Source organism: Narcine bancroftii, chromosome 12, assembly GCF_036971445.1.
Source record: "Narcine bancroftii isolate sNarBan1 chromosome 12, sNarBan1.hap1, whole genome shotgun sequence".
Lineage (NCBI taxonomy): Eukaryota > Metazoa > Chordata > Chondrichthyes > Torpediniformes > Narcinidae > Narcine > Narcine bancroftii.
In genome coordinates, this window is record NC_091480.1 from 35582474 (window position 1) to 35654562 (window position 72089).

At 42.7% G+C, this 72089-nt stretch overlaps 1 protein-coding gene and 1 long non-coding RNA gene across 2 annotated transcripts; one reads left to right on the plus strand and one right to left on the minus strand.

Annotated features, from left to right (window-relative positions):
- Positions 1-14977: 14977 nt before the first annotated feature.
- On the minus strand, positions 14978-43124 carry LOC138747529 (beta-1,3-N-acetylglucosaminyltransferase lunatic fringe-like). Its single transcript, XM_069906819.1, has 8 exons — positions 42616-43124; positions 26296-26344; positions 22726-22828; positions 21245-21398; positions 20255-20340; positions 18970-19135; positions 18478-18563; positions 14978-16963 (listed from the first exon to the last, which is right to left on the minus strand). Exons 1-8 carry the CDS (start codon positions 43051-43053, stop codon positions 16897-16899), a joined length of 1149 nt encoding a protein of 382 aa, XP_069762920.1. The 5' UTR covers positions 43054-43124; the 3' UTR covers positions 14978-16896.
- Positions 43125-49208: 6084 nt separating this feature from the next.
- LOC138746566 (uncharacterized) lies at positions 49209-51960 on the plus strand. Its single transcript, XR_011347034.1, has 2 exons — positions 49209-49285; positions 51724-51960. It is a non-coding gene; the product is annotated as an uncharacterized lncRNA (long non-coding RNA).
- The last annotated feature ends 20129 nt before the right edge of the window (positions 51961-72089 follow it).

The following is a 72089-nucleotide window of genomic DNA, read 5'->3' on the forward strand; positions in this document are numbered from 1 at the left end:
CTATTGATATAAGATTAGAAGTATGAGATGTTCAAAGAGCGAACAGGAGAAATGTCTCAATGTAATGAGTCAAAAATTTCTTTCCATGGTTCATAGCTGAGACAAAAGTTATGTCAACATTCAAGATTAGTTTGGAGAACTGGATGAAAGAAATTGAGCTGAAGAGATATGAGAACAAGATGGGTTAATGTGATTGGAAATATTTTCTCACAGACTGACTGGATTGTCTGCAGCCTACTCTATACTTTGATGCATTGTAATTTCATATTAAAGTTTCACTTGATTATACTTCTGAAGCATGTTTATCAATGACAACCGTATAATTTAAATACAGACTGTTGCAAGTTTGAAAGACACAAAGAATCTTGACATTATATTGTAGGGGCAATTAATATTTATTTGTTTGGGATCACCCTTCCCTGATTTCTGCTGGGCCAATTCAGAATCAAACACTTCTAGAGCATAAAGTCACATTCAGGCCAGATGAAATAAAGATGGGACATTTCCTCTCATGAAGGGTTTTTGGGAAACGGATGGGTTTTTACAACATTTTAGTAGTTTTTTTAAATTGTTATTACTAAGAATCCAGATTGTCCAGATTATAAAATGAATTTAAAGACCACCGTTTCCAGGCTGGGTTTTAACTTCATTCTCCAACATTTCTTGATTACCAGTCCAGTGACGTAAGCATTGCACCGCCACCGTACCCTGTCGAAGATCTCGTTAAGGCACATACTGCATAACGTGAGCATACTCTCTATAATTTAAGTTCCAATTAAAACACTTGAGGCTTTGCATAAATTTGAGAGAGGAGTTGGATGGCAACTGACTCAGGTTGAAAGAAGTGAATTTGACTGCAGGGACTCCAAATGCATAAGTTCCAGAGTGATCTTCTTGAAAGTAAGATCCGTCCAAACTTTCTCCACAAAAACAGATTTTTTTTATTCTTAATACATGGGAAGATATTCTGTTCAGAAGACTTCAATCTGCTGTGGGCACTGTTTAACTTGGATTACAGTTATGTTACCTTTTTTATTTCAAAACCAAAACATTTTCTCACAAAAGTAGGTGCAGGGAATGCAATGAAAAATATCATGCCTCTCTGTACATCAAATCAATGCAGTCTTCTTACAAATGCATCAACAACACTCATCCCACTTCTCTTTTGATGTGAATGTGGTAAGATGGAACATCATTCTGTACCGAAAGAAATAGAACAGTACCGCACAGTACAGGCCCTTCAGCCCACAACCTCGTGCGTCTGATTGGATGATCGATCTAACCCTTCCCTCAATGATCAGGCCATGCTTAAGATGTTCATAGCATGTTCCACTGTTTACTATTTTACATTGGGAGTTGATTCTTTTATATTTGTTCCTACTGAGATAATGGACAATGAAAAGTTGTAGACTTTTCGATTCACAAATGTCTCCTGGAGCAATCTCTATGAACCATAGAATACTATGGTACAAAAACAGGCCCATCTGCCCTTCTCGTTTGTGCCTTTCTGACCATTTTGATCCTCAAGAGGACCGATTTTGTCCCCAACTATCCTTTTGCCCTTAATATACTTGTAGAAGCCCTTAGAAATTTCCCTTTCCTTGTCTGCCAAAATAACCTCATGTCTGCTATTATCCCTCTTGATTTCATTCTTTTTTATAGCATTTATTATAATCCTCAAGTACCTCAATTGCACCTTGTTGCCTAATACCTGCTCTTTCTTCTTCTTAAAGCCCTTGAAAACCAAGGTTTCCTCTGCATGTTAACTTTGTTTTTAATTCTGACTGGAACATACAAACTGCATGCTCAAAATATCACCTTCGAAGGTCTCCCACTTCTCAAGCATATTCATGCTAGAAAACAATCTGTCCCAATCCACGCTTTCTAGATCCTTTCTCATTTCCTCAAAATTAGCCTTTGATCATTTAGAATCTCAACCTATTTCAACCAGACCTATCCTTCTCCCTGATTATCATGAAACTCATGGCATTAAGATCACTTCACCCAAGATGTTCCTCTACACACACTTCTGTCACCTGTCCTCTCTCATTACCCAATGGGAAACTCAATATTGCACACCCTCTGGTTGGTACCTCTGTATTTGGATTTAGAAAATGTGCCTGAACACAGTTGGCAAACCCTAACCCATCCAGCCCTTTTACAGTATAGAAGTCCCAATTAATAGGTGAAAAGTTAAATTTATCCTCTATCACAGCTTTAGGTTTCCTGCAGTCTGCTCTCTCCCTGCAGATTTTCTCCTCCAATACTCGCTGACTATTGGGTGGTTTATAATACAATCACATTCTGAATTCATGTGGTCATCCCTTTCCCGTTCTTCAGTTCCACCAATATAACCTCATTTGATGAGCCCTCTGGTCTGTCCTGTCTGAGTACTGTTGTGACCTTTTCACTGACTAGTAAAGCCACCTCTTTCCCTTGTAACCCTGCTGCTCTATCCTGTCTAAAACAGCGGAACCCCAGAACAATAAACTGCCAGTCTTGCCCCTCCTGCAATCAGTAATGGCTACAATGTTCTAATTCAAGATAATAAACGTGCTCCAAGCTCGTCTGCCAATGCTCCTTCCATTGAAGTAGATGCACCTCAGAACATTATTCCCACCCTGCACAACCTGTTGATTCCTATCTTCATATGCAGTTGTAACATAATCTTTTTCTACTCCCACTCCACTATTTGCTCTGGCACTCTGGTTCCTATTGCCTTGGAAATCTAGTTTAACCCTCCCCCCCGCCCACCCCACAAAGCAGCATTAACAAACTTTCCCACAAAGATATTAGTCCCTCTTCAGATCAGATGCAAACCATCCTGGCAGTACAGGTCCCGCCTTCCCTGGAAGAGACACCAATGATCCAGAAATCTGAAGCCCTCCTCCCTCCTGCACCATCTCTTTCACCATGTGTTAAGCTGCATTACCCTCCTATCTCTAAACTCACTAGCACGTGGCCATGGATAGCAATCCTGATATTGCAAGCCTGGAGATACTGTCCTTGAACTTAGCACCAAACTTCCTGTACTGTCATCGCAGGACCTCATCACCCTTCCAATCACAACATGGACCACAACATTTAACCGCTCACCCTCTCTCTTGAGAATGCCGTGACCTTGATCTGAGACATCCCGGACTCTTGACTCCTGCTTTTCTGCTTAGAAAATAACATAATTTGAGAAGAAATTATGATGTTCTTCCAAGCACCTTCTGTCCTCTGGCAGACTATTGTGCTATGAAGATATTCCAAGCTTCACTGTGTGCTTGCTTGCCACGTAATTATTTTGTGTCATTGTACTGAACTTCTACATGCTGGCTATTCTTGCTATTACTTTCCATTGAAGTTATTTCATTAACTATTTTATTAGTGAAGTTCCTTCTTCCCATATGATAAAAAACAAAGATTTTGTCCACTGTGCTTTGTAATTATCTAGCCAACACACAGGCAAACTGAGATCTCCGTCGCTGGCAAGTAAGGTGCCCAAGGCACAAAAGCCTGCTTTATGTTTTTTGTTGCCCCTGTGGAAATATTTTGGCTTCACTAAGCATATCCTCCTAACAACTCAGCCAAAAGCTATAATCTTCTTTTTGAGGGATTGTCCACAGCACCCAGACTTGATGCACTCTACTGTTCATGGGGAAGATATCGGAATGCCAATGCTCTCTTTCACATTGCTGCCACATTAAACAGTATGTGAATCCAAGCTGACACAAAAAAGATGCCTTTTCTATCTGGTCTTGATCTTTCTCATGCTAATCACAGCCGAAAGATTCCTCCTGCAAAAATATCGGTGACCCTTCTGGGGTCAGGGTGGAACGCTTCCTTTGAACACCGAATGGCCATTGAATTTAAAGTGAGTTGGAGCTTCTGAACACGATCTTCCCAACGGGTTCCAAGTTGTCGCGGAAGTCACTGCCTAATTCTTCCACCGTGTCCTGCTTACTTACACTCAGATAGTTCTATTTCAGTGAAATGTAACTGTAGAGAATACAAGACAAGGGGGAGGGAAAAGAAAGAACCATTTGCCCTTTAATAAAACACTTTTCACTCTTCATCGCCTTGGAAACTGCTTTTAACCTTTCGTGCCGTTAAGAGACTGATTTTAAGTTATCACATTCAGCATTGAAGCATAAATCTGCACGTTAAGGAGAAGCGCTGTGTTCACTATGCGCACACACACTGGATTGCATTATATGTAAAGTAAACTCTGGCAACATAGCCTGAATTTATTACTTCACAGATAAACAGATGCCAGAATTTCCTTTTGACCAATTTACAACAGGCTTCAATAAGAAACTGAATGGAAATTATTTACGCTCGGAAGTCGCCAGCATCAATTCTGTTCTAACTCTACTGCTCAACAAGGATCTGATTGTTAACTGTGCTGGGTCTGTTTAACGCTTTGAAAGCTGCATTAGAGAGAGATTTCCTTTTAAAGCCATCTTTGAGCTACGTGCCAGGAAATAAATACAAATCCACAGAGCGCCCTTGAAGTCCTCTGTGAAGATGCTTAAGGATCATTGAATGGAATCCTCAATGCAAGCGCACACTATGTAAGTGCAAAATGAGTGGGAGAATGCACGGGCACTTTAGTCTGTGTGGAAGATAGTTTGGAACCCCCAGTTTTGCTCATGGTGGAAAAAGGTCAGGTAAAACCCACAATAGTTCCACCTGAACTTTGTTCTCTCCTATGCTGAGCTACAATGCTCTTAGAGCTATTGGCCCTGCAGCCGAGGGGTAGTCAAACTATGGCCCCAGGGCCAACCGCAGCCCATCGCCCGTTTTTAAGTGGCCCAGGGTGAAATTTAAAAATAAAATGGAATGTGGCCCAATAGAACATAGTTTCTAACAATGAATTGCACTTCAACACTAGATGGTGCTGCCATTTTAAATAACTACTAGACCGACTGTTGAAATGTTACTCATCAATGAAAACGATGACCTCAGTTTAAAAAAAATGTTTACCCCAGTTGATTAAACATGGCAAAACTGTGGAAAAAATGGAAAATACCAAGGGAGTCCTGAAATTTTCAGGCACGGTAAAAAAATGAATACTTTTTTCACAGAGGTCAAAGGAAGTGTGTTTGTTTGATTTGCAAGGAATCTGTTAACTTTAATAGCCAATCCACAGATTTACACATGGCATTATAGTCATTAAGGTGGACACTTGGTCCATGAACTGTACTCACTGAGAGTTGAGGAGGAATGTTGGAGACGGACTTGTCCCTTTCTTGATGTTTTACTCCTGTTTTTATTTTGCACTGCTTTTTGAAAAAAGAGTTTTAATGTATTCATTGAAATTAATTGTAAGAGCAGCAGATAGAGAAGCGCCTACTGTAATATGTGGGCACATCAATAAACGACTGTAATGTCAACATTTAAACTGTTGAGTAGTGTCATCTAGTTATTTTGATAGAAAATTAATTTTCAATGGCACAGGGGCTTTCTGGTCGAAAACACAATTGTTTGCCTGTGACTCCTTATATCTGTATGTGGTCCATAAGCAAAAAATGTTTGGCCGCCCCTTCTGTAGCCTTTCTGGTTGTGTGAGAGTCAAGATCAATGCAAGACCTCATGGGTGAACTGGATTGTAATTTCACACAACCACTTTTAAATAATGGCCTGTGAACATAAAGGGATGTGGATAGTGAGTTTTGTATCTGTTTGGATCAGAGCTGTCTATTATTGATTGCCTTTCCTCTATTTTGTTTCTCTTCATTGAATATTGTGGTCTGCTGGGTATACCTTGGGACACCAGATATTAGTACGAACCCCAGAATATTTTTACAGCCCATTTAATGGACCTTATTACAAACATTCCTTTTGTTGCACTCATATTCCTCTCCCCTTCTCTTTTTCTCAGTTCAGGTGTGTTTTTCACCTGAAACATTAATTCTGTTTCTCCTTTTGCAGCTGCTACCTGATTTGTGGAATTTTCCAGCATTTTTTTTCTTTCTACGTTCTCTAGCCTGGGCTTGAAGTCAACTCGTGCTGTAACTAAACAATCAACCTGATTGCTAGCAGAAGCTAATAGAATGGGTACAATTATGACATTCAAAAGATATTTGGACATATATGTGGATAGGAAGGGGTTAGAAGGTTAAGGACCAAATGCAAGCAAATGGGTTTAGCGCAGAATGCCATCTTGGTTAGCATGGAAAAGTTGGGCCAAAGTACTCCATAATTCTGTGACTCTAGTCTAGATAAGTTTCATGAAAACAATCTACAATGAACAGAACCGCATATTTTCACTGATATACAAAAGGAGTCAGAGTGCCATGTAAGTCCCTTCAGACACATTGAAAATTATTCAGGATTGGCGTAGCGTTTAGCACAATGCCTTTACAGCACCAACAATCAGGACTGGGGTTCGAATCCTGCGCTGTCTGTAAGGAGTTTGTTTGATCTCCCCATGTCTGCGTGGGTTTTCCCCAGGGGATCCACTTTCCTCCCACCGTTTGAAGCGCACCGGAGGTGTAGGTTAATTGGGTGGTATGGACTCATGGGCAAGATGGTCTGTTATTGTGTTGCATGTCTAAATTGAATTTAAATTTCCTTTCCCACATCCAAAATAAAAGTCAGCTTATCAACCTTGCATGCTCTTTTTTTAATCATGGGTTTTGGATAATACTTTTAGGAGAAACACCATCCTAAGTATCTGCAAATTGGGGGACATTTTAGTTTCAATTGCAATCTTCGCTCAAAAGTGAAAGCATGCCCTCTCTGGCAGCACGTTACTCCATGAGCCACCTTATCGTGTATGTCCTATAGAGCCAAATTCTTGCCATTTTAATGCTCACAAATGATCCAAAAGCAGATATTGTAATGCATTCCCATTTTTACCTGAAGTGGAAACTCTGCCTATTTGTCTCAAAAGTTATCCAGGAATAATGGTTCAGATGTATTTTGAAATGGCCTGAAGCAATGTAACTTTAGCTTTTTTTCTTTCAAACTCCAGAAAGCAGCATCTTCTGCCATATATTCAAAAATGACAGGCTACTGCCAGCCAAGGGCTAAAGATTATTTTTTGATGGTACAATTCTAAATTGGGACAGAATTGCAAAATTGAGAACATTCCTTGATGTGGCAGGTTAACTCGACAAGAACATGAAACAACATTACAAATAAAACTAGGAGAGTAAAAGGCACTGTCGCACTTTAACTGGCTGCAGTCATTTCTAGACCTGCGGATGAAGATCTGGAGAGTCCAGCCAAAAATATATGGCAGTTCTGCAAAAGTGTTCCATTGACTGTAAAGTCCTGAAGTTATGGAAGATTCTACATCCATGCAAATCTCTCTGAAAGTGCAAACACATTTCTTGGATTTGTAAATTGAGGTAAAGTGTTTGAAAGCAATTGGGCTAAAATCTTATAAATTGTTAGTTAGCCCTTATGCTGGCATATCGTGTTCAGGGAGCTCCACGTCAGAAAGAGGGTTATGACTTGGGAATGGTGCAGAAGAGATTTATTTATTTGACAGACTGTTACAAAGAGAGAATGGACAAAACATTAATAGATGAAAGGTGCAAAAATAAGAGTGAGTGGGACTTGAGTTTCCAAGGGACTAGAATTAGTCCTGTTGTTCTTTGTAGGGATTGCAGGTGACTTGCCTCCACTCCAAAATTGAGGATTCTGAATAATGGGAAAAGTGGGTGAATGGTTGATTGTCTAGTACTAATATGATGGGCCAAACATCCTCCTCCTGTGATCTAAAGAATTGCTGCCCTCAACCCTCTTCACGATTAAGTATAGCTGATGGATGGAGAACAAGCTCAGCTTTTTAGACCAGTTATTCTCAACAAGGGTCCTCTTCCCACCATCACACCCCCCCCCCCCTTTACCCTCCACAGGGGCCACAACACATTTAAGTAAAAGTCTTGTTTTCTTTTCACATTACAAATATTTTGTACGATTTTTATGTAGTCAGTAGGAGAGAAGTACAGAAGAAATCAAAACCTGACTGCTTCACAGTCAATAAATGTATTCCATTGGAAAAAATAACATAATTTTAAAAATAACATCACAGTATTCGAACAAATTTGGGAACCGTACATGGAACACAACAGAGAGGGCCTACCGTGGACCTCCAGCCCCTAAAATGACAGAATGAGAAGAAGACGAAATGAACTGACCCAGTGTGTAAAAGTAGATGACGCAAATTTCTTGTTTATTTTCATTGTGTGATGACATTGTTTAATGGTTTTATTGTATTGTATATGTTGAACTTTTAGTGGGTAGGGAGGGGGGTGAGAAGGAGGGAGAGAAGGGAGGGGGGAAAAGGGGAGAAAATGACACTGTGTATATTCAAGAGGGAAATGTTTGTATGTATTTTGGTTAATATGGATCATAGTGTGAAAAATAAAAGATTTTTAAAATACCAAAAAAATTTTGAGCAGAGTCTTAGGAGGGCCAAAGCTTCATACATATTTCAGAATTTAGTTACAAATCTTTTCATTATATTATGTTCTCTAACAGTGACTAGCACCACCTGACTGCAAGAGGGATAGATGGGGCAGAATTTGCCTGATGAGTCCAAGAAGGATTTCTGACACAGAATGTGGACTAGTCGACTATGGTCCTCATACTGGATCTAGTACTGGGTAATGAACATGGTCAGGTGGCAGACCTCTCAGTGGGGAGCATTTCAGTAATAGTGACCACAACTCCCTGAGCTTTAGCTGAACTATGGACAAGGGTAAAAGCAAACAAAATGGGAAAGTGTTTAATTGGGTAAAGGCTAATTTGATGGGATGAGGCAGGAACTAGGGAGAGTAAATTGGGAACAGATGTTCATGGGAGAAAGCGTAGTAATCTGGAGGATATTTAGTGACCACTAGCATGGGGTTCAGGATAGGTTTGTCTCATTAAGATGGAAAAGATGGTAGAAAAGTGGAAATGAAGTTGACAAAATAGGTGAGATGCAAATATTTAAGAGGAAGTAGGAAGCATACATTAGATTTAGGAACCAAGAAGGAATCATGAATATTATATGGTAGCCAGGAAGAAACTTAAGAAAGGGCTTAGGAGAGCTCAAAGGGAGCATGAGAAGGCCCTGGCAAGTAGGATTAAGGAGAACCCCAACGTGTTCTGTGCATATGTGAAGAACTGAAGGATGCTGAGAATGAAGGTGAGGCCTCTAAAGGATAAAGGAGCCAACATGTGCCTGGAGGTGGAGGAGGTTGGGGAGGTCTTAAATGAATACTTTGCTCCAGTATTCAACAGAGAAAAAGGACCTTGGTCAGGGTGAGGTCTGAATAGTACAGGCTTGGGTGCTGAAAGATGTTGAGATTAGGGAAGAGAAAACTGGATCTTAAAAACATTAAGATTGATAAGTCCCCAGGGCTAGACGTGATATATCACAGGTTGCTGTGGGAAAGGAGGAAGAGATTGCTGGGACATTACCTTTGATCTTTGTGTCCTCCTTTGTCACAAGGGAGGTGCCAGAGTATTGGAGAATGGCAAATGTGGCCTCATTGTTTAAAAAGGGCAATAGGGAGAATCCTGTGAATTATAGACCAGCGAGTCTTACGTCAGTGATGTGCATACTATTAGAGGGAATTCTTAAAGACAGGATCTATGAGCATTTGAAGTATAGTCTACTCAAGGATGGTCAGCATGGCTTTGAGGGAAAGGTCATGCTCCATGAGCCTAATCGAGTTTTTTTTGAGGAGTTAACAAAATAAATTGATAAAGATTGGGTGGTAGATGTAGTCTACATGGATTTTAGTAAGGCATTTGACAAGGACCCCCCTGAGAGACTCATTCATAAAATCATGAGACATGGGATCCATGGAAACTTGGCTTCCCTGTGGAAAGCAGAGAGTAGTAGGAAAATATTCTGCTTCGAGGTTAGTGACTAGAGGACTAGTTAATGACCTAGAGGAAGAAGTTGAAGGATGAGTCAGAAAGTTTGTGGATGAATTGAAGTTTGGAGGAGTTGTGGATGGAGCTGAAGGCTGTTGTTGGTTACAAAAGAATGCAGACAGGATGCAGAGTTGGGCAGAAAAGTGGCAGATGGAGTTCAATCTGGATAAGTGTGAGGTGATGCATTTTGAAAGGTCAAACCTGAAGACTGATGACATGGTTAATGGTCAGATACTTAACAGTGTGGAGGAATAGAGGACCTTCGGGTCCAAATCCATGGATCTCTCAAGGTCGCCTCACAGGTTGATCGGATAGTTAAGAAGGTCTATATTAGCTTTATTAGTCAGGGGGATTGTGTTCAAGGGTCAAGACGTCATGCAGCAACTTTACAAATCTCTGAGGACATCACTATTGTGTTCAGTTCTGGTCACCTCATTATAGGAAAGATGTGGAAACTATGGAGAGGAGATTTACCAGGATGTTGCCTGGATTGGAAGTCTAATGAGGCAAGATTAGCAGAGCTGGGACTTTTTGCAGTGAAGGAGGATGAAAGGTGACTTTCTTAAGTCTGCAAGATTCTGAGAGGCATAGATAAGATGGATAGCCAATGCCCTTTCCCCAGGGCAGGATCAGCAACAACCAGGGGATATCTCTACAAAGTGAAGGGAGGAAAGTTAGGGAGACATCAGGGGCAAGTCTCACGCCCACAGAGTTGTGGTGCCTGGAATTCCTTTACGAGCTCAGAGACATTAGGGCCATTTAAGAGACTCTTAGACTGGAAAGAGTTTGTATGTTTCCCTGTGTTTGTGTGGTTTTCCATGGGGCCTCGGGTTTCTTCCCACCAGACAAAATGTACCAGGGGATGTAAGTTAATTGGGTGTAAATTGGGCAGCACTGACTCGTGGGCCAAAATGGCCTGTTACCATGCTCTACGTCTAAATTTTTAAAAATAGGCACACAGATGAAAGAAAACAGAAGGTTATGAGGTTGGGTTTAGTAATTTTTTGGTTGGAATATGTAGGTCAGCACAACATTGAGGGCCAAAGGGCCTGTAGTTTGCTGTAGTTAACGTGAAAAATTGGTGCGGTTAAAAATAAACTCTAATCTGCAGTACGCACCTTAGGTTTAAAGATTTTTTACAGTACTTTTGGGGAATTATGTAACGAGGAATCACATTTTAAGGAATTTAAAGCATTCTGGCTGTGGGTCTTTGACGAGTTAATCGTACATGCAAACACCAAAGCAAAGTTACAGTGATTATTCACATCTTGGTTTATCAGTAAGGTCAAAAAGATGATGTTATTCTTGCACCCGAAAAGGATCGTCAGTTTTATTGACCAAACTTCTACATGTTTTTAGTTAGCAAGACTATTGAGTGAAAATCAGCCTGATACTGAGTTAGAAATATTATATCGAACATCAACACTTACTCCCCATCTACTGTACACACAATCAGATTGAGGAGCATGTACAAGTGGTAGTTTTACAAGCTTAAATAAGTTTAAACTATTTTTGAACAAATAGAGGATTTCCCTCAGGAAAGAGAGAAACACTGAAGTTATCTTCCAATCTGAGTTTTGTGGGATATCCGGCTCTTTGATCCTTGATACACATTTTACATGGGAGAAAGAAAACTAGAATTATCCAATGATCAGTACTTTGTAAGGACACATTAATGACAATGTTACAATCAACTGCCGCTGGATTTCTTGGACGAGAGCTTTTTTAAAAAAAATGTAATTTGTTATCTTTTCGTCCTGATTCTTCGTTTCACAGGAACTGCACAACAACTGGAAGTAGGAATAGGTTTTACACCCCTTCAAGTCTGCCTTGGACATTTTACTTCTAACATTTTCCATCCATTTTAATGTATTTCTGAGTCAGGGAAGTCTTTATGCAGTAGCTTTAATGTATCAAATGCCTTCATGTGCATCACCCCACGTGGTACATCTGCCCAGTCTTCCTTATGCAACTGCTCATTACTTGCAAACTTTCACTAATCATGTAGTCAGAACAACTGCCTATTTTCAGTTGTAGGCAAATAAATCTAGATCAATCCTGCTCTAAAACAATGCACTTCTACTCTTTTTTTTTAAAAAGGATCACTATTTCCTTCTTTGTTGCCCTCTTGGTATGTTCAAGCTTTTAATCAGTCACTCCATCTTTCGTTTTCAGATCAGCTCATCAGACCAAGGAGGTCTATTTGACAATAATTCTAATTTTCCCACAAAGGGATAGGGACCCTGCCAAACAGCCTGTTCTTAATGGTGTTATTAACATTTATACTAATATCATGGGGTCTGATACATCAGAAATGTTTTGTTTTGGAGAAAATGCTGCAATTGAAAATGTTCAACATTGGCCTAAACTGACCAATTGTGCCAGGTTTCAGCTCATTTCCAGTGATCAATTTATTTCCTTTCACAAGTTTAACAGCTGATTTTAAAAAAAATATCAAAAATAAATGTAATGTTTAAAAATACCAAAGGACATTAAATTGAGAGAAAAATAAACTTCTCAGCATCCAACTTGCATTACCAGCAATGTCTTGCAAACAATTAGTTTTTAACACTATTGACTGGCATTCAGCAGAAGGGTCATGTGGGAGCTGCACCAACCCTTCAGCTTAGCGGTGTCCTACTGCTGAACTTTACGAGCTCAGCATCCTATGGATGGGTCAAATGCATCATAATTTATGCGCTGTTTCGATGTCTACATTTCAATGTGCAGGCATGGAAGGCAGGCAAGTTGACTTGAGGAAGACATGGCCATTGGATCTCTCTCGAATTACAGAGAAATACAATCCCCCTTTGTTAAAAAACATCTAACTGTTCTGCAGCTAAGAAATTAATAAGGTTTTAAGCAACATGGTCATGAAATTTGTTTTGCGTTTGATATTGAAAAAAATTAAATGTTTTTAATTGAAGGAAAGTGATTCATGCAGCTCAAAGGACTGAGGTTATCAGTCAAAGGAATTTTCCTTCTACGAAGGCCACCTGCCCCAATGTCAGTTCCTCGGTTTTAGATTTGGTTTGTCACTGGATAGGAGCAGACAGAAACAGCAGGAGGTCTTTGTGATTTTTGATTCATTTTAAAAATTCCAGGCAAAATTTGCACTCAAGAAGAGTTGAAGTCCGCATCAGATCACCAGAATTGAGGCTTAACCTCAAAGGGCCTAGTGCCCACCCCTTATCCTATTTTCTTGTGCTCCAGTAGCTTCCTTATTTTTGTCCATTGATTTCAGGTGAGTCTTCATCGAGCAGTGAACCAGTCAATACGAATAAAATGCGGTGCCTCTTCACATGCAGTGTTCCCTCTTTGTGATAGGATTGCCACTGTGCTTGGTTGTCAAGTTCACTCAGGTTGGTCTGTTTTATCTTGCCCCATCTTTCACTCCCAGAACTGAATGGAATGGGTTGAGCTGGAACAGAGATGGTTAACAAAAGATGTCTATGCTCCTTGGGCCAAATTTGACCCTTTGGGCCTGGTTCTGGTAACACTAGACAACTATTTCCACCCCTCCCTCTCTCCCACCTCCCCCCCCCCCACCCTCCCCAAATAAAGGTTTACTCCTGAAAAACAATTGGGGATAATGATAGACAACCTCAAGCTGAACACAAAGATAATTCCAGATTTGCTGTGGCACATAGGAACTTGGAGAAACATTAAGTCAACTCTTATTGAATTTAGCATGTTTAATCGCATAATGATCTGACACTTTGCGCCAGTTCAACTGCCCTAAAAATGTTTAGCAGCTGATTCTCAACTCTACTCAGCATCTGATGCCTCTCTTGTCAGTGTCCAACATTGATGGATTCCATTTGCCCTGGTACCACTTCTCCATGATCACAATGGCCTGGCAAAACCTTCCACCATGTTTGTCACTGACTACACCAAGATCAGCAGGGAAATCTTCCAAGTACGAATGCAGGAAATGATTTTTCAATGTTATGTTGCACTTCATGGTTTTGTACACTTGAAGTAGACTTAAAATAGGTCCGAAAAAAAAGTATATGATAGGAATATTAAGGTGATTTTTTGTGATCAGCAGCCCAAAATCCATAAAATGCACCCAAAATTGTTCAGGAAACAAAATTTTCATTCTGCAGTGTAATTTACCAAGCACAAGGTCCAGGGCACTGTCATTTGGGATCTCTGATCATGGCAGAATGTGGAGATTGTGGAGGAAACATTGGATCAAGTTATTGAGATCAAAGATGGGATTGTTTGGAAGACTTAAAAAAATTAGCAAGATCTTAAAGAGGGAAAGGAGGTTACAAAAGATTGAGACAAGATAAAGATTTAGAAGATATGGGTCAGAAATCAGAGGATTGAAACCCACGGGGGGTGGGCTCGGAGAGGATTAAGACTTGTCAAGGATTAAGACTTTGCTGGCACACTGCAAGAGGCTTCTGACATTCACATGCTCAGTAGGATTTTTGCAAGCAATGTTCACTGCCGTTTGAAGTCTCTGCACTAGCCAGCAGCTTATCACATCAAAGAGTCCAGAAAGACACTAGTCCAGGGCCTTCTGTTCCAGCTGGAAAAAAAATGGCCCTTAAAACTTGGACCTCCCCCTAGGTGAAATACTGTAGTATGAAACCCAGTAGGTGGAGCCCCAGTGTAATTCTCTTCAGCAACAATTTGCCAGTCTTTGGTTTCAAGTCCAGTCTTGAGAATATTGCTGAAATCTAAAAGCAAAAACTTAAAGGTAAAACATTCTAAAAAATTCAGCAGAATGGGTCCCTTCCTGTTCCTGTTAGCATCAATAAAACATTTATAATTTATTTGCTGCTCTGTTTAAAATGACTTTCCAGACTAGTTATATGGAATCTTCATTGATATTAACACAAGTCCAATTTTATATATATTCCACAGCACAGATGCTGAACCTCAAATAACACGGTCACTGTTAAACATGCACAAAGGATTCCCTTTTTATATGGATTTTCATAACCTGATTTTGCCACTTATTCAGAGAAGGCATCAAATCCCAAATATTTGGCAACATAATTGTAGAGGAGTATGGAAACACTGGAGGGGAAGGAGACATCTGTTTCCTTCAGGGACATTCACCAGGAGAGTTAAGAAAAATCAGACCACCAAGTTTTTAGGTCAAGCAATAAAACCCTTTATTCAAAAGGATGGGTCCCCATCAATTTTCACTCTAACCATTTCAAGTTCCATCCCTGACACTCAGTGATTTTATTTACAGTGCTTTACAATATTTTGTTTCCAGATGCTGGAATATAAATAAGAGAAGCAGAAAAATCCAAAAATTCAAACATCACGTTTTTACAGATCAGAACTATTTCTGAATATTTTGGAACCATTTCAAATATACAGTAATACAATAGAACAGTAAATACTGTCCATATAAATATACACATTAGAAAAACCCAGTATGGGTCATTGCACAGAGCATAACATGACTCACACCTCTTACTTTAAGTGCTATAAACTTGATGGGATAGTTTTAGGCCTTCTATCAAGAGCGCAAAAGAGCGTATCTTGTAAATATGTGCCATTACAAGGAAAGTGAAAATGTTGAAAAGATTTTGAGATTGGAAGTTCAGAAAATATTAAACAACAATTCCCCAGAGAATAGACTGCCCACTCAGGATTGATCTGTGCGAATTGATTCTTCAATTGTGAATTTGTCTCATCCTGGAAGTGTTATCACCGCAAGTAATCCCAAAGCCCTCAGATTTGGAAGAGAAAATGTGTTGGCATGCCAGCTTCTGATCTCCAGCCAGTGACCAAGTGAAACTATGAAAATGGGAGCGAGATCATCTGTGATGCTTCACTTGAACCAAATAGTCTGATAATTGAGATAGTGGTATACATAATTTAGCCAAGTAGTCATTTGCAATCTCTCTCAGCCTCTCAATGGCCGTGAGCAGAATTTTTGACCAGGAGGAAAGGCAGGGGGGCAATTAAGAGTAAAGAGAGTTTTATTTACTTCATGTTAAAATTTATAATGTTGGAGTCATAGTTCCTTAAACTAAAACTTTTGAACTGTCATGTCAGGAAAAGGAACCACAAGTCAATATATGGTAAGCAAAAGGTTGTCTTTTTAAAAAATCTTTGAAATGTCTGGAAGTATGAGAGTGTGTTCCAGTTTGCAACTGTGTATTTTAGTTAGTAACACTGTTTTAAAGCTACTTTCAAAATGTCAGTTTGAAACATTAACCATTACCATCAATAGAATTAAACAATACTTTTTATCAGCCACTCATCCATTAAGTATTAGTGCAGCACGTCTTCCAAATTAATCCCAGAAGTGTCTCGAGAGTAGCCAGCTCCTTTGTGCCATTAATAATCATAAGATTTTAACAGTCGGAAGGAAAAGTGCTTTCATATACAGACAGGCCCCAGGAAGAATCAGAAGCCATGCTTTAGAGCTTCCAGCAGCCAGTCTTGAACACAAGCTTTATCCATGATATTCTCCAACCCATGATGAAAACAGGTGTTAAAGGATAGAAATCCTTACAGGAAGTCTCAATTATTATTTTTTTAATCCTATCTGACAGTTGGACTTTCCAAACTTCAGAAGTTTTAAGAACTTTAAATCAGTTTCCTACATGTTCAGTCTGTTGAAATTGGACCTTTGAAACATTATTTGCATGCTTCTGTATTTATGGCTTAACATTGATCAGATCTTTTCTTCTGAAAGTCACAAAGGAAAACAGCTCATGTTTAAAACTGGCTCGAAGAAGAAACTTACATTCTTAAAAGATTCGCCGATACATCAGCAACACTTTCAATTTCACACACGGGGTAAAATAATTACATCACACATACGACCACTCATTCTTTGTGATGTCGGTTTGCCTTCTGCCACTTTCTGTTCAGCGCTGTTCCATAAACGACACAGAACAGGAGATAATAAAGGCTATCAATAAATCCAGGCCGCACAGCAGCCTTACCACCCAGCAACGAGCATTGACGTAGCTACACAAGAGCCAGATGTCGTGGTCTCCACAACCCCTTCAGATATGGGATTATATGGGACGAGGTCAGTGATTAGTACACAGCACTGTGAGGACACCATGGTGTATCAGGATACAGGAGACAATGAATTGATCGAAACCTGGCGAAGATGAAAGTGAATGATTAAGTTAGTTGCAAAAGAATCAAACTTTTCCCCAGAGTAAAATAGCTTGCAGCCATTTATCAGTATCATTTCCTTTTTAGGTAATGAAGTGTCATTCAACAAATATTGCAGTATAAACACTTCCATCTCTTAAAACTGAATTGAGAGCATTGCCCAAATTTCTAATCACAGCACAGGTATTTAGCTTCTTGTTCATTAGGCCGTCCCTCTGGAATTTTCTTAACCAAACTTTCAATTTAAAAAAAAATTAGACATACAGCACAGCGGCAGGCCATTTCAGCCAACGAGCCCTTGTCGCCGATTTTACGCCCAATTAACCTATACCCTGTTATGTTTCAAACAGTGGGAGAAAACCAGAGCCCCATCTCTCTTTCTTGCCCCCCCCCCCACCAGAGGAAAACCCATGCAGTCATGGGAAGAACATACAAACTCCTTACAGACAGCATGGGATTCGAACCTGGGTCCTCATCACCGTTGTTGTAAAGGCGTTGCGCTAACCTCTATACCACTGTGCCACCCCAAGGCTTCCAACCTCCACCTCTATTAAATTCCCTCCTCTTGACTCCAAAGTGTGAATCTCAACCTATATTAAAGAAACTCACTGGATCTTGTTGTCTAGTGTGTTTGGCTACTCTGTTTTCAAGCTCTTGAAGCTTTGGAATTCCCTCCCCAAAGCTCATCAGCTCATTTTTCAGTATTCTGAGGTCAAGTTTTGCACCTCTGCTAATATCTTCATATAGTGGTGTCAGATTGGGTTTTGTAACCGAGGTACTTTCAGATATTTAGCCAGGTTTAAGATTTCCCATACAAATTTAGGTTTTTAATTCAAATGCCCCTTCCCTGTGCACATCTTTGTTATGTCTTGCAATCTGTATTGCAGCATCAGGTTGCCTTGTCTTCTTCAAGCTGCCTTGAAAGGAATTACATTCAATTAAATTACCACAAAATTGTTGGCTCTTGTAAGGAACTGTAAATTCACTGCCTGAAGCAGCAACCTTGCCATTCTACATACAGCAAGTTCCAACAAGAAAAGGATAATGCCTAGTGGAAGCATAAATTAGAATTTAGAGGTGCACCATCTGTGAAAACCTGATTGTTTATTTTAACAATGGGAAAATGATAGTTAATGCACATCAATGCCTTCACTACTGTATCTGGCTGACAAGACTTGTCTAAGAGAACCTCAAAAGCACCTTGCCATTCTTGCTTGAGCAAACAGAAAGTAGAAGCACAGGACACATACTCACAAGCTGCCCCAGTTGAGTGAACACAAACACCCACGACTCAGTCGTAAACAATTAAATGCAATTAATTATATTTTCTTTATTTATGGACAAATCACCTCAGCAGGTGAGTTGCAAGTGGGAAACATTTTTCCAATTGACTTTGTGTGAAATTTTAGTTAAGATGTGCAAGAAAGATTACAGAAATCTTGTGAGAATGTGCCCACCCAGGCTGTGAAGGATTAATATTGAAGAAATTGCACTTACCGAGATGGATCTTCCTCAATAGAGAAGCCCCCCTTCAGATTAATGGCATTCCTTTTATTTTCAAATGTGCCATAGCTCAGTGTAACCTGAAATATAGACCAGTGCATTCAAATCCCTGCTATTTCTCCAAGGGGTGAATGTGATAGTACAGATTCGATCACCAATGTGTCTATGTACATATGTACAGATGGTAGTGTAGGATGACTGTGATTGGCTGAGTGTGTAGCCACATCTACTGGCAGGTCTTAAAGGGTTGCTCCTAGCCAGACCAGGTCATTCTGGACTGGTCGACCTACTTGTGATATGCTCCAGTCTTTTAGTTAATAAAAAGGACTCGAAAGGCCAACATGGCCTGTTTCCGCTCCGTAAATGGTTATATGGTTAAAAGCCTTGGTTTGGATCAACAAGTCTTTGGTTCTTTCGACGCGCTCTACAATAGGTGTGTTCCATTTTTAAAATACCATTAAACCGTTTCCAACTCATGCTGCTTACCTGGTTGGGAATGTCAGATCTCATTACTTGCTGCAGGTTCTCCAAGTGCGAGTGGAACAAATTACTTCGGATCAGCTTCACTCCCAGGACTGCCTCCACAATGTAACCAATGGTGCAGTCATCGGGGAGACGGATTTTCTCTGCAGTGTTCATAAAGTGACCTCCACTGTGCAGAAACAAAGCAGATATCGGACACTGGATTCTATTCATACTGTGCACATTGGCACCAGGCTCATTCCAAAAGGATTACAAGTATACATAATATTTAAACCATTTAGATTACATTTTCCTGTGATTAGAATCTTTGGAACTTTCAAAATATTTGGAAGCTGTTTGAATGAAAATAAGCCTTTCTCCCCACCATGTCACACCAATATTCAAACCCTACTTCCTGCCAGATTCTAACACTCACCATCTGCAATTACAAATGGTCAATTTATCTACCAACGGATTTATTGTTAACTGTTTTCACACTGCAGGCGAGCTGTGACCCTACATTGTCCAGGTGAAATTACCAGGAATTCGGGATCTCCTGGGCCTTTCACACCAAATTTCCAGGAATTTTCCCTTCCCGGCAATTTAGGGGGGGGGGGGTCTCACCCCCAACGGATGACGTGTTAGGCACTCACAGGAGTGAGAGCAAGTTCACTCCCATCCCATCGGTGGCTTGCCCGCTCGCTCCCTCCACCCACCTCACCCCCCCCCACCTCACCCCCCAGCTGCCCGTCAACTCCCCACCCACCCCTCAGCATGCCGCGACAACAGCACAACGCAGGATGAATCATTCGCAGGAAAATTTCCCAGGAAACTTCATTTTACACTGCAGTATGAAAAGGCCAAGTGAGCAGTTAACAAATCTACACATGTTCCACTTTATTTAATAAATCAGGGGAGACTTGTTGATTTTATAAAATGCTTCCAGAGAATTAAAAAGCTACAGGAGAAAAGATAATTTATGTCTAGGGTCATAGAGAGATAAAGCACAGTAAAAGACCCTGCAGACCTGTGATGACCATGAACTACACAGGTACACTAATCCCATTTAATTCTCTCCAAATTCTCATCAACTCCTCAGATTCCACTGCTCAGCTACACTAGGGTCAAACATGTACATCTCTGAGATATGGGAGGAAATGAGGGAATCCCATGTGGACACAAGGAGAATTTGCAAGCTCCACTCGCTGAGGTCAGGACCGAAACCTGGTCTCAACCGTTGTGAGGCCATGGCTCTACCTACTGCCCCCATTTTCTGTGATGAGGGTCCAGTTGTCGTCATCACTCTCACCTTGCCCACGGACTCATCTTCAGTGCGAGACCTCGGCTGATGCAGAACCCAGCTCCTCCAGTCGCAAACCAGAAGTGTACTGGCCGCTGCAAGTCAATGAAAAAAAAAACAACAGTTGCAACATTATTTAAAACATAATCCATATACACATGTTCAGCACTTAAATCTAGGCTGTCATCCAACATGATCTTGACCTCCATCTTCCTGCCTGATCGATGTACCCCTCGACTTGACTCCAGTGCAAACATGCAGCTCAGCCTCACTTACATTTTTTGGCATACCTTCCACAGATACCCAAGGTTGAGAATACTAAAGATTCCCAACACTGAAGAAATCCCACCACTTTTCCATCTCAAACGGGGAACCCCATGTTCCAAAACTACACTCCTAATTCAAAACACTCATGAAATGTGCTTTTCAAATCGAATTTCACAGGCATAATATTTCAATAAATTCCAGTGAGTAGAATTGTTCCTTTAAAATGATGTTACCATCCCAGGAATCCACCAGTCATGTTTTTCTGAACTGATCTCAGTTAAATGCGGAGAGCCCATGTCCATGTGGTAATCTAGGTTACAACACGTGCTGGAACAGGACAGCTCTGCTTCATTTAATTTTGTCTTATCGATTATGTCACTAGACAGGTGCCTCTTTTTCTGGACGGGACATTACACTGGGATCCAATCATATACACCTCTCAAGTAAACACAAATAACCTGTGGCACTTAGCCCACAATCAGTATCACCAACTTCCTCAGCTTGGTACTCTGGAATCTTGCTGTGCTGAATGGGATGCTGCCTACAATAACCACAATTCATTGGTTGCACAGGTCCCAGTGACAGGCTGAAGATGCCTGAAGCATTCCTTAAATGCAAATCTTCCTTTTCAAACATAAATGACCAGGACAGTTGTTGGTATTCACACAAATGGTTGACCAGACTTTGCAATTTCCATGACCTACCAATCTGTTCGACCATTATCATACCTACCACTTTATTGTCACTGATCCTTTCGGTGGCCTCAATTGGGCGATCGAGGCTTGGTTTCCCAATGTAGATGTCCTGGGTGTGGGGATACTGCGCCAGTAGCTTCACCAGGGTGCGGGTGTTCACGTAATTATCGTCGTCCACATGACAAAACCATCTAGAAAAGTGAAAGGGCAACATCAGCTCAGACCACAGAAATGTTTTTTTTAAAGCCCTACTCTTAAACAAACCGTGTGGTGGTCCCTATCCACTCTTGCACGCGCATTCTCTCGCTAACTATTCACACTTCCTCCATACGCTTGAAATTGCAAAAAAACCTGGCCCGTTGTAAAACCACTTTTTATTTTGATATTAAAATTACAAGTTGTAGAGAACTGAAACAGCCATTGCAATAAAGAGCAACAGTTTTACTTTCTAGAACACAATTTACCAGGTTGCTCAGTGAGAAATTTGAGTGCCGTGTGGAGACATTCTGATGACTGTATTTGGACGGCAGGCAGAACTGGTTAAGTTGAGTTGCCATCAGCCTAAAACTCCCCAGGTTGGCACAAAAAAAATCTCGGTGACCCTGCTCTTGGTACAATATTCCTGTTGGACAGTGCACACATTGGAAAAGTTCTACTTCTGCTGACACAGGATAAAAAAAGGCACGCCCCCCCCCCCCCCATACCATTCAGTTGCTGCTATTTTGTGTTGTTGGGGGAGGAAAGCTGGGTGGCGGAGGAGCCTGACAGAAAGAGCATTCTAATTGAAAATATTTACCCATGATATTTCCAGCTGTTTGGAGCATCCCACAAGATAATGGTTTTGATTACTAAAATAAACTCTCTCCTGGATTGCAGTTTAATGATGACAAAATCTACTTTGAATCTGCTCAGGAGGACAACCGTAATGTTACCTCAAATTAGGACTCACACCTTCCTCTCACTTCTATAGACTGACTACCTTCCGTCCACACTTCGTCTTCATACAGGATCTCGACCCAGTAGGTCAACCGCCACTTTGCCTCCATTGCTGGCTCTCAACTCATTGAGTTTATTTTTCAGATTCTGATTATTTGGCCGAGTTTTCCTTCTTTCCTTCCTTTCAACCCCCTTTGGTGATTCACTGCAAGCAATGACTTTAGCCCTTTGGCAAGAAGACATTGTAACTATTACTTGTGTAACCTTCGACACAAGGAATCACCTCCTTCAGATTTTCTGTAGTACAGGTAGAGGGGTAACTCATCAACTTCCACATATATATGGTGAGCCACTGCACAATAACCAGATTCTACCTTCCACAAGAATAGCATTCTAACTATACTAGTAATTGGAGACCAGCCCTTGTCACATACAAGGCCTTAATTTAGGTCCAACAGATTTGATGGCTTGCAATGGGGTTACCTTCCCAGCCAGTGGAGAAATGATTGCTCAGTTTCCCCCCCCCCACCCCCTCGCACCCCACCCATCCCAAATAACTTACAGTTCTGCTCTAGTACTCACTTTTTCCCCGATTCAATAAACTTGTCATATTCCATGGCCATCTTACAGGAAAGAGCTTGTCGACTGTGCGCTGCCGAACAGTTGGTGTTGACCATGTGGCCTCCTGGTGAGAAAGCGAGTGCATTAGCAACAACAGTATGGGGAAAGACCAGGCACAAAGCTGGAGAACCATTAAAACAAAAACCAAATCAGAAATGTGCACTTATTTCATGGCCACATTAGGAACAGAGGAGTCAACAATCCCATTTGACCAAGCGAGAATAGGCTTATCAGATCACTTTACCCAAGAAAATGATATTGAATAAGTCTCAAAGCAGAATGAAACCAGCAGTTTACTCCAACATATTTTAAAAGGATTTCCCAGATCCATACAAAATGGTCAAAGGGTTAATGGGCTTAAAAGTAGTTAAGCTGTAGCTTTTGATTAAAAAAAACAATTGAATTTGCAAACAGCTGTTGCCTTATTGCAAGGGGGTTGGGTCAGATCTCACTGGCCCTTCCCTTGAATCACTTAGAAGTTCTTCCTCAGTCTAGAGTCAAGTCATCCACAATCACCATGGCAACGTCTATTTCCTCCCCTTCTCAATCATTTTTATTCAAGGCCACCCCTTGCAACAGGTGGGAAAACATGAACTGAATAGTGACCAAGTGGTTGTGAAGAAGTGACAACAAAACAGAGACTTCAGACCTCAGATTACAAATGCTGCCAAGGTTGGCAAACATCTCAGTCATTGAGCAATGGTGGCACGGTTGACTTAAATTAGCGCAACGCCTTTACAGCGCCAGTGATCGGGACCAGGGTTCAAATCCCACACTCTCTGTAAGGAGTTTGTACATTCTCCCCATGTCTGCATGGGTTTTCTCCCCCAGGGGCTCCCGTTTCCTCCCACCATTCAAAGCATACTGGGGACGCAGGTTAATTGGGTGTATGGCACACAGATTAGTGGGTCGAAATGGCTTGATACCATGCTGTATGTCTAAATTTTTTTTAAAAATACATTAAAAAATTTAATCCAGACTCTTTCACCTGATCTGTCTTCTTTTATAGAAGGAAGAGTACAGGGCAGGAACAGGCCCTTCAGCCGACAATGTTTGTACTGACCATGATGCCAAATTAAACTGATCCCACCTATTTGCACATGATGTGTACATCTCCATTCCCTACATGTTTGTGTGGCCATACACATGCCTCTTAAATATCACTGTTGTATCTTTGGCTTGGCTTCGCGGACGAAGATTTATGGAGGGGGTAAATGTCCACATCAGCTGCAGGCTCGTTTGTGGCTGACAAGTCCGATGCAGGACAGGCAGACACGGTTGCAGCGGTTGCAGGGGAAAATTGGTTGGTTGGGGTTGGGTGTTGGGTTTTTCCTCCTTTGTCTTTTGTCAGTGAGGTGGGCTCTGCAGTCTTCTTCAAAGGAGGTTGCTGCCCGCCGAAGTGTGAGCCGCCAAGATGTATGGTTTGAGGCGATATCAGCCCACTGGCGGTGGTCAATGTGGCAGGCACCAAGAGATTTCTTTAGGCAGTCCTTGTACCTCTTCTTTGGTGCACCTATGTCACTGTGGCCAGTGGAGAGCTTGCCATATAACACGATCTTGGGAAGGCGATGGTCCTCCATTCTGGAGACATGACCCACCCAGCGCAGCTGGATCTTCAGCAGCGTGGACTCGATGCTGTCAGCCTCTGCCATCTTGAGTACTTCGATGTTAGGGATGAAGTCGCTCCAATGAATGTTGAGGATGGAGCGGAGACAACGCTGATGGAAGCTTTCTAGGAGCCATAGGTGATGCCGGTAGAGGACCCATGATTCGGAGCCGAACAGGAGTGTGGGTATGACAACGGCTCTGTATACGCTTATCTTTGTGAGGTTTTTCAGGTGGTTGTTTTTCCAGACTCTTTTGTGCAGTCTTCCAAAGGCGCTATTTGCCTTGGCGAGTCTGTTGTCTATCTCGTTGTCGATCCTTGCATCTGATGAAATGGTGCATATGCTTTCACTGTTGTATGTGCTTTCACTATCAGTCCCACCCCCAGGCTATGCGTTTCAGGCAATACAACACATAGAACATCTCAAAGCAGAATGAAACCAGCAGTTTACATCAGCAGTTTACTTCAGCACATCCCCTTCACACTTTCCCCCTCTCACTCTCCCCTCTTGTATTTGACATTTCCACATAGGAAAGAGACAAGACTATCCACCCTTTCTTTTTCTCCTGTAATTTTATAAACTTAATACCAGGTCTTTGCTCAGTCCCCAGAGAAAATAATCGAAGTTTCCTTGCAGCCAATATAGGCATCATCTCGGTGATCCTCTTCTGCATCCTCTCTAAAGCCTCCACATCGTTTGTATCATTTTGCAACCAGAACTGCATTCAACACTTCACGAGTGACCAAAGTTTGTGCGGCTCCCAAAAATGTTCCCTATTTTATGACCCTACTGATGAAGGCAAACGTAATATGCCTTATCTATCACCCGATCTGCTCCTGTTGCCATATTTAGGAGGGTATGGACTTGCACATTGAGATCCCATGTACTTCAAAGCTCCTAAAACTTCTGCATTTACTCGAGACTTTCCACACTTTGGTATCAACCAAGACACTCTGGATTCTGTGTTTTACCATTCTCAACCAGCTCACCACCCCTCCCCCACCTCAATATTGACCCTTATCAAATCCCTTTCCAAAGGCATTTCTTTTGCCAGAAATAACCCCATACAGACATTTAATCAGCCCTCTACATTGAGTTCACTCTTTGAGTATAGAAACCCTATTTAAACTCTTTTTTTTTAAACTATTTTTTTTTGTCGTCATCTTAGTAAATTAGACATTATTGATTTAAAATTAAAAGTCATCCTGATGTGTGTGGAGGAAATGTGGCCTCCCTGCCTGTCTGGCATGTGTGTATTGTGGGTGGTCACATGCCCTCCCCTTCTGAAACTTATTCAGAAGTCAGATCAAGGTTGGACTCCAGCCAGTCATTACTCCACACCATGCCGTTGGCCAATTTAAAATCACCTAGGGCCATTATTGGCAAGAAGCACTGAATACAACACCAATGCACAGCAGTTCTCTCTCTGCCTCGTGGCCCAAGCCTCGGTCATTGCCCCATGCCAGGTCGCTACTGTGGACATCGCTGGAAGTGTCGTGGGTAAAGAGTGCACGATACTGAAGCTGAGCCGTTCGTACTGCGATAGGTCAGTACTCGCAGAGAGCCATAACCCCGTTCTGGGTGTGGGTGTAAGAGTTCCCGTTTGGAGTGACCGAGGTAAATGTCCATATCGCTGCTTGAGTGAAATAGTAATAGAGAACTGTTTAACGTTCTCCCCTCTGTTTCCTGTGTCTTAATAAAAGTTACATGTGATTGCAACATTTGTGTCCAGACTAATCTGTCTGAACCACCGAACCTGATGCTCTTCCCAACATGATACATCTGTATCATCTTTGCATGGCACTCCACAACAATGAGGGCTTCAGCATTTCTGGACTAAATAACGATCTAAGAACTCATTCCTAACCAAGAGCATGGGAACAGCAGACCTGATGTAGCTCCATAAATTTAGCCCATGACTCACCTGACTCTTTCTTCACATCTTCGTCTTCTCCATCAGTGAAGATGTATGTCTGAAAATTGTAAAAAAATAACTGGATTAAGTTCAGTGCCATTTCTAGTGTCCAGCAGAGTGTCAACTGAAATGTGTACTCAGTGCCTATTTAGTTTAGGTTGTCTGTTAATTAAGCAGTCTATAAAAATAATCATTTTATTGGCAACAGTATGGAAAGCTAAAATGCCCATTGTTCGATGGGTATTTTATGCCTGAGAAACTGTGTGCTAGGTGATTCAGAGTCATGTCCTCTGTAACAAAGGAACACACTGCCCTAATATCCTTGGCTGTTCCCACTCCCCACACCCATTTACACTCCCTTTCTTTCACAGTCTGCACCAGTGGAGCTCCATTGGCTCCGATTAAAGGAAAATTTATTCCAAACTGCCGCTTAAACAAGTCAAACAAGCTGAAAACGTGAAGGGTGGGTGTGATGGGAGGAAGTAAAAAGCAAGCCTTCCCGACAAAAAGATTTGTTGTCTTGCTTTCAGTGTTTTGCCACAGCCTTTCCATAGCAACCAGTTCTGATCTCCACAGCATCCCACTCTTGGAGCCGAAGTGAGACAGAGGATGGGTGAACCTTGGGCTCCTTCAACATTGGGACCATTGTAGCATAGCCTGTCATCAATCAGGGCCACCATTCAGCAAGAAATAACCCTGCAGCCAATGTTTGAAAGTTCCAGCACGTTAACTGCCGCTGCTGGAGGATACACAGGGGTGGCACGGTTAACGCAGCAGTTAGCGCAACACTGTTACAGCGCCAGTGATGGGGACCAGGGTTCAAATCCCAAGCTGTAAGGAGTACAGGTTTCCTCTGGGAGTTCCTGTTTCCTCCCATCATTCAAAATGTACCAAGGTTGTAAGGCAATTAGATATAATTGGGCAGCAAGGGCTCGTAGGCCGAAATGGCCAGTTACCATGTTTAAATTTTTAAAAATAAAGAGACAAACAGGGTTTTATGTGATGACAATAAATTTGAACATAAATACACTAAAAAACAATGCTCAATTATTTGTTTATTCCAGACATTAAAAAAACATTGAGCTACTTCAAAATAAGGTGAAGGTGACTCGAACCCTGCAATTACTTTGATATTATTTCGGCTTCTCTAACCTCCAAATACTTTGAGGCATGTTTGAAGCAGCACCTAGAGGCCAACCCTAGAGGCACGGGCCACCAGCCATTCAGATGCTCACTGGCAGGCCGGGGGTGTTTACTGAGCTAACACCAGGCATATTTACACAGTGACTTGGCCTTTTGGAGCCACTGAACGTCTGACTGCAGGTTACGGAACATTTTGAAGCTGGGCCTACTTTGAATTCAAATCCAGCTGGCCAAGATCCAATTTGGATAGCCAACTTCAGGTGATAGCTCAGCCCAAGTGATGGCAGGGTGGGGGTGGAAGAAAAATGCTGGAAAACAGAGTATAGAAGGCAGGGCAAGAGGGTAGGGCAGTGCAGGATTTAGCTCCCTAATGCAGATTAATGTTTACGGGGGTGGGTTGAATCTGTATTGGAGAAACAGCTGTCAAGAACAGTATCTAGAACAATAAGAGAGACAGGAAGGAACTGCCAAAGGAAAAAAGACAAAAAACATATTTCTGCTCTATCACACTGTATATTCAAGGCACACTGTTACCAGTCAGCCCCTCACTATAGATTCTGTGCTCGAATTAAGTCACCAAGTAAGGAAACTTTAAAAGCATGTTTTAAACAATTAACATACAGCTGAGCAATTTAAACAAAGAATTGGGGAGGGGGGTGGGGAGGGCAAGCTCAGTCTTTAAAGAGGCTCTTGACCACCTGCTGGTCAATAAAAGTGGAAGAATGATCCTGTCACTCAACTGCCCCCCATTATGGTGGAGCTGATGGAATTTGAAGGCCAACCATTTAAAAGCTTGCACATTCAGCTGTTTAAGCTCTGCTCACAATCCAGAGGTGAACAAAATTACCAAAACATTTAATCCAAAACGATGGCTTGCCTGTTTAAGCCGTCGCACCACACATCAAATTGCAGGAGAAAATCTTTTCATTGGTTAATTGCAGAAGAAAATGAAAGAGATTTGTTTTTCATGTACCAATATTCCAAAACTGGAGATGATAAATTTTAAAAAATTTACATTGTGCAATTGACCTGGCCAAGCAGAATCAGATTACACTCGAGGGAAAGTAATTTGCAGGATTACTGGAAAGGAGTGGATGAAATCAGATTAATAGGTTAAATCCTGGGACCCACATAGATCTGCTGAGCCAAATAGCCTGTTCCTGTATTCCAATGATTCTACAATCCTGCCAATCACATCTTTCTTTGCTACTCCCAGGTAGAAACTCCATCAGCCTCACCATTCCTCTGGCAGCCACAACATTAACTCTACCATACTCTGTGGCATACATCAGCTTGTTTCTCTGGGTAGGATGAAGATATTGGATTCCTTTTGCCACGAACATTTACTATTTCCCACACCACCCCCACCACAAAAGTTTTCTAACTGTTCACTTTACTCCAGAGAATATGGCAACGTGATTAGAAAGCATCTTGGCAACTGGGACAAGTGACCAAGTGCAGACATGAAGGGCATTATCATGGAGCCAGTACCCATCCCCTGAGGGTGTGGCTGATGAGTGTACATAAAAGATTGAGAATATCAGGGACTAGCATCAACCACTACATTTTTAATTAAAAAAATTCAGACATACAGCACATTAACAGGCCATTTCAGCCCATGCCACCCAATTAGACTACCCCCCCCCCACCCCAGTACATTTTGAAAGGTGTCGGGGAAAACCCACGCAGACAGAGAGAGAGACAGACAGAGAGAGAGACAGACAGAGAGAGAGACAGACAGAGAGAGAGACAGACAGAGAGAGAGACAGACAGAGAGAGAGACAGACAGAGAGAGAGACAGACAGAGAGAGAGACAGACAGAGAGAGAGACAGACAGAGAGAGAGACAGACAGAGAGAGACAGACAGAGAGAGACAGACAGAGAGAGACAGACAGAGAGAGACAGACAGAGAGAGACAGACAGAGAGAGACAGACAGAGAGAGACAGACAGAGAGAGACAGACAGAGAGAGACAGACAGAGAGAGACAGACAGAGAGAGACAGACAGAGAGAGACACAGAGAGAGAGAAAATGTACAAACGCCTTACAGACAGCGTGGGATTTGAACCCTGGTCCTGATCGCAGGTGCTGTAACCACTACGCTAACTGTACAGCCCCTTGACGGGCATTCCCAGATGCCTACAAGATTTATCAGAATATTACCATTCAAACTTAAAGGATGTAAAAAAAAACATGCCAGAGGTTTTTTGGCCCATCGAGTCTAAGTGTAACCAGTCCTACTCCTTTATTCTCTCCCCAGAGCCCTGCAAATTATTCCCTTTCAGATACTATCCAGTTACATCATGAACACCATTACAAATGGTGTTAATTGAAAAAGCCTATCCACATTTACTCTGTCTGTCCCTTTTAAAATCTTAAACACCTCTATCAAGTCCCCCCTCAATCTTCTACGCTCCAGAGCAGTGCATTCCAGACGGCAAATATACTTTTTCTCAAAACACGGTTCTTTCATCCACTTCTCTTGATTCTAGACTCCTCCACCAACATCAAGTCTCTCCCTATCTACTCTTTTGTGATTTTGAATACCTCTGTCAGACCCAGACACAACCATCTCCATTCTAAGGAGAAGCTTCTTTGGTGTATTCACATAAATCTCCCTCATCTCTGGAGATGGTTTCAGCAAATCTCTTCTGCCCATTATTAAACACTCCCCATTTTCTGGAAGGGTGGCTCCCCGAATTCCAGTTGTGACTGAACCAGTATATTCCGTAAAAGTTAATGATGACCTCCTTGTTCTTGTTTACATCACAAGATTTTTTTTTAAACTTTGCTCTTGCACTTTATAATCTTTGCACAAATGCCCTCCTTGATCAGTTCTTGTCCACATTTTACAAATGTGCCTCCAGTTGTCTGCTTTCCACCTCATCTACCCATGCCACCAGCCTATCTCTATGGGGTCCATTACAATCCTTCTCACAGATGCCAACTGTGATTCTGTAAAATGTCTCTGCTTTCAAAGGCTTTGTGCAGTGTGCACCCGTGTTACTGCAACCAGTGGCCTGCACATTATTTTCCAAAATAGGAGCCTCCCCACCCCCCACTCCACTCTCAACCAGATCCACCACCACCCCCCACCCCGATCCAATCTTGCTGAAAAACCATTCAACCACTGGCTCACCATCTGGTATGTGTCATGATGCTCGATCCCCCTAACCTTAGAACCTGGCTACGGCCCTCAACAACAGAAGAATTTTGGTACCTCTATGCATTGTACAATGAGCTCCCGTGTCATAGTGCAAGGAATCCAGTTTAATCACCAGTCTGCGTGAACTGATCTGCTCGGATTAAAGCCTCAATGCATCGGAGGGAAGGAAAGGACAAGCAGGGAGAGAAATCAGTTACTTCCTAAATACTAACCCCAACTCCTACTGCAAATTGCAAAATGAACCGACAAGATCAAGATGCTCTTCTCTCTACATCAGGATAGCCATGTAAAGAATGTCCAAATTGAGCCGACTATTAAATGAAGAAATTTTCAAGTGACACATTTCTGTATAATTGAGCTCTGAGGAAAGCACTAGTTGGGAAAGGAGAGAACATCAAGTTGGAAAATCAAATCGATTTAGTTTCTCATTTAGTTTGATTGAATTGTCTCAGCATTTATTTTCATTGTTACTCGGAGTCACATAGTGGACTTAAACATATAACCACTTACAGCACAGAACAGGCCAGTTCGGCCCTACTAGTCCATGCCGTAACAAATCCCCACCCTCCTAGTCCCACTGACCAGCACCCGGTCCAGTCTTTCCTTAAAAGTAACCAATGATCCCACCTCAACCACGTCTGCCGGAAGCTCATTCCATATCCCTATCACCCTTTGCGTAAAGAAATATCCCCTCATGTTCCCCCTTCAATCTTAAACCATGCCCTCTAGTTTGAATCTCCCCCACTCTTAATTGAAAAAGCCTATCCACATTTACTCTGTCTGTCCCTTTTAAAATCTTAAACACCTCTATCAAGTCCCCCTTCAATCTTCTACGCTCCAGAGAAAAAAGCCCTAGTCTGCACAACCTTTCCCTGTAACTCAAACCGTGCGAGGTGATTGCCATAAACTCAGGGCAGCTGAGCCATCACGAACAAAGAATTAATCCTTATGGACAAGCAAGTGATATCATTTTAATGAGGATATCCAGATAGTTGCTTTATATTCTTGTGTTTGAAACTGGGGACAGACAGAACTGGTCTCCTAGCCCCAGACTGTGGAAGGAATTAATGCAGCCCCTTGTCTTTTGCTTCAATGCCATGCACTCTAGACTGACACCTGGTGAAGCACCCAGCCCAAAAGGAGTAGGGTTTTAACACTCTTGATAATTACCTATAACTAGATAAGCTTTAGATTAGTTCAGGGCTTAGTATTAAATACACTTCTCATGACCTGAAGGCCTTGATCATTAACACAAGCAGCACCTTGATATTATGTAACAAGGCCAACAATTCAATTAAAATAATAAAATGTATATTACAGCTCAAAGAGGGATGTTTTGTAACGGTTTAATTTCAATAGAACTATGATGTGCAGTTACACACCATTTAGAGCAGTGGTGTAACAAATATGCTCACTTGCGAATTGCTTTAATTCAGCAGGTCATTTCCCTCCCACCAGCCCCCCCCCACCCCCCTCCCCCATCAAATCAGGGCCAGTACACCTCCACCATCCCAGCTCCTTCAGAAGAATGGGCTTCTTATCGCACACAAATCCACTCTCGGCACTCATTGTTTTCTAGCCCCATTGTTGCCCCACACTCTATTCTTTTCTTTCAATTGGGAACTACCTTTGTTTTCTCTCAGCATTCATTCTGACTAACACCGGAAGACCAGCTAGGGGAACTCTGAACAATGAAGTCAGCCAAATCAGAGAAAAAAGGCAGGAAGCCATTTTCTGTGGATAAGCTCAGTAACACAAGGCCGGGAAAGGAATATGGAAACCAGGGCAATGCTCAAGTAATAATTAAAATAGATCTTTTATTTGAAATATTATTTTAAATTGCCACTACAACAGAAAGAATGAATTAACATCTGGAGGAAATTCAACACACTCTCTGGCATTTCCATTTTGTTCCCAAACCATCTAATTTGTACATCTAACCCATTAGTGGCACTCCATTCAGTAAATCAAGCACCGCTATGGGACAGGCACCAATTTCAACAGCTAGTTGGCAGCAACAATCCTCAAGGACCCACACCACCCAGCACACACTATGTTCTCGCTGCTGCCATCAGGAAAGAGGTGTAGGGGCCACAAGTCCTGCGCCACCAGGTTCAGGAACACCTGCTCCCCTTCCACCATCAGACTCCTCAACCACAAACTCCATTTAAGGGCTCTTACTTGTTCACTTTGATTTTCTTTTGTTCTCTAGATTTGCAGTTTGCTTACATTCTTTATCGGTTTACAGTTCTTTTATTTGTTTACATGTTTATGAACAGTTTAATTTTTACACTACCAGTTAGTGGTAATTCTGCCTGGCTCACAGGAAAAAATAAATCTCAAGGTTGTATGCGGCGTCATGCATGTACTCTGACAATAAAGCTAAAAAGCTGCCAGAACTGCTATAAGGCAGGGCTTCTGCTGGTGTGGACCCAGCAGAGCAGGGAGCAGAGACACAACACTGCCCCGCAGGGTCCTACTGCCTGAGCCAAATTCAAACAACTCTGTTCAGGCTTTGAATGGCTTGTTAAAGGAGCTGACCTTTTTAAATTCCACTGCTGTATGCCCAAGATGGTGGCACCTGCACTGGATGGCATACCAGGAGGGGATGCAGACACTGGGGAAGCAGCGGTCAAGCATAGGGCACTGGACCTCCTCCCACCCCCAATTGAGAAGGAGAAACATAATAGGAGATCTACCTCCCTCCCTTCATGATGGTGATTATAAGATTCAATTTATTGTCATAGTAATAAAACAGTGTCCTATTACATGGCCCAGGTGCCTCTTTCAGTCAGAGAAGGGAAAAGAGAGACTCTCCCCTCCCCCCACCATCCCCCCCATAGATTCACCTCCAGCACTTCTGCAGCCACCCAGAGTCCAGTCCAAACCGTTGGCAACCTGAGCTCCAGATCCAAACCTGCAACACAGATCAGGGACCCTTTGGCGCCTCCTCACATCCTGGTTCCAATACCTGGTACCCCCCACCCCCCCAGCCAGTTCGAGCCAGTCCCCAGCAGACCACCGCCAGCACAAGTCACTAGGAATCCTCAGCTTCCGCGGGATCCTCTCTACGAGTTGCCCACCGCAGATCTCCCTCACTGGTCCACCTCGGTGGTCACAGTTCCATGGGTCATCTATTCTGTTTCTCTCCCCCACCCCAAATCTCAGACAGGAGTTGGTCTTCCTGTTTTCTGCTGCCCTGCTCCAGTCCTCCACTTCCCTAGAGTGTGCAGCCTCTCATGGACCACCATCTGAAAGATCCACACAGGCTGTTGGCATCCGGCTCATGGGAACCAAGATTTGAGAAGGGGCTGGGGGCAGGAAGGGCTCCCAAAGAGCCTCAGGTACTGAAGGCTTCCTGGTCATATCAAAAGTTTCAATCTGGAGCTCAAGTTGCTGATGGTTTCAACTGGAGTCCATTGTGGCTGTGGAAGCACTGGAGGGCTCCATGGACCCTCAGCATCTCTGTATAGACTCTCTTTTGCTTCTCTTTCTCTAATTGTTAAGGGAACAAGGCAATGCTCATGTTGACTGCCCTACAGCAGATAAAAATTAGGACAATAGAAGGAACCTTGGAGCCAAACTGTGGCATGTGATTAGATCTATTTGACTGGCTCATCAACTTCTCTGCAACCTATAACATTCGATTTTAGAGATCGAGCCTGGACAAAGACAGTGGAAAGTATGTTTTTTTTTAAAAAATAAACGGCACTGCCACCAAAGATTGGTCAAATAATTCTAATTGGCACACACGAGAGGCTGTATTTCGGTCCACTCTGCTAGGGGACCTCAGAGGGTCGAGCAACATCAGAGGGAGGAAAAGAATGACTGACATTTCAGGTCAAACCAATCTTAATGAAAAGTTCTGACCTGAAAAGTTGACCCACTGGTGCTACTGAATTCCTCCAGAAATGTGTTTTTAAACTTTCCTATAAATAAAGCATCAAACACCGAAGATGATCAGCACATCTACTAATGATCATCCCAGCCCAGACTGAGAAATCACTTGGAATCAAAACAAGTAGCTTAAATATGAATGTTTGAGTGGATGACCAGAACCTGTTCCTGTGTGGCCATTTTGACAGCTGGATCATTTATTTAAAAAAAAAAACAGGTTTACGGGTCCATAAGAATGTGAAGTGTTTTTTTTAAAAAGACTAAACATTATACACACCAGTAGCTGCTTTCACTTGCTGTTCCCGACTTGCTAATACTTCAATGTGCCCCAGGGGTGGAGAGCGTGCCTGATGAAAGCTGAGATGATCCCAGCCCAATTCAGCACACGCCAAGCCTGGAGCTGAGTGCTTCGCCTCTCTGCCCCATCCCTGACAGGTGAATTGATAGCTCCAGAAGGGAGGCTCCAGATGCTGCCACTCTCACTCAAAGCAGCAGTCAGTTAATATTCCCCACACGCCTCACGCATTCCAGAGTCCTCAAGGTAAACAGAGAAAATAGGTTGTCTTTCTCTTGCGGCACTTAGCCTGAGCTGAAGAATCTGTTGTGATTAACCAGTTGGAACAGAGCTAGAACCAGCTTGATCTGGCCCAAGGTGCTTTTTGGCTCTGGAGACATCAGATCAATGTTTATAGTGTAAACTGAACACAGTACATTGCTGAGCGCACTAGAACAAGAAAGACTGTTGGGTGCAGATGCCAATCTTGAAAAGACAGCTGGCACAAGGTCAGAGTAATAAAATCAGTAAAACTGCAGGTCCACTTGTAGGAGGAAAAATTACTTTTAAAAATCAACTCAACTGTTGCAGATACTGACCAGTGATGTGTGTGTGCAGTTCATCCAGCCCAGCAGCAACCAGTTGTGAAGCTGAAAGGGAGGAGCTGTGCACACAATTTGCAAAGAATACTTCTCTTCAGTTTGGTTTTGTGCATCCATAACATTCTTCATTCAAATACTGAGACCAGAAGTTCCAAAACTTGGCTATATTTCACTTTCGAGACTTGTCCCACTTTGGGCAGCATGGTTGGTGTAGCATAATGCCGTTACAGTGCCACCGGCTGGGACCAGGGTTCAAATGATGTCTGAAAGGAGTTTGCATGTTCTCCCCAAATCTGCGTGGGTTTTCCCCGGGGTCTCCAGCTTCTTCTCCTCCTCCTTCCGCCCCCCCCCCACCCCAACCACTGCTCAAAACGTACCAGGGTTTATAGATGAATTAGGTGTGATTGGGCAGCAAGGGCTGTAGGACCTTTTACCATGCTGTGCAACTAAACTTTGACCCCAATCCCCTAAATTATGAATAAAAACTATTCCTTTAAAAAGTGCACCCCTCAATTCATCACCCCTCATCACCCCTCAGTTGCTAACCTTTGCCACAAAACACAAGGCTTTAAGCTCTGAATTTGCTTTGCAGAAACACCATCTTGATTTTTTTTTAATGTACCTTTTTTGTCACCCATCCTAAAACCATCTCCTTCAGCTCATTGCTAATTAGTGGCTCCTTATGACCTCATGAAAAACTTGGGACAGCCATGAGTTAAGGGTAAGGGATCAACACTTTAGGAGAAATATTAGAGGAGGCTTTTTCACTCAGCGAGTGGTGGCAGAATGGAATGATCTTCCAAATGAGATAGTTGTGGCAGGGTCCCTTCTGTCATTTAAGAGAAGGTTGGATGTGAACATGGAGGTGAGGGGGTTGGAGGGTTATTGGCGGAGAGCGGGAGGTTTGAGCTAGTGGAGTTGTTCTAGTGACCCGGTGCGGACTTGAAGGCCCGACATGGCCTGTTTCCGCTCCATAAATGGTTATGGTTAATGTTACTGTACAAAAGTTATTCATTGTAGGAATAATTTAGATAATAAAACATTGAAAAATTGAGGGAACCTGTTCCTGCTTGCTCTCCAGCGAATCCTGATAGAAAGTTTACCAAGCAATTCATTCTCACATCACCCTCCCCTTCCTGCCATAACAGAAAAGCTTTGCTTAAGGTACAGGCCACCAGTTACTAGAGAACTCCTGGATCCCACAAAAAAAATACTTCTACATGTTGTGCTATTAATACAGGAGGGAAGAGCTGGCTCTGAACCAACCAATTTTCCCCTGCAACCGCTGCAACCGTGTCTGCCTGTCCCGCATCGGACTTGTCAGCCACAAACGAGCCTGCAGCTGACGTGGACATTTACCCCCCCTCCATAAATCTTTGTCCGCGAAGCCAAGCCAAAGAGAAAAGAACAGGAGGGAAGAAGGACGATGCGCATTTAGGCAACACACATTACAGGCTTCACCATAATGCTCTTCAGAATCAGTTGAGATTCTGAGCTGCAGCCATCACTGTGACGTAGAAAATGATTTCGCAGTAATGTACAAAGGAAGTTCCCACAGGTGTATTAATATTGAGTGAAGATGGTCTAAAACACCTGAGATATCTCTTTCTCTTTCTTGAAGGAGCATCGTCGTATTTATTTTAATTCCAGCGAGAACAAAGGAATATCGGTGCAACTCATTCAATTCTGCACTGGAATATCGGACTGGATCATACCAATAAGTAGTACTTAATTTTCTGATTAAGGGGACAAACAGAGGGGAAAAAAAATCAAATGCAGAGGAAAAAGAAAGACAGAGCCACAGAATAGTGATGGTGGAAGGAAAGGGCCATTCACCTGGGCATTTAGTGCTTATTCTCATTGCCACTCCCCTTGACCCTCCCAAATCTTTGTCCTCTGCTATTTCCACCAGCTGTTTCATCCCAGCAATTTAAACTCTTTGTCTGTTAGTTTAGCTAAAATTATCCAGTGCAGTTAGTAAATTCAATGCAACCTCAATCTCCCTTCTGGTATTAAACTGACCATTCAATTTGCTTGTTGAAGGGGAAGGGGAGAACTGAGCAAAGAACTATAGATTTTCCACTAACCAACCTCCACCAGAGTCTTTCCTCCCCAAGCCTACCCCCACACCCCACCTCCCCACTCAGGAGGTGCAGGTCGGACCATCACTTGCAGAATGGGGGGGGGGGGGGGGAAGAATGGGGAGGGAGGCAGAAACCAAAGTGGGAGGAATACATTTTGTTTGATGAATAGAGTGCAGGAACACTCGACAGTTGCTTTATAGTTAGACAGTGGAAGGGGCGTTCCCTCAAAGGCTAAACCCCATCCCAACACCTGCCTGCCATTTGAAAACACAAATTCTTTTCGTGCACACGTTGGTGCTTTGTTTTGTTAAACCCTGGTTCACAGAAGATCAAAACTGCTTTATGCCTGCATCTTAATTAGTAGAAGGGGAAAAAAAACTTCTTGTTTAATTTAAAGCCATAGCTAAAAATAACCTGGGCCACTGCCATCCCATTTAAACAGAACACTAAAAAAAAGGGAAAAAAATTTGAACAGAAGTCAAAAACAATATAGCAGGACTCAGCTGCTGCAGACAGTGGACAGATGATACACACGAGACCACAGGTGGCAGCTGCAAAAACTATAGGGTAATGTTTCACTGGAGGTGCATTCTGAGCTCCACTCTACTAATGCTGTAGAGCCGTGTTCTAAGAGCTGCAGTGTAAAGTTTCTCATTTATCAGCAACCAAGGTACTCAATGTCCAAGTACATTTTGTTTTCAGGCCTGTGTCAGGATTTAGTTAGATCATGGCTGATCTGAACCACATCTCCATTATGAGCATTCCTACATGTCCCTGGATAGCATTGTTTCTTTTCTATTCAGTTATTTTCTATTCTGTGGAGAGATAGGCTGGGTTCACCCCCCCCCCCCCCACCGAGACAGGCTGGTTCCTCCCCCCCCACCCCGAGACAGGCTGGTTCCTCCCCCCACCCCGAGACAGGCTGGTTCCTCCCCCCCCCCCCGAGACAGGCTGGTTCCTCCCCCTCCACCCCAAGACAGGCTGGTCCCCATTATCAACCCACAGCTCTTTACTCCTAACCTTAAGATTTGCACCATTTTTGAATTCCCCCCCCCCCCAGTCAGAAGAAACAATTTTGTACTTCATCTACCCTTATCAAATTCTATTCTCACCTTTAACGATACATTTCATGTCAAAGACCTTTAAGATTCTATTTTTCTTTCCACACATGCTGCCTAACCCAGCTGAGTATTTGAGATTTTCTGTTCTCGATTTAGGTTTCCATCATTGATTTTTTATTTTATAAAGTCATCCATAATGTTAGCAGTGTGATACATTTTAACCCAATATAGTATAGAGACATTTACGTATTTGGCTGTGATAATTGTCATTCGTTTCACATTATCTCAAACAATAAACAGAGGACAAATTCCCTGGAGGGTACACCTTGCAAGGCCTGTGCAGGAAAATAAGGGCATTAGATTGCCATTGAACATAACTGTATCTTCTATGCACTCTAGTGTATATAGAATAACTTGACAGTCTTGGATTTCTCTTCAAGGTTACAATACCACAGCTTGATTTTTTTCCCCCCACTACTGTAGATATTAAACCCATAGGCAATGATTAGCTGGCTGCAAAGAGAAGGAGGAGGAAGAAAAACTGTTTACTGTCACTCTAAGTGTCATAAGCTGGGAACTCTTTCCCCATTGCCAGGCAACCTGACCTCAGCTTCTCTTCTTTCCAAATCCATAGCTTCATCTTCTACGTTCCCATGGAAAGCCCAGCACAAGAGGCTGGGGCTCCATTCTCTGTTTTCAGAAAAGGGCTTTGTTAGCCTTTAAGGAGACAGCGTGAGAGCTGAACTATGATCACTCAGGCTTGGGATACAAGCTGAAAAACTCTCAAAGCTATGAGCATCACATACGATTTATACCAAGAAAAAAAAATCTATCACAGGATTAAAAGAAAATCTTTTCAGTGATATCACAGAAAACTAAAAAAACATTATTCTATGTATTTTTGATCACTGGTTTAGACATCATCCATGAACATAAAAAAATGGTAGTTTTCAAATCATTATGAAATCACATTTGAGAGTTTGTGTAATATTGGGATGAACAGTTCATTGCTGCAGGCATTAATAACAAACCTTGACCAAACAAGACTAGTCACCAGGTGAGACTGGATCCAAATATCCAGCAGTAATTCATTTTAAGTGAGCTTCTGCTGACAGGTAAAACTAGTTTAATCTGATTACTTTCCAGGTCTGACATGACTAATTTAATTCGTCTCAATGGCATGAACAGAAAAGCTTCTTCTGCACAATAAACTATTTGCATGACATTTCCCCTGTCAGTCTGATACTAATTTTTGCTAACATTAAACCTTCAGATTTGTAGAGACTCAAAAAAGCTGAAACTATAATTGTCAGGTACAAATAGTTAACAGAGTTCAATTTTTCTTTTGATGAGCTTTAAGGTCATTGTCTAGGCAAAGGTTCCAAATTTGCAACTGAGGACCACCACCTGATGGCTTTGGGATCAATCTTCCTGTTGTTGATGACAAGATTCAAGGCATGTTCAAGAGTGGCATTTTAAAGGTTTGTTGTCTGCATGCTTTCTGAATGTACCTGGAATCAAGGGGAAAACTCTCCCACAGCATCTTCCCACAACAGAGAAACTGTTCAAATTCTATCACTTCTATCAGATTCAACGAATGATGTTCAAATTTCAAAACTGACAAGTGCGGTCAAGTCAAAGAGTGAAGACCATCACTAATCAAATTACATGGCCCCAATTCACCAAACTCCCAGGAGGGAACAAGTATATATATATATATATATATATAAAAAAATAAAATATACACACAGACATATGCATGTGAGGCTGAATTGTACGATGTGGAGGGTTTATCCCCATGAAACTTTGTCTTTGATGGCCATTAATTGTATCTTTATTGGTGAAAAATCAAACCCAAATTAAAACCACTTTGTAGAAAAATCTCGTTTAAAAACACCATTAAGGTACAGGCTTCCCCTATTTTTATCAACTGTCTCATTCAAGTTGCCTTCAAACCTGGAAAGTTTGAGACTCCTCTTCATCTTTCTTCAAAGTGCACACATTCTTCCACTCACACCACCTCCCGCCATTGTTGCCTTGTTACTGCTCCTTGGGAACACATGCCAGGCCCATTGCTCCTGGCCTAATTCAGCATTCTGCTCAGGGAAGCTGGTTAAACCCTTTGGCTTCTGTTAAACCCACCATTTAATCAGGTTAGAGCTGACAGAGCGTGAAAGTCCTTCTTTCAAGACTTGAGGGATCTTGCAAAGACAAAATATTCCTCTCAATCACATTAACATCCATGAAGCATCATACAATACTAACAATCAAGATAACAATACATTAAACCAGTACAGATATCTGATGGTTTTAGTTGTAAAACTGAACTTTAAAGTGTTTCAAAGGCAGTTCCTCTTAAAATGACAGATGGCAAATCCAAATAATGACACAGAAAGAAGTCAATGGTATTTCTAATATTGTAGCTTAAGGGTGCTTTCAAATATGGACCACTCAGCTTAATGCAATCAATAAAGATCAATGCCCCAATTTCCTTAACAAGACAACCAGATCCTACCCCAAGGATGGAATGCCTCGACTACAAAGTGTGGTCTTTGATGCCCTGCATGAGATCAGAGTGTGCAGTCACATTATTAACACCTTCAAGAGGTCACAAATCCCATTATGGCACTGAAGTTCTTCTGAAGGGCAGCCACTGCTGTTATGCGGGCAATGTAATTATTGACAGTTAACAGAGATAAAGATTTGCCAAGGCAGCAGAGGGGGAGACTAACCAGCTTCTCCATAACAAAATATGACTGGTGCAAGGAGAATGGGAATCCCGTATAAATCACTGGTTAAGGGGAGAGGAGGCAGTGGGGGAGAGGGGGAGGACGAGGGGGGCGCGGGGGAGGAGGATTGGGGGCGCGGGGGAGGAGGATCGGGGGCGCGGGGGAGGAGGATCGGGTGCGCGGGGGAGGAGGATCGGGGGCGCGGGGGAGGAGGATCGGGGGCGCGGGGGAGGAGGATCGGGGGCGCGGGGGAGGAGGATCGGGGGCGCGGGGGAGGAGGATCGGGGGCGCGGGGGAGGAGGATCGGGGGCCCGGGGGAGGAGGATCGGGGGCCCGGGGGAGGAGGATCGGGGGCCCGGGGGAGGAGGATCGGGGGCCCGGGGGAGGAGGATCGGGGGCCCGGGGGAGGAGGATCGGGGGCCCGGGGGAGGAGGATCGGGGGCCCGGGGGAGGAGGATCGGGGGCCCGGGGGGAGGAGGATCGGGGGCCCGGGGGAGGAGGATCGGGGGCCCGGGGGAGGAGGATCGGGGGCGCGGGGGGAGGAGGATCGGGGGCGCGGGGGAAGGAGGATCGGGGGCGCGGGGGAGGAGGATCGGGGGCGCGGGGGAGTGGAGGAGGAGGATCGGGGGCGCGGGGGAGGAGGATTGGGGGCGCGGGGGAGGAGGATTGGGGGCGCGGGGGAGGAGGATTGGGGGCGTGGAGGATGGGGGAGTGGAGGAGGAGGATGGGGGAGTGGAGGAGGAGGATGAGGGAGTGGAGGAGGAGGATGGGGGAGTGGAGGAGGAGGATGGGGGAGTGGAGGAGGAGGATGGGGGAGTGGAGGAGGAGGATGGGGGAGTGGAGGAGGAGGATGGGGGAGTGGAGGAGGAGGATGGGGGAGTGGAGGAGGAGGATGGGGAGTGGAGGAGGAGGATGGGGGAGTGGAGGAGGAGGATGGGGGAGTGGAGGAGGAGGATGGGGGAGTGGAGGAGGAGGATGGGGGAGTGGAGGAGGAGGATGGGGGAGTGGAGGAGGAGGATGGGGAGAGTGGAGGAGGAGGATGGGGAGAGTGGAGGAGGAGGATGGGGAGAGTGGAGGAGGAGGGGGAGAGTGGAGGAGGAGGGGGAGAGTGGAGGTGGAGACCAACCAGCGGAAGAGCTTACGTCCGGCTGGAAGCCGGCAGCGTGGAGACATCAGCGGGACGGCCAGTCCGTCCACCAGACCCCGCCAGCCAACCCCGGAAGCGTCCCGCTGCTGCAGCCACGGCTCGGAGCCGTGGACAGGGGCGGCCCGGTTCCATTCATCCCAGGAGAACGGCCGCAATTTCAGTTCGGGGGAGGGAAAGCAGTGCCGTCCTCCCCGAATTGCTGAGCCCGTGACGGTCTGGCCGCTCACCTGCAGCCGGTTGCGGGATATCCAGGTGTCCAGCAGGAGCTCCAGCCGGGAGCGATGGAATTTCTTCGTGGTTTTCACCGCGATGAACAGGTCGCCGTCGGCGATGTCGTCCCGGAAGGGCCGGGGGGTGACGGCCGCCTCGGGGGGCTGGGACTGCGACTTCGGCGGCGACAGCCCGGCTCCCGCAGCCCTGGCGCGGCTCAGATCGCTGAAATAGTCCTGGAAGCTGCGAGCCGGGGGCTGCGGCTCCTCGACCTCCTCCAGCCCCCACTGCCCGCTGTCCCCGGGGCTCGGCAGGCTCTGGAGGGAACGGCTCCGCAGCTCCAGCCCTCGCCGCAGCGGCTGCGGGGGCGGCTCCACCATCAGGACCACCAGCAGGCAGGCGAGCGTGGCCCCCAGGAGCGAGGCGAGCAGCTTCCTTGCGCAGCCCCGCGGCATCGCGGCCACCTCTGCTGCGCCGTGGCACCGACCGCCGCCCACGACCCACCGCGACTCTCCGCCGACTCGCCGGCCCTCCCTCCCTTATATAACCTACGGCTGATGTCAGGCGCTTGGAGACCCGCCTCCTGGTCGCTAACGACGCTGCAACCCCCCCACCTCCCCAGTAACGAGGGACGCTTGAGAGAGCAGTCACTGCCAGGGTAGGAGGCAATCGGTGCATGTAAGCTGAGCTCTCCTTTGATTCGTTGCACTCCCCCCCACCCCACCGAGTCAAAGGGACCTGCATGGTCCCCCCCCCCAGCTACACCTACCTGCCTTTTCGTTGGAGCAATCCGTGGTACAAGTAGAAAGAGGGGCTAACACAGCGGGGGAACTGACACAATCCGTGGTACAAGTTGCCAGAGGGACTGACACACAATCCGTGGTACAAGTAGGGAGAGAGGCTGACACAGAGGGGAAACTGGTTTTCAAACTGCCCCCCCTTCCCCCCCCTCCCCCCCCAAACTCACATGTAAAGTAATGCCTTTGGTGCTCTGTGATTAGTTAGGGATTGCTTCTGGTGGGATGTGAGTGGGAAGGTTGAAAACCACTGCTCCAGTCCCAATTGTTACTGGAATATTTTGCTTGAGAAAAATTGTCATTGGCCCATTTCCTTCGGAGTTCTGAAACCGTGCACACAACCAGTCAACAAGGTACAAACAGTGGTTTTTCAAACCTTTTTCTTTCCACCCACATACCACCTTTAGCAACCCCTTACAAATCACAGAGCATCTATGGCATAGGGAGTTTGGGGGGTTAGGGGGGCAGTTTGAAAACCACTGCCTTAAACCAGCAGAGAGCAGGGAGAAACAGCAAGGGGCCACAGTGGGTGGAAACTGAGTATTAAGGCAACAATGTTAAACATGGAAGGTTCATCGATGAGATGACTGAGAAAACGTAAACCGTTTCTCAACAGCTTCTCCTCTACTGTAAGTAACTTCCTTGATATGAGATAACTGACACTACGTAAAAGTTTGTAAATATGTTATTAAATAGGATTGACATATAAAGTGTGGAACAGCTTGTTTTGTCCATAATTTATTACAAATAAAGTTTTTTTGTGGGGGGGGCGAATGTATTGAGAGTATCCTATGCAACTGCATCACTGCCTGGCTTGGAACCAGTACCACCTCAGACTGCAAGATCCCACAGAGGATAATGAATTCAGGGGTGACCTCTGTAAAGAAAACCAGAAAAAACGCAGGGAATTTAAACTACTGTAGTGGGGATTGAGCAGCGGCAGCAGCGGTCACGTCTAAAACATGGGGGAAGTGGGTGTTGGTGGTGGGAAAGTGCGCGCACGAGTCGGGTACGTGTGGCATCAGTTAGACCGACTTTCGTTCTGCAGGGAGTTGGCACCATCATCATTTCCAGGTCCTCTGAGGAAAGCATGCGCTCGGCAGCGGGAAAAAGAAAAGGAAGAAACTGAAGAGGAAAACAACCAAAATAAATACAGTAAAGTGAAAGCGAGAATGTGAGAAGTGCCAGATCCGGGAGAGTGGGGATTGCTGGGCAGGTTAAGTTGGGGCTGTGTGGAGGTGGGAGCAGAGGGCCGAAGCAAAGCTGGGGGGTTGGGGGGGGGGGGTCAGGGAAGCCGAACCTGGGGGGGTGGCCTAATTCCAGGGAAGCCAAGAAGGCAGATTAAGCCAATGGTGGGGGGGGGGGGGGAGCAGGGAAGCTGTGGCCATGGACGAGGAAGCCGGGACATCCAGTGGGGGGGGAGTACGGAGAAGGGGGAGTGGGTGGTTTGCAAGCCGGAGCTGGGACAGCAATAGTTCATATTTGATTAGGTGGCTAAAAGTGCAATAAAAATTTATTGGCTTTATTTTTGATAAGTAGGTAATTAGTTTTAAATTGATAAAATACATGATTACCATCTATTTCTTTAATTGATAATTATATCTTACTATAATTAGTGAGTTTAACTGTATAGTACTTTGTCAATTTATTCAATTATACAACGTTCTCAATTATACAAGGCCAAATACAACATAGCTGCTGCCAAGGGTAGGTCTCGCAACCTTTCTTGTCGCTATTTTTGGGGGCTATCTTCCTACAATGAAGGACACTCAATGCAGTCTGCAGTGAGGGTGGGTGTATACAGTGGCAGTGAGTGTGTACAGTGTTAGTGGGTGAAGACGGTGTGAGTGTCTGCAGTGGCGGTGAGCGTATGTAGTGGCGGTGAGTGCATTCACTGGCAGTGAGTCTATGCAGTGGTGGAGAGTGTCCCACAATGGGTGCACAAAATGGGAATATGTGACAGATTGTGGCTGTGAGTTTAACGTGTGAAATCATGTATCAGTAACGTACGTGCATGATGTTTGTACAGTTTGGGATCATAGGATAGATTGTGTCCATTTTGAGGAGTGTTGAATGCATTGTAAGTGCGCCTCACGTTGTGACAAATTGTGTGATAATGTAAGTGTGACACTCTCATCCTTATGAGTGTAGAGAGATGGGTTGTGTGGGAATCAGTGTGAATTGTCAGAATGTAAGAATAAGAGTGTGACAAAGTATACACAGTGTGTATGGTGTGGAATTGTATCAGAATGAGAACACATATAGCAACAAATGGTTTACAGTGAACTTACTAAATGAATAGTAAGAGGAATGAATGTTCGCTCAGTGTGGGAATGTGTGTACAGTGATCACGCGGAGTGGGATTTTCTGGCCATATCAGTGTCCACAAAGAATAAAGAATGTGATTGTGAAAGGATGAACAACTAGTGTGGCTAGTGGAGTTGTCTGACAGTGAGATTGTGCCCATTGAGTGGACAGAACAGATAGCGTACAGTGTTGGAAAGTGTACCATTTGGGTATACACAGTGAATGTCCTGTCTATGTTCACAATGCTTGTCAAGTGGTACTTTGTGTAATACTGTGTATATAGTTCTCCTGGTAACCGGATTAACCTCAGGTGTGCAGGGTGAATGTGAAGTAGACTTTGTGACAGTGTGCATTGTGGGATTTTATGACTGGGACTATTCAGTGTGGGTCCGTATTATCATATGTGTGTACTCATTGAAAATACAAAGTTGTTCTATAAGATAGTGAGCGTGGGACATTTGACGGTGAATGTGCCTGCAGAAAGGTAATAAATTATGCGTGGTGAACATTCACTTTAGGATCGTGTAAGAGTGAGTGTATGAACCCAGTGAAGAAAGTGCATTCAGATTGTGCCTCAGCAAGAATATGAACAGTGAGTATACCATACCTTGTCCGTGAGATTAAGCACAGAGATTGTGGCTTCTACTGGGACTGTCACAACAAGAGGGAGAGCACATTGTGTCTGACAGTGAGTGTGCCCAGTAAATGTGACAGTAATCACACACTGAACATACTCTAAGATACTGAATCACAGCAGAATTATGTGCGTGAATGCCTCATGTGGGATTGTGCAATGGTGAATGTACACAGTGAGTAAGATCTATGGAATTGTAGCGGAACAAGTATCTGCAGTGAATATGAAATTGTATACATCACGTGTACCACTTGAGGGTGTACAGTAAACTTATAAATTCAATGGTAAAAGGTGATAAAGTGGAAAGTCCATCATTATAATGGAACATACAAACTAATAGAATACTAGCCTTCTTTTGTGTTGCAGTGGCAATGATAATACCATGTAGTCTGAATTTTTCTGCTTCTTTTAAGGGTACTCATCAGTTTCTACAATTGTTAGCTGGCCTCCATGACATTCATGCGTTGGACGGGATAGTAAATTGTGCATGATGGACGTCTCTTTTGATCTTGCTTCCATTCCAAGACAGCATTCACACATGTGCTCACCTTCCATGTTTAGGAATTGGATTTGTAACTGATTTATCAGTCAAGCAAAAGTTTTGTATACTTTTATACATTATTTATTGCCTTTCCATTGAAGTAATGTTCTTCCAAGGGAAATCTGTGTTTTTAAAAGGGGCTTTTTTTTCTATTATCTGGTTGTTTCAAAGCACTCAATAGTGAAGTAATTTTGATGTGTGGTCCGCTATTGTAACGCAAGGCAATGTGGACACAGAAAGCTCCTCCCACAAACTGCAGAGTGGTAATGATGAGGTTATTTATTTTTGTGATTTTGTTTGGAGGGTCAATAATGGCTGGAAAAGTTGGAGCAGCAAATGATTAAGACAGCAAATAGTATTACCAGCCTTTATTATGAGAGGATATGGAGAAAGATGCCTTCCTGTAATTAGAGTCACAGAGTCAGCTTGGAAACAGGCCAACCTGACCAAAGTGGCCTATCTATTCTAGTTCCTCCTGCCTGAGTTTGGACCATGTCCCTCTAAACACATCGTATTCATGTATCCGTGCAAATGTTTTTTAAATGTTACAATAGCACATCTCAACCATCTCATTTGGCAGACTCTTTCATACACCACCCTCTGCATAAAACCCTCATGTTCCTATTAAGTCTCTTCCCACAAACTCCCACCCACCACCACCCCCCCCCCCCCCCAACCCACGACCTTAAACCTATGTCCTCTGGTTACTTCAGATTTATTGCCAGGGTACATACATGGCATCACATTCAACCCTCAGATTCCTTTATCCTGCAGGTGTGGCAGAATTACCACTAAATAGTAGTGCAAAAAATAAACTGTACACAGCGTAAAATATTGTGAACAATAAAATAAAAGAACTATAAACAGATAACGAATGTAGACAATCTGACTGCAATACAGAGAGAACCAAAGAAAATCAATAACGTGCACAAGTAAGAGTCCTGAAATGAGTTTCTCATTTAATTTGACATTGAAGAGTCTGATGGTGGAGAGGTAACAGCTTTTCCTGAACCTGGTGATGTGAGTCTTGAGGCACCTCTACCTCTTTCCTGATGGTAGCAGCGAGAACAGGGCATGTGCTGGGTAGTGGGGGTCTTTGATGATTGCTGCTGCTCTCTGACAGCAGTGTTCTCTGTAGATGTACTCAATAGTGGGAGGTCTTTGCCTGTGATGTCCTGGGCTGCGTCCATTACCTTTTGGAGGGCTTTGCCCTCAGGGGTATTGGTCTTCCCATAGCAGCCGGTCAGCTCACTTTCCACCACACCTCTGCAGAAATCTGCCAGGGTTTCTGATGTCATACCAAACCTCCGCAAACTCCTGAAGAATTAGAGGCACTGATGTGCTTTCTTCACGATGCCATTGGTGTGTTGGGTCCAGGACCCAATCTATTTCTCTCATGATATGGGAGCTTGGTGGAGATTACATCTGGAGTATTTTGCACAATGCTTCTTCCCTAATAAAGGATATACTTGCCATGGAGGGAGTGCAATGAAGATGCAATAGTCTGGTACCTAGGGCCAGTGGAGTTGCTGAAACAATTGGGTAGAATAGGCTTGAAGGATAAGAAATCGAATTGAAAATTCCAAAGTTCTTGCAAAACTCAAAATGCTGGCTGTTAGGAAAATAATTTCCTGTAATTGAGGGATTGCAGTCTCAGAATCAGGAATAGATTATTTCAGAATGAGATTAGGAGATTTTTTTTTCATGCAGAGGGCAGTGAATGTTTGGAAATCTTCATCCCAGAGTTAATTCAAAATGGAGATCAATTGATTTTTGGATAGAGCCATAGAGTAATCCATTACAGAAACCGATCCTTTGGCCCATTGAGTCCACTGCCAGCCATCAAGGACCCAGTTACTCCAATCCTATTCTATTCTCTCCATGTTGCAATCGAAGACTCTCAGATTCTACCAACCACTTGCACACAAGGGACAATTGGCACGGTCAATTAGCCTAATACAACCATTTTATTTTAAACGTGGGAGGAAAATGGAGCACCTGTGTGAAACACAAGTGATCACAGGAAGAAGATGTGTAGGTAATACCAGAGGTCAGAATTGAACCTGGATCGCTTGACCTGCGATGCAGCAACTTGTCTAGTTATATGCCACTGGCCCACTCAGCATTAAGCTTCATTGGATCTGGAAATGTGCTAGAAAAGTAGAGTAACCCCTAAATAGCAAAGCAGGCTCAAGGGACCAATTGTCTAATCCTCCTAATTTGGATGACTCCCAAATAACTATATGGGATTAATTACATTGTCCTGAAGGGGAGGCATCAAGGACAGTTTAACACTGCAGCAATCTTGCAACACTGCAAAGGAGTTTTATCCTATGTTTTGATTTCAAGTTTCAGAATTGGGATCTATTGATGAGACTGCCGGCGTTTAAGTCACAGCTGACTCCTTTGTGAGTATTCTATCACTAAGAATGCCATGAATGAAAGGCTATCTTGTGTTTCCACATATCATTTATGATACAAATTGTGGATGCAAGGGAGATTATTCATCACGCTTTAACTTTACTGACCCTTCCATCTCATTTCCTCTCTACTGCTTTCAAATTCCATTTTATTGAAACGGTTGTGCCGTTCATTTCTACACTGAACCTGAGAAATGTTTGCAATGGCCCTGAGAATGTCAACAAATGAAGCTTTACATTTCTAACTGCCAAATTTAATGGTATCTCCTGGGGGTCCCAAGTAGATCAAGGCAATATACCGCACAAACCAGTAAAAACACTATTAAATTATCCAACGCTCTCAATTATACAAGGCCAAATACAACACAGCCGCAACCAAGGACAGGTCTCGTAAAACCTTGTTGCCATTTTTGGTGAGTGCCTGCACCTAAAAAATCAGCACAGCAACCCTGAGTGAAATCAGTGGAAAAAGATAATTGGGGGCTATCTTCCTACAGTGAAGGACATCTACAACACTTAATGCAGTGAGGGTGGGTGTATACAGTGGTGATAAGTGTCTGCAGTGAGGATGGGTGTATACAGTGGCAGTGAGTGTATACAGTGTTAGTGGGTGAAGGCTGATATTTTTGTTGTTGAACTACCCTTGCAAAAGATAAGGTCCAAAGACAAATTTATGATTTTATATACATGTATGTTCCTGAGAGCACTTCTACACATACATTTTTAAAAGTGCCAAGCACAAATGTCTTGTAAGTTTGTTTGTAGTTAATTACTGCCAGGTTCACTGAATGGGTAGCAGTCATTGTTCAGTGCACGTCTCTACATGTAGCTGACTAGAAGAACCGTAATAACCTACCAGTCTCATGACAAACTGAACTCACCAAGGCTTAAGTGATTGCAATTTGCAGACAATTTCATCATCCATTCCTAGCCACAAAGTTCTGTCGGTTGGAGTGATGACTAAAATTATTGATCATCTGCATGAGAAAGCAATGGATGTTGTTAATCTTGATCTGGTAAAAATGATCTAAAACAGGAGATCACAAGCTTTGTTTATTAAATCAACAGATCCAATACTTCCATTTTTACAAAAAATACAGGAGCAAAACTTTAAAAAAAATTATTCAAAAACTTAGGGGCAGAGGGGGTGGGGGTTTCCCCACAAATATTACGTGATAATTCTTCCTGATTTATTGATAACCTGGATGCTAGATTTACTTCTTTATACTGAATATAAACAGGTCAAATTGGCAATCAGGTTTTGGGAAATGAATCCCTGCCTTGCCCTTCTCAATTTTGTAGCTGTCCTTATACGACTTTGGTGAATCTTATATGGGCTGCTCCATTGAGGAACAGCTGTTTATCAAGGAAAAAGAGGCCACAGGTGCTGCAATTTAGCAAAAAAGCAATCTCCCAAGTTGAGTCGTCACCTTTATTTATCGTTTATACGATGCTTGCATGGTAAAGAAGAGTTTGTGTTTCTCCAGGACCACAGAGCACATTTACATGAAGTTAGAATAGAAGTTAAACACATTAAAATATTAACAGTCCATGGTACCCTATCCCCAAATGTTCTGGGAATTCAGGAGTCTGAAGGCTTGGGGGAAAATTCTGTTGCTCAATCTGGATGTAAGGGCCTGAGTACTGCAGTACTTCCCTACAAGATGGCAGAAGGGAGAACATATTCTTGAGGGGTGTGTGGAGTCCTTCACAATGTTTATCACCTTTTGCCTGCATCGAGTGTTGTAGGTGTCCTTCATGGTCGGAAGAGAGCCCGCAATGATCTTTTCTGCTGATTTCACTATCCTCTTCAGGGTCTTGCGGTCGAAGAAGGTCTAAAACCTAGACCTAAACATTTAGGTTGATGCCACAGTAAAATGTTAGAAAGATTTAAAGGCAGATGTGTGTTCAGTTAACCAAATTATTTTTACCTTACATTCTCCTTCCTTGTACCCGTTCTACAGGCTGCACAAGCTGTCTGGGGCTTCACCTTTGGTGTGATTTTGGAGCACAACTTTACCGTGAAAATGGAAATGCTAATCTCAGGCTTTCCTAAATGCACTACACACACACTAATCTAGGAAGTGGTGACTCATAAGATAATGATTTGTACACAGGGTAGTCCCAACCCAACCAACCAATTTTCCCCTGCAGCCGCTGCAACCGTGTCTGCCTGTCCCGCATCGGACTTGTCAGCCACAAACGAGCCTGCAGCTGACGTGGACATTTACCCCCTCCATAAATCTTTGTCCACGAAGCCAAGCCAAAGAAAGAAGTAGTTTCTCAGTTCAATCTGCACCACAGCACTGGCGGGCGCCGAGGGGGGGGGGGGGGTTGGGGGGGTCGGGGGGGGATGGGGCAGCGGAGGGGGGATGTGGGGGATTGCATGTTGAGGTGTTAAATTGAGGCACCATCTACTTTTTCAGGTGAATGTAAAAGATCCCGTGGCACCATTTTTAAGAAGAGCAGACAGATTATCCTGATCATCTGCAAATCATTATGCCTTCATTGATATTACAATAAGTAGATTATCCCATTTATTCCATACAATTACTATGGTTTATGGAGCTTACGGTGCTGCATGTTTCCTGCTGTGACTGTACTTGAAAATATACTTCATCCTTGTAAATGTGCCAATATTGTAAAATAGATATATGCAAACCTGTTGGTCTTCAGTGAACTTCTTTCATCCACTTCGCAATTGCAAGTCTACATTTCTTTCCCATTTTATTCAGGAAAGACACTTCTCTTCCCAAAGCAGCACAAAAATCTTGGCTATTAACGTGTCCCTCTGATTGGGTCTGTGAAATGGTGATTCAAGTCAGGCGCATCCAATGGAAAAATGGTCACTTCTGAAGAATGTGCCTGCTGTGAGGATTCTCTATTTGCCCTTATTTACATGAACTGTCACCTTCTCATGAGCCCGCAGTAACTGCATTCGACACTTTAACCTCTAAATCTCCGCACTTAGCACTGAGATGAGAGTAATGTCCACACTTGTCTGGATATGATAAATTAGTGTTTTTTAAATTTTATTTAAACACAACAAATATTCACCACAGAACATACGTCATTACAGATATCAGTTACTGATAAAATCATGTTACCTTAGTTTCCATGGAATTAATCACAGATACTTCAATTCTTCATATTAAGCCTTGACGTCAATAAAAAAATTCCAAAATATAGCATAAATTTCCCAAAGTTTATTGATAGACAAAATTATGAACAAAGCAGTTCAAAAGAAGGCAAACAGGAATTTCATGTTAACTAAATCATTAATCTATTTTATTTCAAACAAGATGTCAGAGTGTTGAAAGCTGAAGGACAAATTCTGATTTTCTTGTTCAATAGTGAGTGGCCTTGGACAACCATTGGGATGCTACATTCAAAATATATATATTTATTCATTAAAAATTGCTTATTTTTCCTCAAATTCAGTATCTTTTTCAGTCTATTCCTTGCAAGATCCCTCAAAAGTTTTTCAAAGATTAGAATGCTTTGGTGAGAAAGTTTTTGTGGCAAGGGTGTCATTGAAGAAATTAACTTGGAAGTATGCATTAGAAGGGTTGTATCTTCCTAATTTTCTCAATTATTATGAAAATTAGTTGAAATTTATTAACAGGAAGTTTGAAGTGGATAAACCTTTGTTATGGGCTAATATTGAATTATCTCAGATTGGTGAGAAGAGGATGGATCAGTTTATTTATAGATGGAATTTTCAGTTATTACATGATTATAATTTGCTTGTGTTGAAACATTTAATGGAACTATGGACTAGGAAGAATGAAATTATAGGTACTCAAGGTAAAATTTCGGCTAAAACTCCTGTGTTTCAAAATAAGCTTTTTTCCTTTTACATTTAGTAATCAATTTTTGAAGTTGTGGGAACAGAAAGGAATTAAATTGGTAGAAGATTGTTATGAAGTAGGATATATTATTTTGTTTCAAAAAAGGAAAGAGAAATATGAAATATCTTCATATACTCTTTTTTTCTTATTATCAAGTTAAAGCATTATTGTTGGATAATTTTGGGCGTAGAGTACGGCTACCCAGGCGGTCTAAATTTGAAATTTTAACTAACTGACGGTGGTAAAAAAGGATTTATATCCGAGATGTATGCTTTATTGCTGAATAAAATGTTCAAGCCGGATATTTATAAATCTAAATTAAAATGGGAAAAAATTTGTCTATCTCTATTTCTCAAGATTTATATGAGGATAGTATGTCTAAAATTGTAAATGTAAGGTATGGATTGGTTCATTATAATTTTCTTCATCAGTTATAATTAAGGAAATTTCAATGAAATAAGTAAGTTGGTTCTTCTTTATATTCTACTTGGTTTATGCGAGATGGTGAGACCTTTTTGGTACAGAATTAATGAACTTTTAGAAGCTATGTTCAAATGCAAAATTTCACTTGATCCTTTTGTCTTTTTATTGGGCTATACTAAAAAATTGAGTTTGGAGTTAAAGTTGAATAAATTTCAAATTTCCTTTTTGAGATTGACTTTAGCTGTGGCTAGGAAATGTTTGGCAATTACTTGGAAAAATGAGACTAATTAAAGTATTCAATGGTGGCATTTGGAGATGAGATCTTGTATTCCATTGGAAAAGATAACTTAGAATTTATGTAATAATTATTCTTTTTTTATTAAAACCTGGAGCCCGGATATAGAATATATGCAGATCGATTTTTAGTTTTTTTTTCCCCACGTATTGGCGGTGGTCCCCCAAACTATGGTAAATAACTGCTGGGTGTTCTGTTAATTGATCTCCTCCTTTAGCTTTCTTTGGGCTAGTTAGAAGAGGGTTGGGAGGATAGGGTGGGTTAGGGTAGGGGGGTGAGGGGTTGTAAAGGGTTTAAATGTTATGCATTTGTTTGTATTTTTATTGTATGATTTATTATGAGTATTAAATAAAATTTTCAAAAAGAAATTGCTAATTTTCAATCAGGTCATAATATACGATCAATTGTTCCATTTTCTCACAATGTAGTTTCCTCCACATACATTCCATAAGCAATAAGTCTGAGAGTTTTGATTTTCCCTTTCTCTTAATGTGCAGTTGTGGGAGGTTCCGAAAGGATTCAAGGTTCAATTTATTATTATAGTAATAAAACATATTGCATGAAATTTCTTTTAGCTCATTGCAAGGCAGACAGATTCGCCACCGGCAGAAATTGCCTAAGTGCCTCTTAGCATCTGACTTACAGCCAGAGAAAGAGAAGCAAAAGTGAGTGCCACCAGAGTCACCGAGTGTCTGTAGATTCGCCTCCAGCACTTCTGCAGCTTCCCCAGAGTCCAGTCCAAACCATTGGTGGCCCGAACTCCAGATCCAAACCTCTAACATGGTCAGGAACCCTTCTGCACCTTGGCACCTCCTTGCATCCCGGTTCCTATACCTGGTATCCCCTCCAGGTGGACCTCCTTAAAACCTTTGAGGTGGCTCCTTGAAACTTTAGAGTGACTCTCCACAAGTAGTTCTACATCTTAGAATCTGCACCTTGCAATATTCACTTGTGTAGCTTTTTTTTGTACATGATGATCAACATGTGCAGATTAGTGTCTCTTATAATTAATAAATAGTCAGAGGTCAGAAGAGATAAGTAGTCACTTTGGTTCAGGTACCAGTAGGCTTGTGAACCCCAATGGCATCAAGCTATGACCCTGAGAAGATGAAAGAAAAGTCAAAAATATTTTTCTTGTCTTTAATACTGAAAGTTTACCAGGGTTTCCATTAAAAAGTTGTTCATGGTGTGTTGCCTATCTTTACTGCTGCTTCCAAGTCCTCATTCTCACTCTCAATCATTATCCAAACTTGGAGAAGGATGGAACAACTCAACGTGATTTCCACACCTCACAAATTCTATCCTGTATATAGCGAAGGATGTTTTGCTGCTTCTCTATACCATGGGACAGGTCTGCAGCACTGTAGGCCTGTACAAAAGAACTAGTTATGTCTCTAACTAAACTGTTTGAGAACTGACATCCATCTGACAAACTGTCTCCATAAAACAACGGGAAAAATCTAATACAGCTAAATACCACTCAACCATCCTGCTGTCAATCATCTGAAAAATGATGGATGGGATGGTTGTTAGTGCTGTCAAGTAGCACCTACCCTCACCAATAAGCCACTCACCACTGCCCACTTTGGGTTTCATGAACATCCTATTGTTTTCATAGTCCAAACCTGAGCCAAAGAGTGGAGTTCCAGAAAAGAGATGCCCTTGATATCAAGGCAGCATTTGGCAACAAGGAGCTCTAGTGACAGCAAAGTCAATGAGCTTCAATGAGAAAAAAGTTCCAATGATTGCAGTCGTACCTTGCACAAAGAATGATGGTCATAATCGTTGAAGTTTGATCATCTCATTCCCAGGAAAACACAGCTTGATTTCCCCAGGGTCAGTTATCTTCAGCTGGTTCATCAGTGATCACCCTTCCACCATGAGGCAGGACTTTTGAGATTTGACATTGTTCAATTCTATTTGCAAACCACGTGGGCTCCCTCTCCAGCAACTCTGGGAGCTCCTGTACCAGAATAACCCCAGTAGTTTGAGAATACTACTCACCACCTGCAAGTTGGAATGGAAAAGAATGGCTTGACTAGTTAACAATAGTTCACAGGGTAAAGCATGAATAACATAGAGCAATAACACAATAGCACAGTAAAGGCCCTTCAGCCCTCAATTTTTTACTGGGCCACCCTGCCCCGTAACCCTCTTTTTCTTTCATCCATGTACATATCTAAGAGTTTCTTAAATGCCCCAAATGGTTCACCGGCAGCACCACTCCTGACAAGGCATTCCAAGCCCCCGCAACTCTCTGTTACCCCGATATCTCCCCTAAATTTTCCTTGTGCAGATATCCTCAGGTAGACACCTCTCATTCTTCTTCACTCCAAAGAGAAAAGTTTTGACTCTGCTAACCTTGCCTCATAGGACATATTTTCTAATCCTGGTAAATCTCCTCTGCACCCTCTTCACTTCCTGCCTATAATGAGGTGACCAGAACTGAACACAAAGTGTGGTCTCAATAAATTTCAACTAATTGGAGCATACAAAAAAGGAAATGTATTCCTCGAACGGCCTCTTTAGTTGTGGTTACACATCACATAAAATCGACAGAACTACCACCAGTCACTCTTTTAAAATACTGCCCAAAAGCAGAAAAGTTTAATGAAAAGGCATCAAGTTGTATTACTTCAGAAAGATATACTTATGTTCTTCAGCCCTGTTAAACCACAGAGCATGAAACTCACCACTGTCAATGACACAAGATGTTAAAAATGTTTACCAAATGTTATCATGCATAGATAGAATGAAGCTGCTCAAAATGTCTAAATAAAGAATGGGAACAAAGCTGTGCTGGTTATAAGCATGTTTTAAAAAAAGTGGCATGGATTAAATCCAAGGTTGTAATTTAATCTGAGTTCAGACACAGTTTATAATGTGAACAGTACCTCAATCACATGGTAGTGGACTCAATTCTCCATTCTCTATTGTTTGCTAAATTTGGAAAAGGAATAGAGAAGCTCTCATTGAGCTGTGGTGGAGAGCATGGCCAAGACTGAGAGTGCACCATGTGCATTGCTGAGCTGTAAGATTAACTAAATGCGTCCATGCAGTAGATTTTAACCAGGTGATGGCAGGAACTATTCCCAGACGGTGAGATCTGAGTCACTTTCTCTGTCCAGAGACGACAGTTGCTGGTGTTTGCGCCAAGTACCAGCCTTCATTTGCTGGTCTTGAGTTTGTCTGGAGAGGGTATGGTGATGGACCTTTCGGAAAATGGCTTACTTTACTTTCTACAGGGTGGGGGGGGGGGGTGGGGTTTCAGACCAGTGAACCATCAGGAACAGATGCATGGATATTAGATATTGTTGAAGAAGTGCTTAATGAACTCTCTGAGGAGCACATTTGAGAGATTCTGAAGTCAGACCCTTCAGCCCACCATGTCCATTCTGAGCATCAAATATGCATGATATTAACCCCATGTATAAACACTTGGTCCGCAGCATTCCATGATTTGGAAATTCACATTCCTGTCTCCATTCTTTGCAAATATTGTGCGAGTACATGACTTCACCACCCGACCTCAGACATTATTGCATTACCTCATATCTAGGGACCACCCGACCTCAGACATTATTGCATTACCTCATATCTAGGGACCACCCGACCTCAGACATTATTGCATTACCTCATATCTAGGGACCACCCGACCTCAGACATTATTGCATTACCTCATATCTAGGGACCACCCGACCTCAGACATTATTGCATTACCTCATATCTAGGGACCACCCGACCTCAGACATTATTGCATTACCTCATATCTAGGGACCACCCGACCTCAGACATTATTGCATTACCTCATATCTAGGGACCACCCGACCTCAGACATTATTGCATTACCTCATATCTAGGGACCACCCGACCTCAGACATTATTGCATTACCTCATATCTAGGGACCACCCGACCTCAGACATTATTGCATTACCTCATATCTAGGGACCACCCGACCTCAGACATTATTGCATTACCTCATATCTAGGGACCACCCGACCTCAGACATTATTGCATTACCTCATATCTAGGGACCACCCGACCTCAGACATTATTGCATTACCTCACATCTAGGGACCACCCGACCTCAGACATTATTGCATTACCTCACATCTAGGGACCACCCAACCTCAGACATTATTGCATTACCTCACATCTAGGGACCACCCAACCTCAGACATTATTGCATTACCTCACATCTAGGGACCACCCGACCTCAGACATTATTGCATTACCTCACATCTAGGGACCACCCGACCTCAGACATTATTGCATTACCTCACATCTAGGGACCACCCGACCTCAGACATTATTGCATTACCTCACATCTAGGGACCACCCGACCTCAGACATTATTGCATTACCTCACATCTAGGGACCACCCGACCTCAGACATTATTGCATTACCTCATATCTAGGGACCACCCGACCTCAGACATTATTGCATTACCTCATATCTAGGGACCACCCGACCTCAGACATTATTGCATTACCTCACATCTAGGGACCACCCGACCTCAGACATTATTGCATTACCTCATATCTAGGGACCACTTGACCTTTATCTAGACCGACCCTGCCATTGGGTATTGAGTGGAGAAACTAAACTGAAGCAGATGCAAAACGTTACATTGCACAATTCTTTGGAAGAGTGGAAGAATTCTGTCTGATGATACATCAAGTTTAGACACTCAACTGTTACAGGCTGCCTGTTTGTTTAATGCTGTAGTAGGTTGAATGCCCGCTTCTCTATATTTCAACAGTGGCCTCAGTTCAAAAGGCTGTAAAGTACTTAAGAGATATTTTGAAGTCATAAAAGACACCATAAAACTCGAGTCTGACTTTTTGCTGTTTCATATATGATGTTAAAAAGTCTGCATGTGCTGAAGTTCCTGAGGTCTTGTGGGTTGATTGAGAGTCTACATTGTTCCTTGATGTGGTCACAGATGTTAGAAAATACTTTGGAATTCGGATTGATTAAAGAGACAGCAATGTTATGCTCAGTGAGTGAACTCTCCAAACTCCTTGAAGGATTTCAATTCCCACAGTAATCAAGCTGTCCTCATTCAAAGTTACCTGCCACTGTTTGGAGTCTATTTTGTGGGATTGGCAGATGGTATATCATTCTGGGAGAGAAAGCAACATCACAGGAGGGGGGGGGGGGGGGGGCAGAAAGAGAAAAAAAACTAATCAACTCATCTCTGCTTGCTGCCTCCCGAGAGCTGATTATGTTTGTTCAAGTCACTACACACAACTCGGCTGCCACTGGGATTCCAAAACAATGATGGCTCACTGGTTGAAACTTTTAGTAAAATCACAGAGTCGCTGGAGGAACTCACCTGGTCTCCCAACATTCACTGGAAATAAAGATACTGTATATAACCGACATTTCAGTCCTGAGATCAAGGTGTGAGCACAAAGCAGACAGGTGCCTGAATTTAAAAACAAGACAGGGGGAGGAGTATAGACTAACAGACAAAGCTTTTATGCATTTCCTAACTTCTTTTGGGATCATTAACATTGAACCTCAGTTCCAATAAGATACTCAAAATTAATCTATTTTAGATTAAGCTGCTCTTGGCTGTTGGCTCATCAACACTGACAGGACAGAATTTTATGGAAGGAGCATTCTACCAGTTCCTCTACAAAGTGATGTAGCAAAAAAAAGTGAGGAATTAAAATTTACTGTTTCTTTTCTCTTGATCACTTGGTGGCTGTTTTCTGTCAATCATTTATTAATTAGTTCAGTGATAGGAACATCAATTAACTGCAATAAATTGAAATATGAAGAAAGAAAGGGGAGATGATGAGAATGTGTGGATTAAAATAGATAGGGCTAATTTAAATGGCTGGTTGATGGTCTGTATGGACACAGTGGGATGAAGGACGTGTTTCAGTCAGTGGGGTGGTCAAAGGAGCCCCTGCTAAATACTACCAAGCACCGATATCTCACTGGCCTCAGCTGAGATGGAACCCATTCATACTCCCTGCTCGGATTCACACACAGCTGCTTGAAAAGATGAGAGAGGGCGTCCATGCTATTGTAGTCTTGCAACAACTCACAGCACAGAGAACATTGCAGCACAGTGCAGGGTCTTCAGCCCACGATGTTGTACCAACCTAAATAAATCTTCCCCATAATCCTCCCCTTGGTCTCTGCTGTCCCCGCCCTCCCTTCTCTACCTGCCACATCCTGTCTTGTGACCACCCCTCCCCTGACTATTTTGTTCGGATGCCTATCGACATTTTTCTCTCCTTTGATGAAGGGCTCAAGTCCGAAACCTTGGTTAAGTATTTTGCCTTTGCACTCGTCAGAGTGATACTGGTACCAGTACTACCTGTCGCATGGTTGGGTGGTCGATGACTAAACCAGTTCTCCCACCAGATTTTCCTGGTGCAGAGGGTGGCTAGACACCCTGCAGGATGAAAAACAAGACCTATTAAAGGGTGGACGAACACTCTTGTAGGGTCAATGGTCAATGGCCATCTAGCAAACGTGCAATGAAGCAATTCAGTGCAATTCACTGCAACATAATTTCCCCCAGCCATCTTGGATCTGGGAGGGGCTGTCGAGAAGATGGGTCTGGACCTGTGCAACCCCCTACTCACCTAAATCCATTCGTGCACACGCTGTTCCTTTTCTGTGGACCCCACAAACCCCACAAACTGACTGAAAAGAACCATCTTCTTCCTATGGGATAGATCGCCAGTTATAAAGAGCATTGTTTGACCTGCTGAGTTTTCCATCTTTGTGTTTTTACTTCAACCACGGTGTCTGCAGATTTCCATGTTTTACTTACAATCTAGTTCTTTCCTATCTCAGAGTCTATTAAATGTCCCTATTGTATCAACCTCCATTACCATCCCTGGCAATACATTCCAGGCACCCATCATTCTGTATAAGAAAACGTACCTCTGACTCTACCAGAAGTAAGCACCAAATCAGTGAATAAACCAAAACCAAAGCATTATCTTTTACTTACTCATTCTCTTTTGAAGAATTTTTCTAACTAAAATGTTATAATTCTTCTCCTGTACATGAAAAGCGTACAGTGAACTGATCTGCAATTCCATCTTCTTCTGCCTTATAACTAACTAACACCATTGGTTCTTCCCTCCCCTAATTTACTTTCCCAAAATTTTACAATTAAATTGGCCTAAGTCTTCAGTCAATATTAAACATGTCTGTGAAATGGACTTCTCGATATCTACTCTGGTATAAGATCAAGTTCTCATTAACTATTTTATCCGTTTTGCTCTGGTGTTGAATTGACCATTGCTTCTTATCCCTTGAGCTGTTTCACACTGTTCCTGCAGTTGTTGTGTTGCGGCATACCAGAGTTTGATATAGTATGGAGTACAGTTTTCAGGATTATGTTGCAAACTTTAAATATCAAAGCCTAACAATAAAACACTCACCGACTTCCCTGATAATTGTATTCAGCTCATCTTTATGTGCTGTATAATTGAGGGGCCTATCTGGGTAGAAAACAAATCAGCCTGGGCCTACACAGTTCTCACTTGTCATCTGATAATGGGTAAGCTGGAAAGGTTTCCATTCTTGCTATTCTGTGAAGAGGTCTTACTACTGTACCTCCCATATTAGATGTTCATCCCCAGGGAAAATTCTGTGTCTCCCTTTGAAAGGTACCTCTGTGGGAATTCTGCAACACTGTATCTCCAAACAATGTAGGTTTAAGCTTCAATCCATCACATTCATTCATTGAACAACAATTAAAGTGAATGTCCCAGCACCACTGTAACATGTCTGAATCAAGGGAGTGAAGAGACTGGGTTTCAGTTCAGACTGTTTATCCTCAACCTACCTTTTTTGTGCAGGAATGCTCTCAGCGTACTGTTATACATGATCTGTTACTCAGCGAGATATTATTTTTTAATGAACAGATAAGATCTTACAAAGGCCTAAGACTTCTAGGCTCAAACTGTTTAATCAATTACAGGCATTCCACGTTGTATTACTGAAATGTTATACTCTTTTTATTTAGTGGGCAGTTAAAAGTTTTATTGATTTAACTTCCTTCCTTTTTTGCTGTAAGACTCCTCCTACCCCTCTCTTCAGATGCAGTTGGGAGCTGTATAATTTTATTGATGGATCTTAGTAAATCTGCTCTACCATTGTGGACAGAGTTGGTCTACATTTTTCTAATATTTTGTTTGTTGTTAAAAAGTTACAAAATTCTGAATAAAAAAAAGATGTCCTGCATAAATAGCTGAGGAGCTCAACGGAAATAGTAGTAGGTGACTTAATCTATAGAAATGGGGACTTTTGGTCTCGTTTCTCTGAACCAGAGAACCATGTTGATTAAAACACAATCGTAATTGACAGTGTTAAATAGTATTGTGAAGTTCATTCCTGATATTTATTCAACATAAATGTAAATGGAAAGATTACCATCAATCATCTGTCAACTTATTTATAATGACGAACTCATGGTTAACGCAGCGGTTAACGCAACGCTGTTACAAAGCTAGTAACCTGGGTTCGAATCCTGCTTTGTCTATGACGTGGGCTTCCTCCAGGTTCTCCTGCTGCCTCCCACCCTTCAAAGCGTACTGGAGGTGTAGGTCAATTCGGTGTAATTTGGCGCCACAGGCCTCGTGGCCGAAAGGGCCTGCTACCACGCTGTATGTCTAAAGTTTTAAAAAAATTTAAATGTGCAACTTGAAGTGGGGTGGAAGTAAAACAAATTTATGTTTCTCCAGGTATGCTTATTTCATATTGCTACTGTCAACTGCTTGCATTCTTTTCCAACCACCCACGATCACCCTCCTCATATATAAATCTATGCTTTTACTTTTCCATAGCTCCTTGTTTAACTTAACCTAGCCTGAAGTTACAGAAAACATAAATTGTGTCTGTTTCTTTATCCATCCTCCTCCAGTATCTTTCATGCGACTGTCTACCTTTGTGTACAGGACTCCTGTGTTCCACACAATTATTCCTTGGCCATGAACGGGCACTGATCCACAAGCAAATTGTTACACTTCTTTGAGTGTCTTACAACTAACACGTTAAAAGGAAGTTTACTCCAGTGAGTGAACTCCCTCATTAGACCACCAACAAATTCAATTGTGTCCTGCACTTAAAGGGAAACCTGGAATCCAATAGAAGTCCAGGGCCTGACTTGCTGCTTTACTGAGTTTGTGGGATGGAGAAGAAAGAGTTGAATTTACATTGCATCTTTTTAAAGCCTTGGTTTGTTCGAAAGTACTTTACAGTCTGTGAAACAATTCCTGTATTGTAGTGATTGGTGTAATATTTTAAGAGGGGAGTGGGCTCTGGTAACTATTCCTGGGCTGACTGTGAAGATAGAGCCCACTATTGTGTAGAATGAATGGGCGACACAAATGTTCAACATCACAATACCTTTGAGAGCCATTGTTAAACATGTATCTGGCCTTGTGGTTATTCCTGCTGCAGGTGTTATTGTCCTATTATTTTTTAGTGGTATAGCATGGTAACAGGCCATTTCAGCCCATGAGTCCATGCTGCCCAATTTATACCAAATTAACCTACACCCCCCAGTATGTTTTGAATGGTGGGAGGAAGCCGGAGACCCTGGGGAGAATGTACAAACTCCTTACAGACAGCACAGGATTCTAACCCCTGTCCAGTCCCGATGGCTGGTGCTGTAAAGGCGGTGTGCTAACCTCTGTGCCAACCATGCCACCCCTTATGGTAAGGAACAGCCTCCTTACGCACTCTTTGTCAGTAAATTATTGACAAGAGCAGGTGGTCGGTTCACTAGTCAGTGGTAAGTCTCGCTGCGAATTGTCTTCCTTGTGCAACTTCAACTGCTTAGATCCCCTCCCTCCTCAGCTGAAAGCTGCAGTGACTGCGTGACCACCAAATCTGAGGTTTGCTGGGAGCCACTGGATAAAACCATTTTTCTGGCATCAAATCAGCTTCACAAATTATTGCTACTTGTTCTAGCACCTAAATTCTGCCAAATCAGCCATGAAAACACACAAATGACCACCCCTTTAAATTGCAACTCATGCACATGGTTTGAACTGCTAATCTAGTTTTGTTAAATATGTGGACTGTTCATCTCGACCTCTGGATGCCACTTGACACATTGAGTACCCCCCTACTTCCCTTTGTTTGCTCAAAATTCTGGCATTTTCAGTTTCTTGTGTCTCATCGCCAAATAGATACCCAAAGCACTTGGAAAGGGATTTGAGATTGATTATCTTCCAAAGATTTGCTTATAAAGTCACTTGCTGGTTTTGGGTGAACACATAAAATTGCTTGCAGTGTCAACAGGCGAATTCTGTGTTCAACATTAGGCGTTCATTAGGCAAGAATTTTCTCTTCTTTAGTTTTTTTTCATCAATTCGGACAAATAGCGGTTCATTGTTTTTGTTCAGATTTGCTAAAGTTAAAAAATACCATCTGTTGTCATGTGTTGACCAGTAAATCGATTTGACCTTTCTGTGCAATACACAAAGTCGTGCAGCGTCCACGGAAAGTGAAAGGTAGCTGGCGTTTACAGCCTGAATTCTCCTTTCGGTGTGCTGAAAGTAGAGAGGAATGGCAGGGGATCTCATCAAAACATTTTGAATGCTGAAAGGATTGGACAAGAGTAGGTGTGGATAAGATGTTTCCCTTGCTGGGTGAATCCAGGACAAGGGGCCACAGTTGTATAGGGCCTTGGTGAGACCTCACCTAGAGTATTGTGTTCAGTTTTGGTCTCCTTATCTGAGGAAGGACATCATTGCCATGGAGAGAGTGCAGAAAAGGTTTACCAGATTGATACCAGGGATGGTGGGACTTGCATATGAAGAAAGGCTAGAACGACTGGGCTTGTACTCTCTGGAGTTTAGACGATTAAGAGGAAATTTAATAGAAACGTTCAAAATTCTTAAGGGATTTGACAGGCTAGATGCAGGAAGATTGTTCCCAATGTTGAGCAAGTCTAGAACCAGGGGTCACAGTTTAAGGACAGTCCTTTGGGACTGAGATGAGGAAGAATTTTTTCACTCAGAGGGTGGTGAATTTATGGAATTCTCTGCCACAGGAAGTGATTGAGGCCGGTTCCATAGCTATATTTAAGAGAGAGTTAGATTTAGTACTTGTGACTAGGGGGATCAGGGGGATGGAGAGAGAGCTGGAACAGGGTACTGAGTGGATGATCAGCCATGATCACAATGAATGGCAGTGTAGGCTTGAAGGGCCAAATGGCCTACTCCTACATCTATTTTCTATGTTTTCTATGTCTTAGAATGAGAGGATACCCATTTAAGAGAGGGATGAGGAGAAATTTATTAAGCCAGAGGGTCGTGGATTTTATGGAATCCACAGATGGCTGTAGAGGGTCGATCATTGGGGGAGTTTAAGAAGGAGATTGATAGGTATCTAATTAGTCAAGGTATTAAGGGAAATAGAGAAAAGGCTGAAACTTGGAACTAGGTGCAAGTACAGTTTAACTCAGGGTGGATTTATGGAGCAGACTCAATGGGCCAAATGGCCTACTTCTGTTCCTTTTTCTTGGGATCTTGTGAAAATCAAGCAAATCCCTGAATTAGAAAGTGGGGATATGGGAGGGGTGGAGGTGGTTGGGGAAGGGGAGAAGAGTGCAAGCTCACAGGTGATAGGTGGATACATGGGAGGGAGAAGAAGAGAAAGTGGCTCTGATAGGGGAGTGGCAGAGGGCTGAGATAGGTGCTCCCTGACAGGAGAAAGGAAAAGAAAGGTCGGGGGAGTTGGGAAGGGAGTCAGATGGATGAGGGAAAGAGAGAAAACTTGGGGTGGGAGGGTTTTACCAAACACTGGAGGTTGATATTGATGCTGTCTGGTTGAAGACTGCTGGGACAGAATATAAAGTGTTGTTCCTCCAATTTGCGTGTGGATTCAACCTAGTAGTACATGAGGCCATGGACAGACATGACTTAAAACAAACATGCAATGGATGAAACTAAGTCTCTGAGATGGTGGTAATTACTGTAAAAAGTGAACAATTTTAATCTTCAAATTCTTTCTCACTTTTATTATTCCCTTGTCTTTGAAGAAACAGATATGAAAACATTATTTCCAAGCCAATTAGTTGTAACACCTCGATAAATGGATACATTCTACTGAGCAGAGAACATATTCAATTAAATTTGTCCAGTATCTTCTTCTTTCTTCTTTGGCTTGGCTTCATGGGCGAAGATTTATGGAGGGGTAATGTCCACATCAGCTGCAGGCTCGTTTGTGGCTGACAAGTCTGATGCGGGACAGGCAGACACGGTTGCAGCGATTGCAAGGGAAAATTGGTTGGTTGAGGTTGGGTGTTGGGTTTTTCCTCCTTTGTCTTTTGTCAGTGAGGTGGGCTCTGCGGTCTTCTTCCAAGGAGGTTGCTGCCCGCCGAACTGTGAGGCGCCAAGATGCACGGTTTGAGGCGATATCAGCCCACTGGCGGTGGTCAATGTGGCAGGCACCAAGAGATTTCTTTAGGCAGTCCTTGTACCTCTTCTTTGGTGCACCTCTGTCATGGTGGCCCGTGGAGAGCTCGCCATATAACACAATCTTGGGAAGGCGATGGTCCTCCATTCTGGAGACGTGACCTACCCAGCGCAGTTGGATCTTCAGCAGCGTGGACTCGATGCCGTCGACCTCTGCCATCTTCGACGTTAGGGATGAAAGCGCTCCAATGAATGTTGAGGATGGAGCGGAGACAACGCTGGTGGAAGTGTTCTAGGAGCCGTAGGTGATGCTGGTAGAGGACCCATGATTCGGAGCCGAACAGGAGTGATTTGAGAAACCCATTATTAAGCAGAATGTCTGGTAGTTTGACAGATGTTCCATATTGTTAAAATCCAATTAAAATTGTTCTGCAGTGAATTTTGATTCACTGTAATTTAACTGTATATAAAGTATCAATAAAGCATCTAATTTTGAGAAAAGAAACCCCAACTGATTGGCTCACACTTCCAAAGTGCCTCCCTTTACTCTGATAAACTGTAATAATATCTCCTGTAGAAGAAATCCATAATGTTCCTCTCTGAACAGCTTTAAAAAGTTGTCCAACAAGGGTGGGTATTTTTTCCCCCATTGGCACAATGTATAAATCCACTAATGTGGCAATAAGTCTTCTACGAAGATCTCAGATTTAACAGATTCACATTATGACTCATTGTTCTATAGTAGCAATTGGGGTGTGATAATTGGTCATAATGATTATGGAAGGAAAAACTGATAAGGTTTTCTTTATTTTCTTGATCTGATGCATGTTTGGAAATTTGGAGAAGTCTTGTTTGCAATCGCCAGTTGAAAAATAGACAACATCCATGGGAGCAATGTCATGAATAGATCAAAGTTAATGAATTTTAATAATTAATTTCATCAGATGTAAATATCCAAATGGTTGTTAAGAAATGAAATTCACATTTTCACGGAGCAGACTCAATGGGCCAAATGGCCTGCTTCTGTTCCTTTTTCTTGTAATCTTGTGGCAATTTGAAAAGATGGTCGAATTACATTCATCGGTAACATTCAAAATGTAATGAGATAAACCTTTTGCAATGAAAATTGCCCTGGGGAACCTTTAACATAGCAAAATCCTTCAAGACGCTGATTCACATAAAATGACCTGGTCAATGATGTTTGGTGGAATGTATTATGTGTTGCAATAAAGATAGATAGAAAGGTTTAGGAATGAAATTCTTGACTTCAGGTCTTGTTTTCCATGCTATGGGAATAATAAAGTGGACAGAATTTGAGACCACTGATCCGTTAGAGAAATCAAAGAATTGGTAGAACCGCAACTGCCTCCATTGGTCATCACTTTAATAACCTGAAATAAAAACAGAAAATGCTGAAAAAACCTAGCAGGTCGGGCAATGTTCGTGGAATAGATTAGAGGGAGTGCTTTGATAATTTTATGACAACACTTAATTGAGAGAAATCCGGTTGTAAGATAATGCTTCTTGGCAATCTGATAGTTTTACCAGTCTTTACATAATTATTGGAACTGGTTCCTGGGTAGATCTAGTTTAATCTTAATTGTATTTTTAAATTTAAATTTAGATATGCAGCATGGTAGCAGGCCCTTCCAGCCCACAAAACCATGGCGCCCAAATAGACCAATTAACCTACAAATCCCGCACGTTTATTTTGAGGGGAATCTGGATCAACGAGAGGAAATTCATGAAGACAATTTGTACAAAACTTCTTACGGATGTACAAAATTTCATACAGTGTGGGATTCGAACCCAGGTCGCTGGCATTGTAATAGTATTGCGCTAACCACTAATGTTAACAGTCCCACCCGAATTAGCAATTGTATAATTGGCTTGGAGCACAGGAGGAGGTGAGATTTTTAAAATAGAATCTTCCTTTCTTTTTAAAATATCCTTATTGAGTTTAATATAAAAAAACATAAACATATATAAATCCAATACATTAGCTGGAATATATGAAAAGACAGATAATTTGTGCATTTCAAATAATACCTAGATGGTACATGGTACTAATTGTGTGCACCCTTCCCAATCAAACTCATTATATCAAAATATTAACAAAAAAAACATCAAAAGGAAAATAGAACCCCTCCCACCCTACTAATTGAGCCTCTCCCTGTAAACAAGGTTCACTTGAGTATCTAAAATACTTAGGAAACCAAGGCCGATATTAAAAACACTTCTCAGGAGTATCAAAACCCCCTAATGCTCCAAGAATGGGCCCCACATCTTACAAAGATTTGTGGCCACTGTAATCTCAGTGGACATGACGAATGAACCAAACACGGTGTTTCTAGGGTGAATCAAATGGATTTTCCCTTAATCACCCGCGCAACCTTTTAAAAGCCAGAATCACACACTGATGTCATCACGCACTGACATCACATGGCTGACTCGATGCCTCCTGGGAGTTGTATGCCGCCATAGTGCTGCTAAGTGCACCCACCCCCTGAACCAGCTGAAAGGTTTGTCTGTCTTTTAGGTTGTCGACCTCTGTGACATACTGTTGGCTGATGCAATGGGAAAGACTTGTCCACCTGAACTGGTTTAAGCCTGTCAATAGTGAAAGATTGTGGTTTCCCTCCAATGTCAAAAATACAGGTCAACATAGTTTGTCTGAGTATCCTATAAGAAACTTCATAGGCCGACCGTAAAGGTTGACTAAGTGTTCCCCTTCAGATGAAGACATATTCGCAGTTTTGAGGTCTTCAGGCACAAAAGAAGAGTGTTCTCTGTGCGACGATGGTGGTATAGGGGCCAATTTTCCTACAGTCTCCCTTAGCCTGCTCAACAGTTCCTTAGGGTCATTGCTGGAGTTGGAGTGGTAGGAGACAAACTCCCCTGGGACCACCAGCAGAGCGCCATACATGAGGTCCACAGATGAAGCTTGGAGGTCTTCCTTTGGAGTTGTTCATACCCAGGGCGGCTCATCAGCCCAATTCGGGCCCTCTAACCGAGCCATCAAGGCTGACTTAAGATGTTGATGAAATCTTTCCATCATTCCATTGGCCTGGGGATGATAGGCATTCATATGATGAATTGTTGCATTGAGCAAGCAAGACAAGGCCGTCGACAGCGAAGAAGTAAATTGTGGTCCTCTATCTGAAGTAACATGCGCCGATAAACCAAAATGAGACACCCAAGAACTGAGGAATGCCCGAGCACAAGTATCTGTAGTAGCATCTACCATAGGCACAGGCTTGGGCCGGCGCATAGACCTATTACTGTAAAAAAATAACGGTATCCTCTTGAAACAGGAAGCAGATCAACGATGTCCACATGGACATGAGCAAAACGCCGAGTAACTGCCGGGAAGGGCAACAGCAGTGCCTTAGACCGCTGAACTTTTGCTTTCTGGCAAGCAATGCAGGACCTTGCCATTGTGTAGTATCTTTTTTAAGACCATGCCACATGAACCTGTCTGAAACCAAATAAACAGTCGATCTAATCGATGGATGTGAGAGACCATACATAGAGTCGCATACTTGAGTTTTTGGTGATTCCGGAACTACTGGGCGTGGGTGCCCCCTTGATATATCACAGAGGAGTAGTTTGCCATTAACTCCAAAAAGGACAACTATCAATTGCAGGTTCATGATTGCAGTCTGATAAGTATTCATCTCATGTTCATGTTCTTGTAGTGTCAATATCTTGATTTACAGACGAAACCTTGAGTGGAGCAGAGCGGGAAAGTGCATCAGCTACTAGATTGTCTTTTGCAGAAATATGTAGTATTTTTGTGGAGAATCCTGAAATGAATGATAATTGCCATTGTTGTCGCGTTGACCAGGCCTCTGTGTCCTTGGAAAATACAAATATTAAGGGCTTGTGGTCGGTGTACATACGTAAATCTCTGCCCTCCAAAAAATAACAGAAGTGTCGAATTGACAAGTAAATGGCCAAAGGCTCCTTATCAAAAGCACTGTATTTCTTTGCTTCATGAAGATGGCGGCTGAAGAATGCTAACGGTTTCCATTGCCCGTTGATATATTGATGAAGTGCACTTCCTACGGCCCATACTGGAAGCATCTGTAGAAAGGGCAGTGGCTGCATTTAAAACTGGATAGATGAGCATAGTGGCATGAGTCAGCACATCTTTTGTCTTCAAGAAGGCGCTGTTTCTCCTGTCCAATGGATAGTTCTGGTGTTTCCAGACAGTAAATCGAAAAGAGGCTTCAAGATATGAGCAGCTCCCGGAAGAAACCGATGGTAAAAATTTGCCATTCCCAAGAATTCCTGCAGGCTTTTAAACATAGCAGGTCTTGAGTATTTCATAATGGCCTCAACTTTGGATGGCAGTGGAGTCACGCCTTCCTGACTAATCCTATGCCCCAAGAAATCAATCGTTTCTTGTCCAAAAATGCATTTATGTGGATTGATGGTCAGTTCAAACATTTGAAGACAAATGAAAAGTGTAGAAAGATGTTCCAAACGTTCTTCCTTAATCCCACTGGCCACTAAAATGTTGTCGAGGTAAATGAATACATTGGTTATACTATGTCCTAAAGTATCCATCATGGGTTGAAATGATCGAGCGGCATTCTTTAATCTGAATGGCATTCGTAAAAATTCGAACAACCCAAACAGGGTAATTATTGTTGTTTTTTGGGTGTCTTCTGCTTCCACTGGTACGTGGTGACAGCCACGCACAAAACCTATTTTGGAGAAGATCTCTCCTTGCAAATTAGATGAGAAATCCTGAATATGAGCCATCGGATAACGATGTTATGCTGCCTTTAATCTCCACATTATCGCCAAACTCCATTGTGTTTTGGGACCATATGCAATGGAGATGCTCAGGGACTGTCGGACCTACGGATTACGCTTAGCTCCCCCATCTTGGAAAACTCTTCCTTAGCTAAACGCAGCTTCTCTGGAAGGAAGTGACATGCTTTAGCATGGATAGGAGGGCCCTTAGTACAAATGCAGTGAGTAACACTATGCTTTGCAGTGGAGGCAGAAAATTGTAGAGTAGTAATTTCAGGGAAATCTTCCAACAGCTTGGAGAATTCATCCACTGGTTTACATAAATATTTGAAGATGCAGAGCAGGTGTATAGGCATCTGCCAGAAGAATAGTCTGAAAAGTGTTCCATCTATTAGCCAATGCCCTTTTAAATTGACGAGAAATGAATGAGCCCAAAGAAAATCTGCACCAAGCAAAGGTCGGGATCCGGCTGCAATAATAAATGGCCAAGTGTAGAGATGATTCTCGAACTTGACATTCAGTTTCCGGTGCCAAAAGTCAGTATATTGGAACCGTTAACTGCTTGTAGTTGCAGGTCTGGGGAAGGATGGTGTGTGTCAAAACCAGTGGGTTGAAATACACTAACTTCTGAACCTGTGTCCACCAGAAATTTTTGCTGGGACAACTGGTCTCATACATTGCAGGTTTCGCGCCAACCACTGCAGCCCTTACTGGCAGTTGGCTGGGCATTTCCCGCAAACAGGTGGGTGGAAGGCACTTGCAGGCATTTACTCACCAACACTTGTGGTAATAACACCAAGACGAGGTGTCCACAGGCTGCTTGCTTGTTTAGGGGCGTTGCCTGCTTGTAGGGAGTGATGTGCTAAGAGCACTAGAGTGTGACATGGGGTCAATATTGGAGGGGTTGGTTGTGCAGATGCCTTTCCTTGCTGTGCTTTCTAGCCAGCCAGAGAAAAAACAGACAAAAATGTCTGCCTCTGCCACTACAGCCCTTGGGTCTTCAAATTAACACTTGGATAACATGAGCCTAATATCATCTGGCATTCGCTC

What these genes read in the sequence shown, in the direction of transcription:
- LOC138747529 (XM_069906819.1), bottom strand. Translation starts at nt 43,053, where the DNA reads ATGCCGCGGGGCTGCGCAAGGAAGCTGCTCGCCTCGCTCCTGGGGGCC. An exon ending in TATCCCGCAACCGGCTGCAG is followed by an intron (nt 26,345 to 42,615) that starts GTGAGCGGCCAG and finishes TACAATTTTCAG; the next exon opens with ACATACATCTTCACTGATGG. An exon ending in ATTGAGGAAGATCCATCTCG is followed by an intron (nt 16,964 to 18,477) that starts GTAAGTGCAATT and finishes CATCTTCGCCAG; the next exon opens with GTTTCGATCAATTCATTGTC.